This window comes from Epinephelus moara, chromosome 4 (genome assembly GCF_006386435.1).
Source record: "Epinephelus moara isolate mb chromosome 4, YSFRI_EMoa_1.0, whole genome shotgun sequence".
Classification (NCBI taxonomy): domain Eukaryota; kingdom Metazoa; phylum Chordata; class Actinopteri; order Perciformes; family Serranidae; genus Epinephelus; species Epinephelus moara.
In genome coordinates this window covers 23,371,053-23,438,326 of record NC_065509.1, presented here as the reverse complement: position 1 = coordinate 23,438,326, position 67,274 = coordinate 23,371,053, and the positions used below count along the sequence as shown (strand labels likewise).

At 40.6% G+C, this 67,274-nt stretch overlaps 2 protein-coding genes across 2 annotated transcripts in view; one reads left to right on the top strand and one right to left on the bottom strand.

The window, feature by feature from the left end:
- Nucleotides 1-19,241: 19,241 nt before the first annotated feature.
- On the top strand, nucleotides 19,242-51,734 carry slc43a1a (solute carrier family 43 member 1a). The gene is made up of 15 exons (XM_050042498.1): nucleotides 19,242-19,482; nucleotides 26,072-26,235; nucleotides 27,954-28,146; nucleotides 29,143-29,198; nucleotides 30,057-30,133; nucleotides 44,691-44,783; nucleotides 44,948-45,081; nucleotides 45,188-45,315; nucleotides 45,776-45,922; nucleotides 46,047-46,082; nucleotides 46,191-46,326; nucleotides 46,684-46,813; nucleotides 46,903-46,976; nucleotides 47,601-47,724; nucleotides 49,115-51,734. The coding sequence occupies exons 2-15, from the start codon at nucleotides 26,082-26,084 to the stop codon at nucleotides 49,310-49,312; spliced, it is 1,680 nt and encodes a 559-aa protein (XP_049898455.1). The 5' UTR covers nucleotides 19,242-19,482; nucleotides 26,072-26,081; the 3' UTR covers nucleotides 49,313-51,734.
- A 12,177-nt stretch (nucleotides 51,735-63,911) lies between these two features.
- The window catches only part of med19a (mediator complex subunit 19a), a 5,671-nt gene continuing 2,308 nt past the window's right edge, over nucleotides 63,912-67,274 (bottom strand). The window contains exons 3-6 of the mRNA XM_050041602.1: nucleotides 65,888-66,021; nucleotides 65,698-65,794; nucleotides 65,518-65,612; nucleotides 63,912-64,329 (exon numbers count right to left, since the gene is read on the bottom strand). Coding sequence (XP_049897559.1) covers nucleotides 64,264-64,329; nucleotides 65,518-65,612; nucleotides 65,698-65,794; nucleotides 65,888-66,021 — 392 coding nt within the window. The 3' untranslated portion in view covers nucleotides 63,912-64,263. The remainder of the gene's footprint in view (nucleotides 64,330-65,517; nucleotides 65,613-65,697; nucleotides 65,795-65,887; nucleotides 66,022-67,274) is intronic.

The window sequence follows — 67,274 nt, the reverse complement described above, 5'->3', positions numbered from 1 at the left end:
ACAGCACGGCTGGTGCCATGCTCTGCCCATTGAGCTATAGAGCGGGAGCATGCACAGAAACAGCAGGGAGGGTAATCACAGCCTACACCCAATGCCCCGAAGGTCCAAATGCCTCACTAAAGTAAAGCTCAGGCCACGTTCAACCTGGACTCCATTTTCACATCTTCTTTCAATTCTGACCAAAGTCTTATTTGCTTATAATAAATCTTTGTACATCTTTGTTGCCAGCATGACTGGCTCCTCGCTCAAAAAAACTACCCCGAGAGCTCACAGGGCCTGCTTGATCTGTAATGACAGATAATGAGAAAAGATTTAAAGCAAAAAGTTTCTTCACTTTTTGTGTAGGAAATATAATCCATTATGCAACTATTTTGGACATTTTTCCATTTTTTTTTTCAAAAGAGAAAAACCCATTTTTGGACACAAGTGTGGAAACAGCTTCTGAGCTTTGAGCCGAGGTTTCTCTCTGCAGCAGCTGACTGACAGTTTATGGCCAACATTGCTGAGACGCGCTGTCAGCTTCACTTTTGCACTACTGACTGGAGTACGTCATAGCCCTGTATAGCCAGCGAACACTGATACAAGATTTTTTCCCACCTTTTCCACATGGCATTGATTCTGTGCTTCTACAGAATTCAGCATTTGGGAGGACCAAGTTTGTATCTCACTACCAAGCTAACTACAGGCTTCCTGCACATTTTTACCAATTCATTTTCAAAACTTTTCCATGATATTTTACCCCATTTACATCACTTTATTTAACCCGTTCAGAACCCAATTATGTTCCAAACACAAAAAAAATATCTATATGGGGCTGTTTCGTCCATTCCAATAGCCGAAGATTCCTAATGCAGAAATCACCTGATAGTAGAAAAATGACAATAAATGGTCTTAATAGACCCTTTTTCCCACAAAAAACATGAGATTATTTATTTTTCATGAATAGTTATCTCATATCAATGAAAAAAGTGATGCTTTAAAACACTTTGCATATATATGTTGCATTGTATTTGTCATTGTGATTCAAAATGTCCTTAATTTCTGACATATGTCCAGAAAACAAAAATCCTGAGTAAAAGCTATAAATCTTTTACAAGATTTTTTGACATGTTTAAGTAATGTTACATTTCATGTTTTCTTTGTTTAAACACAAATTATGTACTTTAAGAATATGATTAGACTTAACCTACCTTGCCCTTCCTCCTTGCCTCATGGTCAGTCACGCTTGTTGAAAAAAGGGGCGTGGCTCTACTGCAGTCAATTTAAGATGATTTGGAGCACTGTGATTGGCTTATAGACATCCCATCAAATAAATATGTGCACTTGGAATGAGTCAGATAACAGTAATCATAGATCTAGACAGGTTAGAAAAGCTATGGATGGGGGATCTGAATGGGATAAGTAGTTTACAGTATTTATGCCGATCACTGGATGTGGCAGTGGATTGGTTGAGAACTGGCTGAAGTGGTTCCCAACTGGTCCAGCCACAGAGTCTAGACTTCCCCCTCAGTCATTAGTTCAAGGTCCACACAGTGTAATTCAGTGTCATACTTGTGTTTGGCTGTGTCGTCGAGTTGGTTTGCTGTCTCTGTCACGTAGCTGTCCATTAGTCACTCACTCTACAGCAGGAAACAGCACTTTTACAATAAAAGCTCTGTGTCACAAATTAATTACACTTAAAATAAAGTGTCTTTATTGACACGTTTGCCAGTCACTTACAGTCGATTCAGAATGGACCTGTGATCCATCAATTGATGCTTTTCCCCTTTAGCATGGCTGACCAGAGCTGCTTCCCACATGTCACCAACGTTGAATGCTTTTTTGCAGAGCCTACATCCAGCACAGCTGGAGTCTGCCTCTCTTCAGCCATGTATTATATTTGTTGCTCGCAAGCCATATATTATTAAACACGCATTTTCCAGGCATTTGTAGATATGCAAATTGCAAGGTGCTGCTAACTTCACCCATCCATTAGACATTCCCACTGCATATGTCACTGTGTAAGCTGTGGTATTAGTGACAATGTCAATGGTCAGCACTAGATTTTAAAGTCGTAAAGCAGGACATGTATTTCATGTAATGTTGGGATGTTTTTTTTTAACATATTTTAAACAATAGCTTAAACCATTTATATTCAAAACAGTTTTTTGATTTCACAACTTTTTAGGAATTTCATGACAGTGGGAACCCCTGTGAATAGTTTCCTTAGTCAGCCTGATTCCCAGTACACATTCATTTTGTTATTTATGCCATTTTCAAGACTCCTGCACGCAGAGTGTTGTTTGCTCCATATCATGCAGAGGAGAGGATCAGCTGTCTCTCTTTCATGTGGTGATGGCAAAACTTAAAACACCACTTGCCCTGTAACCTCAGCACTCCATAATCCGTGATTAGAACCACAACACTGAGGTTACCCCCACCGCCAGCCTCAAAGTCACACCAAATAAATATCCTCAACTAGCTACTTTTGTTGCCTTTGCTTCGTTAGCAGGTGAAACCAGATGCAGACAGCTGCTTTTAAATCAGCTGAATTGTATTAGTGTTAATATTTGATTTTTTTGGGTTGATGTTTTTCTAGGTTTAACTGCCAGTGCAGCTGAGTTGCCAGGAGTTTGTTCACACTTCTGTTGAAAGTTATTTTTTTTTTACCAAGGGTGAGATTGAGAAATTCACACTTAATTACGGTCTGAACTACATGACATGAACGCGGCAACAAAGTCAGCAAGGTCAGCAGGTTAACTACCTGCTAGGCTGTTATAGACAAGGAGATATGTTGAACTACAGGGTGTTGCAGGAATGAGTCTTAAACCCCAGAAATGAGTTAGCATTTTAGCACTCCCTGTTCCCTCGTCTCAAAATCAAAGGGTCTTTTGAGTGGGTTTTTGGTTAGATGCCTGAAATAACGTCTGTGGTTAACACAAGCCTTTCACATTTTGTTCTACGACATAAAATATGTCAGTAAGTACCTCACTCATGAATTTTGAGGCTTATATGTGTCTTAAAAAAGGCGGTTGCTAACAAGTGGCTAAGTGAGGCTACAGAGTGTCACATGGCTTTACAGCCTTGGTGTGGTGGGAATGTTGAGTTATTTGACCTTAGTGTAGTTAGTTTATAGCCCACTGTCAACTTTTTACTTTGGGCAATTGCATTTAGGCTTCAAAAATCATAAAAGTGGTGTTCATTTGTGGAGAAATTCGTGCTGAACAAAACATGAAAGAATCATAAACGTTTGTTTGCCACAGAGCTTAATTCCTACAATATTCCAAAATCCAATGGAAAAATCCCATAGTCTTTTTGACATGGGAGTCAGAGTGATGCAAACCTCCACGGCAAACCAAAAACAGGACATCTTCTGTAGTGCCAGAGACTTAGATTATCAGTACTGGCATTGTCAATCACCAAAGATTCACCTCCCTTAGAGACTTATAAATGTTTAAAACTTACATTTCTTGTTTTTGATCATCAGAATTTTAGGTCAAAACAAATCCCAAGGATGACCAATTTCAGAGAAGGGGACAGACTTAATGAAATCAGAACGAAGTAAAGTGAATTCAAATTTCAGTTCAATGTCAAAACACATTTAAAGTCATCTGTTCCTCATGCAGTTTTGTTGTTACCTTGCCCAATATTTATTTGTCTGAATAAATTAATGACAGGTGTGTATTAGCGAGTTCAAAACATGCTTTTGGGGTTGTTTTTTTGTAAATCCATTAATCTTACACAAGTGACGGGCCGCACCTACTTAAGGAAGATGTATGAAGCTCTGCGGTGAAGCAATTGGTGAGATGTTGGGCAGAATCAGCTCAATGAAGAGTAATGGGGATAACGTTCCAAGTTGGATAAGGACTGAGAAGAAGTAGAAAAGCCTCCAAGTTACTGGAGGGAACAAGAGGCTGGAACCAATGTGATGTGTCAAAAAGATGTATTCATGCTTTGTTTTCTGTGTTTGAGGAGAGCACTGGATCACATTAAGGAGTACGCTCCTGCTCCAAATCTCACCAGAGGGTAAATAGCCTCACTGTTTTGTTTCAGCTCACAGCACAGTTTCCTAAATGATTGGCCAGTAGTTAAAGAGGTTAAATAGACTCCTCTTGTAAAAAGTAGCACCGTGCTGTTTTTATAGGCCTCTGTTGCCCTCCTGTGGTGAGCAGTGAGCGTTACCATTACAAGTTCATGACTCCTCAGGAGCCGTGAGTGTGTTTGACCACCTGTGTGTAGTTTCGAGCTGAGAAGAGTGATGTGTTATGGTCTTCTGCTAATGGAATCACGGGATTAGATATGTTTTATGTTTCAGGTACCGTGAGACTCGCCCGCGCCCCTGCCAACCCACCAACCGTCCTCACATTAATGAAAATTAAGACCACATTGAGTTTGAGTTTGTGAGTGTGTGTGTGCGTTCACTGATTGCTGTCTGGACCTTATTTAAGTAGAAACAGATTGAAGAATGATAATTAGGTCTAATAAGATGGAATTTCCCTAACTATGTCAAACAGCAGCCGCATCACAGGGCTGCTTTTAAAGGGGCTTCAGGTCAATTGGAACCACACACTCACACTCGTACGCACACACACAGAGGCACAAAAAGTCATATGAGGCATATGATAACTTTCTCTGCTATTATCTTCATAGTAAGAATGTTTTTAGATTTACACATAGCCTCATGGGGATTCTGCAACATATTTCATGCACGCTAAATGTAAACTTACAGCAGAAGTTTTGCATTTCGAGAGAATGCGCTTATTTTCTTTATTGTCAAAAGTCAGAGGTCAGGATTGACACAGCTCTCATGTCTGTACGGTGAATATAAAGCTCAGCTGAGCACGAAGACGAACAGTTAGCATGGCTTTGCTCAAAATCCGCCTACCAGGAAGTCTGTGCCTGCACAAGAAATAGTCCAACACATAACTCCCTGTGACACCACAACTTATTGTTTCTACACTTATGTTTTTGTACAGGTTAAAGGCATAATATGCAGGATTGTTGGTTACTGCTTGTAAAGACGCTCGCCAGCGAAAGCAGAGGTAAAATTATTTTTGTGGTGCTGTGTCTCTGGGATACCCGCTGCTTGCGGTCTGGCATGTGGTTGCTACGCTAAAAACGTCAGGGCAAAGAAAATAAAAAGAAAATAAGTAAATACAAGCAGTCTCTGCAGAAGAATACCACCACACACTTCTAGTGGGTCATAAGTGATGATTGGGAAGGATTACTTTTCTAGTCTAGTCTACACATCCTGTATAGTATGTCTTTAAAGACAAACAGGATATAATTTATTGTGATTTTCCGGCTACTTTAGTTTAGTCTAGTTTAGTTGCACATACATGTACTGCAGAGAAAATACAGGAAAAAGAAATTAAAAGTTAAAACATTGTGCAGGACAGGTTAGAAGCTAAAAAATGGCTTATGAAGATACCTTCCTTACTGAATAACAACAATCATACATACATGAAAAAGATAAAAAAGATGATTGCTTGCTAACTTGTTTCTCCCTTTTTCCAGTCTTTATGCTAAGCTAGGCCAACTGGCTGCTGTCTGTGGCCTTATATTTAAAGGATGAGTTACACATTTTGGGAAATACGCTTTTTCTTTTCTGACAAAAAGTAAGTTGTGAAGATTGATACCATTCTTATTTTTATAGTGGACAGGTTTGCGTACAGTCTTATGTGCTGTGGGGTCCGCATATATTCAGGTAGGCATATCCTGACTGTCTGGCTATGTCTCTGCAGAATTCAGTGTGAATGCATGCTCATGATTGGGGGAGAGTATTACCCATAGAGTCCAGTTGACTCTGCTTGTGCTAACAGAACAAGGTATAAAATATTGTAACCTTTGTTTGCAACCTTAATGCTAAGCTAAGCTACTTGTCTGCTTGCTATAGTCTCACATTTAACAGACAGATGTATTGATTTTCTGTAGGCCTAACTCTCAGCACAAGTGGAATGCCAGTAAGAGTATTTCCAAAAACATAAACTATAATTAACTATTCCTTTAAATGTTAACCCCCTTTTCACATATTGAGATGGTTAGATCAGTGTGAGTCTGGGAAAATATTAAACAGTCTTGTTCTTCAACCCTCTCACATAAGTGGCAGATATACCCTGTCTGATGTGAGTAGACCTGACACATATGAGAAACGCTGGCCTTTACCATGAGAGAAAAGCCCACAGGTTCGAGAATCATGCCACGTCACAATCAAACACAATCCCTCAACATCTCCAGAGGGACGATGTTGACGCCTGTCAGTCTGGATATTTTTCCAAAGTCATTCCAAAAGCTCCAGGACTCCTCTGAATCCCAGCCAGCAACATGCCGTACGAGAGGAGAAACTGTGGGACAGTAGTGAATCTTCCAAGAAGTGATCGTCCTGCCAAAATCTCTCCAAGAGCAAAAGTATAAAAATCATACAGGAAGTCAAAGAGAACTCTCATTTCAACATCCAGGGGTCTGCAGGATCCTTTTGTCCTTGGCTTCGGTCAGCGTTCATGAGTCCACCATCAAAAAGAAGCTGGAGGAGAATGAGATTCATGGCAGGGCACCAAGACAGAAACCACTGCTCACTGGGAAGAAAAATGAACGCTTGTCTGACGTTTGCCAAAAAAGCACCTCGGCGATCCTAAAGACTGAAAACTTTTTGGCAAACACACATACAGTAGGCTTCATAACAAATCCCTCTTGTTTATGGCAGAAAAACAATATTGTAATAAACAGTCAAACATAATACTGTTTGAGTAACGTCAGTGTGGTTGCTGCACTGTCAGAGCATTTGGATTCATCAGGCTTTGATTAAGCTGATCAGGAGGCCAAAAGTTTTGGATTGCATCTCTATTAAGTCAGTTATTTTTGTCCCTTGTTGTTAAGACTGATGTTTTTCATTCAGGCAGTGAGGAAAGCAAAAAGTATTTGCAATCAGTAATGTAGCTAAAATAGAAAACTACCAAAGCTCGTTAGGTAATTGGCCTTTTTCACAGCAGACATTTTGACAGGTGTTAATAGGAACATTTTTGCATGCCATATTGTAGTGATCATAGTTTCAAGCTTCTGACTTTGTTCAGGTCAACATGGGAAACTGTTGTCTGAAAGCTCTGTACCCAGCTGGCCACCGATGTCGCTGGTTGTTGATATTTGGTTGAATTTAGGTTGTGAGGTCGGATGATCAAAATACAATATCAGAACAATGTCGCTGCCAAATCCAGCATCTTCCAAACATGTCCAGTGTCATCTTGACATAGTATAACAACATTTAGTTGTAAGGTACACAGAACAAAACCCAATGTTTGCAAAACATTATCATGTCAACGTCCATACAAACAATTTTTGTTCCAACCAAAACTTAATGTCTGTTCAAAGTAAGATTTTTTTTTTATTACGTCAAATGGGTGTACAAATGCCAACTTGGCGCTCACCAAAACAGAATGGCAAGACAACTAAACAAATATAGAGGCCTCACATCATCCAAAGACCATCGTTCATAGGTGGGGAGATACACACCCCCCTCAATATAAAGATTATGTATCTGACAGTAGAAGAAGATTTTGACAAAATCAAAGATAGTTACACCCTGAAAAGGGACAAATTGGTACATAAACAATCACCAGAATGCAAGAAATTAAGTGTCTGATGCTCCAAATTCTATATCAGCGAATCCCCAACCCTCCCATTTCAAGTGTGTCCCCCAGTGTTGATACAAAACTTTCACCCTTGGCTGCATTATTGAAGCATCTGGAGTCATCATGCTTTGATTAAGCTGACTGGAAAGTCTGCAAGTGACTATATGACTGCCAATTCTTTTGGAATCGATCTCTATTAACGCAGTTATTTTTGTTCGTTATCATCAGGATTTATGTTTTTCAGTCAGGCAGTTAAAAAAGTAAAAGCATTTGTAATCAGTTAACTAGCTATAGTAGACAACCACAGTTCCTGAGGTAATTTGGCACACAATAGTAGGAAAATGCTGCTTTCATATGATATTGGAGTAATCATAATTGTGAGTTTTTAACTTAACTTTCAGTCATCAGATTTTTTTGAAAGCTTGGATATATCAGACATGGCTTTTAGTCATACAAAAGTGCCAGAAGCTAAACAAATATGGACACCTTCTATTATCCAAAGACTTTTGTTCAATATAATTTATTAAAAATTAAAGTATTATAGTAAAAGCATTAAAGTAGCAGAAGACTTTAATTGTGACAAAGACATTTACACCATACACTGATGCAGAAAAGGCACATAAAAATTGGTGCATGGTGCATAGACATTCACCAGAATACAGAAGACCCCCCCCCCCCCCCATTTCGTATATCTCCACCCCAATGCTAAAGTGGAATCTAAGCCCCTGCACTGAAATGTTGGAAACTGAAAGAAGCACTTCTGCTCTTAAACCACAAAATGTCTCATGGGTTGAATCCGTTCTGACTGTAAGAGTGAGAGAAATGTGAGAATGTGTTTGGCTGCAGAGGATATTTCTAAGTGTGATCACTAGTTTTTGAGTTTAAGGAGTTTTGACGTTGCAAAGTAAGTTATTATAGCTGTCAGACAAATTTGACACCAAAAAAGGAAAAAGACATTTTGCAGTGCAGCAGAGGAACGTAACAGGCTGTAGACTGAAGGAAATGCATGCTGATTTATTTACTCTGACAGTATGACTTTTAGAGTAAGGCAGTGTAAAAGGTACTAATTCAAAGCAGCTCCTTTTCTCAGATGGATTAATTTGAGTAATCCCTTGCAATATTTGACCACCTTGATGTCAGTTACTTAAATACATTGCAGGGCTCTCCACAGAGGAGTCTCTGAACTTCTTTCTCCACTCAACTGAGAGAAACTAAATCCTCTTATTAGACACTTCAAATTGACAAATTTAGGTGACATTTTCCATTCCAGTGTCTCACACTCACAGCTGAAACAGAAAAAATCCTGTCACGCTAATGTGTAGATTCATCACGAGTCAGTCAAAACATGCCCTCTGTGCAGTCCATCTCATTCTATTCAGAGTCATTCATGGAAGTCAGATGTCCTCATTGAACTCATCAGACTCTGCACTGTTTGTCCAAAGTTTGCCCGTCGCTCATGGTGATAAAACAATTTATTCAATCTCTTGTACTGAGACATCCTTGGAGAAGAATCAAAGAGTGTTTCCATGTCTGTGCATGCAGACTACCAGTCTGTAGCAGTAAATCAGCGGCTGTGATACCCCTCTTTATTATAAGAGTGCATTGTCTGTATGAAAGAATGTGACAGCTTTTGATTGACAGCCACATTATGTAGCATTTGGTCACCCAAACTCTTTGAGATGAACATTTCTCGTGACTTGGACTTCATTAATCCTCAGGCAGGAACCTGCTGACTGATCCCATCTCACGCTTAAAGACTAAATGGTACCAAGCGTTTGCAGTCAGAGCTCCTCAGCTATGAAATAACCTGCTGAGGAACTCCAGCTTGCATACGTGTATATCAGGGAGGACACAGGAGACACGTCCCCCTCAATATTTAGAACATTTGTCTCTCCCAATAGGAGGACTTTTATTATGACTAAACTAAAGACATTCATCCATTTTCATCCGCTTATCTGGGGCCAAGTCGCAGGGGCAGCAGGCCAAGCAAAGCACCCAAGGCGTCCCTCTCCCCCTCAGGTGGGTCTTCCCCGGAGCCTCCTACCAATGGGACATGCCTGAAAAGCGTCTAACAGGAGGCGTCCAGAAGGCGTCCTGATCAGATGCCTGAGCAACCTCAACTGACCCCTTTCGACGCAAAGGAGCAGCAGCCCTACTCCGAGCTCCCTCCAGATGTCCGAGCTCCTTACCCTATCTCTAAGGCTGAGCCCAGCCACCCCATGGAGGAAGCTCGTTTCGGCCACTTGTATCCACAATCTCATTCTTTCGGTCACTACCCAGAGCTCATGACCAGAGGTGAGGTTTGGGACTCAGATGGACCAGTAAATCGAAAGCTTCAATTTCTGGCTCAGCTCTCTCTTCACCACAATGGCCCAGCACAGCACCCGCATCACTGCAGACGCCGCACAGATCCATCTCATGCTCTATTTCACCCTCACTCATGAACAAGACCCCAAGATACTTGAACTCCTTGAAATCCACTGGAAGAGAACAATGACCTCAGACTTGGAAGTGCTAACTCTCATCCCTACTGCTTCACACTCGGCTGCAAACCACCCCAGTGCATGCTGGAGGTCACGGTGTAGTGAAGCCAACGGAACCACATCATGTGTGGTTCCCGATTTCATGTGTGTCCCCCCAGTGTTTAAACAAAACCTACACCCTCAATATCTTCTTTTTGATTTTGATATGAAGACTTACCTTTATTGAAAAGCTTTAACTAGGTTTATTTTTATTCTTTAACCATTGAGCAACACTGAACTTTACTCTTTACGTTGTTGCACTTAAGTCTTGCTCTGCTCTATTTTTAATTCATCCCTTGTTTTTACATTTTCTCTTGTAGTCTTTTAGTTTATTCCTCTTTTTTCCTTGTGGCTACCTGGTTTTTCAGACATTACTGTACTGTGTGTTTTATGTATTTGTAGTAAAGCACTTTGTAACACTAGTATTGATAAGTAATATACAAATAAAATGTGTTATTTATCACACTGAACCAAAAGAGACTTAAATGCAGACTCAGGGACGGAGTAAAGTTCAAAACAAGGTCCTTTAATTTCAGGCTAGGTTCGGTACACAGATGTCAGTCACTCAAGCAAAGGTATCCAAATACAACAGGGCAAAGACAAAATCCAGAAATCCAAAAAGTGGGTCAATATCACAAGGCAAACAAAGTAGCAAAGACACAGCTGGACCACTGACTCACAGTACAAGACGAACTGGCACAGACAAAGGGAAACACAGAGACTAAATAGGGGAGACAACGAGACACAGGTGTTGCACAGTGGGACAGGTGCAGGTAATCAAACAGGCGGGAAACACAGGGGAGCAGGAAGTGAAGAGACCTGAAACGAGACAAGACGTGAGTTTCAAAATAAAACAGGAAACACAAGACAAGAAACATGAGAATGTGACAATATTATTATTTCTCATTATTGTTTTTGTTGTTATTTTGCAGTTGACTGATTTCCTTGTGTTCATTCTGAATGTGTCACCTATTAACTAATTTATTACACACATCATTCGAAGTGCTGCTTTGAATTCAAAACATGACCACGAAAATGTCACTGTATATACACGAGTAGCTTCCGTCAGTGATCAGAATTATTACTAAAACAATGTAAAAAAAAACAACGCCACAGCTTTTTGTACATTGAGGTTTTTATTTAATCGCTGCAATCCTTCACTGTGGTTGTCTGAATCCTTTGTCACTACTGCTGCCTGTCCAGCAGGTGGAGCCCTCTGTCAGGAGTCCAGAAATGAAGGATCCTTGTCAAGTTTTCTTCTCTGAGTATTCAATTCAATTTCAATTCAATTTTATTTATAAAGCCCAATATCACAAATCACAATTTGCCTCACAGGGCTTTACAGCATACGACATCCCTCTGTCCTTATGACCCTCGCAGCGGATAAGGAAAAACTCCCCCAAAAAAAACCTTTAACGGTGAAAAAAAACAGTAGAAACCTCAGGAAGAGCAACTGAGGAGGGATCCCTCTTCCAGGACGGACAGACGTGCAATAGATGTTGTACAGAACAGATCAGCATAATAAATTAACAGTATGATGACAACCAAATGGGTGTCTGACTCCATATAGGAAGAACATTTCATAATCTAAACAAACACTGTGCTCTTCTCTTCAGTACAGTGTATGTTTGTACAGTAGTCTCTTCTTATTAATGGATTTTAACTGTGGTTTTTGATATACTGTTAAACTCACACTTAGACGTCTGTGTTTAAATATACAAATATCAGTAATCATATAAACAAAGGAACGACAGTGTGAAGAAGTTTTGACACCTAAGACACCACAATAGTGATAATAGTCTCTCTGACTACTCACTGTAGAAAAACATTGACTATGTGATGTTTTGATTTTGGGTTTCTCACCATCTTCGTAGTGAGTGGAGTCTGACAAAAAAACAAATTTGGGTAAAAGCCGAGGATCCTGTGTGAAGAAAACTGCAAGCACCGCTGCTGAGTGTGTCGGACTGAGGGTCATGTCAGTTAGGCACACAGGCTGCTTCTCTGTAAGATCTGAACCAACATAAACATGCTCATCAGAAAAAAAGTATTTTGTGTGTTTCTTTGCTTTCATTGGATTGTTGTGTAGCGACTGGTTTGTTTTTCTGCTCATTTTTGTGTGCTTCCTGTTGTCATTTGTTTGTTGTGTTTTCCTAGATTATGTTACCTTTTTTCTTCCTCTTCTGTTATTCTTTTTCTTTATTTCCTCTTTTCATAGTGTTTACTCTTCTCCTTAAGTCAAAGGGACATCCATTGTGTAAGGCTGTGACTTCTTGACCTAGCTGCTGACACATTTCTAATTTTTCATTATCTGGATTTTATGTGATTGTATGTGTGTGCAAATAAAAAAATTGAATTACTGTAAATCTAAAATCAAGTATTTGTTAGTTGAAACAAACGTGTTAGTTGGGTTCTTCGCTCAACATCAAACACACTGCTGAAATAACAGCCTTTAATAGTCCAAACAGGACTTTGATGTTTGCATTATTAAAGGCTGTAAATTGATCAGTGTGCTCTGCTCCTTTCTTCACCCTTTTGAAGTACATGCTTATGAGACAATATCGTTGGGGGAGAGGGGGCACTTGTTGAATAGATCTCTATGGAGCAAGATATATTTTGGGGCCAACAGAGAGCATTAAAGGGACAGTTCAGCCCAAAATCAAAACTACATATTTTCCTTATACCTGTAGTGTTACTTTTTAGTCTAGATCGCCTAGAGAGACTTGTGACTTGTATTGTATTTCCTGGACACGTCAAACCAACATCGAATAACTTTAAGTAACAAAGGCGGACTGTTGTGTTGTCTTGTGTCACCTGTGTCTTGGCCAAAAAGTTGCACTTGAACACATCGCAAAGACTACAGCCAATGGCCAACTAGCACACGTGTTTTGTGCCTGGTAGTTTGTGGTTTGTATTCATTATTCAAACAGGGAAACAGGAAGACCATGGGCGGATTATGAGACACTGGCCCTGGGGCACAGATACTCAAAAGGCCGCACCACCACTCCTTCATAGGAGTAAAACACACAGACTTTGGTTGTAACTCTGTTTTTGTTCTTGCTTTGCACGTCTTTCTTGTCATCATACATCTTTTTGTGGCTTTGCATCACTTTGTGGTTATTTTCAGTCTTTTCCTGGTTGGTACATGTTACAGTAATTTGAGTGACATTTTGCAAGTGACAGCCAAAGGGCCTCTGACACTTTGGGCCCCTTGGCCTGTGCCTGGTAGGCTCGCTCAGTAATCCAGCCATGTGAGAGGCTGACAGACAGATGCAAGATGCTAGCTAGCCAGTTAGCACATGAACAATACAACCCAATATTGACAGAACAAAGGATATTCACCATGTGTATAATAACACAGACAATTTCGAACCATTTCTGCTCAACAGCTCAATGATGAAAATCATTATCTTACCAAAGATAACAAGTTTGTTTAGATCTCATGCGCTTTTACTTCAGTCGTTTGTTTGCTTTTCTCACTTTGGTTTTTCTTCGTGTCCACTGAACTGAACTGCCAATCAGAGTGACTTCATTCATCAAGCTCTAGCAATGCCAATTCGACATGCTGCCAATCCCTGGGCTTGTGTGTGTCAAGGCCCTTTATGGCGTCCTCCACAGCTGAGCTGTAACGTTAGCTAGTTCAGTGGTGCTAGGTGAGCTAGCAGTAGATGCACACTTCCTCCTTTGTGGTGATAGGATTGGTGGGCATACTTTAGTAGAAGGAAAATAGTCCCTACATGAAACTGCTCACAACAAGGTCTGTGGATTATCTTGAGTAACCAGGTCATGTTTTCTGAAAAGAGACATTGCTGTTGAGTTTCCAAATGTATTCTTCTTGCGCACCACAAACTGAATGCCATCCAGTTTCATTATATTGTAGAGAAAACAAACATCTTTACAGCTGATATCTGCTTGGCAAGTCACACCAGAACAATCTAGACTGATAAATAGCACTACAGGTAAGAGGAAAAATGTGTATTTTTGATTTTGGGGCGAACTGTAGGCAATAGTGGTAATGTATTAATGGCACTTCTGCGAAGACTCAAAGCATCTTGAAATTCAGAGAAAAACATTTTAAAACTGCAAAAATGTTATGTTATGTTATAAATCTTCATATTCTCACAACTGATTTCTCAACATTTCTTTATTTTTCACTCGTTGAAGCACCTTCAAAATAACCCTGAGCTACTAGTGTGTCTTTCAGCTTTCAGCCCTAATGGCAGTTGGACATTCAGATTCAGATTCACAGTGGTTTTAATTAATCCCGGGCTGTTCTGCATTGTGTCCACTCTGTGTATAATCACCTATTTCTATCAGGTGTCCCCGCTGTGAGGTAAGTACAGTACTCCATTGTCAACCTGAGTATAACCTGACCTGACTTGTACTTGCGCACGTGGACACTGCAGTTTGCAGGTGGGGTTAAAGGTGACATTTCCAGGTGTCCACAGCTGGAGAGAGCTCACACAAATTCCAAGCGGATTATTTTATTAAGAAACTGGGGGCCCAGAGTTCCGAGATTTTATCCCTGCAGCTGGAACAAATGTTTCAGGACTAACTGTAAAGCTGTGAGGGTAAGGAACTGACCATAGCAAATTGCTGTGTGTTTGAAATGGAAAACTGGACACTTCCCTGTAGAGCCCAGCAGGGAGCAGATTTTCCCTTCATGGCGTGAGCACTGTGGGAGTGAATGAATAAGCAGGACTAATACTTTTGTCTGGAAACCTGAAATTACAAGAGAATTATTAGAGCTCAGCTATCAATCCAAGGAAGTAATAAAGATGGAAGGAAAGGAAAGACACAGGAAAGTTAAAGGGACAGTTCATCCCAAAATCAAACATATATATATATACATATATATATATATATATATATATATATATTTCCCCTTACCTATAGTGCTATTTATCAATCGACATTGTTTAAATGTGAGTTGCTGAGTGTTGGCGAAATTGGCCGTAGAGATTTCTGCCTTCAATATAATGGATCTAGATGGCACTCAGCTTGTGGTGCTCAAAGTGCCAAAAAATACCTCTGAAAAACTCAACAGCAATGTCTCTTTCCAGAAATCATGACCTGGTTACTCAAGTTAATCCACAGACCTTGTTGTGAGCAGTTTCATGTAGGAACTATTTTGTGTCTGCTGAAGTACACCAGCCAGCCAAATCACTGTGCAAAGGGAAGTGTGCTGTGTTTTCCTAAGAAAAGTAATGCACCAAAATTCGTACATATCCCACTGCATAACTCTATGTATTTTTGAAGGTTGCGATCAAGTGACCAATGCACTGATGGGAGTAAAGGCGGTCCCGAGTGGTCCAGTTAGGGGGCAGGTTGCAGTGGTAAATGGGTCATGAAACACGGGACATCCCCCAGGAGACTGGTGTTCAGAGCCATGTGAACATTGAGTTAAGTTTGAGTCATGTTAAAGTATGTCCTCACCATATTTTTTCCCTAAACCTAACCACAGTAATTTTACTTTCCTAAACCAAACCTCCATAACTTTATATTAATTACGTAACTTTACATTAAGAATGGAACCTCAGTTGTGTGGTGCTTTGTCATAGGATATCATACAAACCATTGTATGACGGTACGCTGTTGTTTTTGTTCATACACGTGAAGTCACTTTTGACGCAAAATACATTTCTACCAATGCTTTTTCAGAATTTATTTGTATAGCATTTTTCAAAAGGTTACAAAGGATTTGCAAAAAAAAAAAAATCAGGTAAATGAACAACTTAAAGTACAAAGATGACAACATAAAAGAGTAAAACAAAGACCACCAGGTTAAATATGAGCTATAAAAAGATAAAAGACTTAAAAACACATTTGTGAAAGTAAGGTTTTGAAAAAGATTTAAAGACGGAAACTGACTGAGTGAAAGGCCCATTGCTCTGTGTAGGTATTGCTGCAGCTGTAGCTGCCCACCATAACCTACAAGTCAGTCCACAATCGGCCCTGAAGACAATGCTAAATTAGCATTTAGCTAACTATGAAACATTAGGCTAACACAACCCGATACCCACACAACCTGGTGGTTAGGGATAGGGTACATCTCACTTCTTATAAGCTGAATCACGTCTTCTTGTATAGTAAATATGAAATGGATTATTGTTATGCTTGGCCCTGTTCGTAACACATGGTGTTGTAGCAGGGTTCAGATAGCTGTTGCGTTAGTGGGTTTGTCTTGTACTGGTGGTGGGCGCGGGTCATAGAGGCCCACGTATACGCTACAAATGTAATGTGTCTGCAGCTACTCGTCTCCATTGTGCCTGTTGCACACTTCCTGTCATCAACAGGTGTCTGTGATCTGTGATGAACCACAAACACCATGAAAAATAAGACTACCTGCAGAAAAACATGGCCAAAACACAATAAAACAAAACAAAACAAATGCAAATATTTGTTGAGGGAGGAAATGTTTTCATCGTGTTTGTTAGGCCTCAAGAGTACAAACAATTTGCGTTGGTTAGTAACAGTGAATGTAAACGTTGTTTATGGGAAAACTCTTTGCACCTTTAAAGTCTGAGTAAAGCAAAAAGTAATATGAGTTATTAGTTTGTCACACCACAGAAAGATGTGTTCTTATGCCCTCAGCCAAATTTGAATGATTTAAAAAGTCACCAAGTATATAAATTAAGTTTCAAAATCATGTAAAAGGAGGCAGTATTCTCGGCTGTGAGATGCTGAGGGTGTGTCCGCTGAGTGCGCCAAAGCCATGGCCACTTGCTGGAACGCTGCAGCCTCTTTTAATTGTAGCACTACAGTGAATGCTTCATCTAGCAGCTGTATTGGACTTGTACAGCCATATGTGTTTGAGCCACCAGAGCTAGAATTAAATTTCAGAGCTAGAGGACACTGACCTGCCCGAAACTCAACCTAATTCCTCTCAGTCTGCAACAGAATGGGAACTTCTGTTCTTTCAAACAACTCCAAAACTCCACTACAGAACGCCTTTAGTTCTTCTATAGTGTAGGGGCAGCGGTTATGCTAAAGGTTGCTCCACTGCGTCATTGAGCAAGCTTTAAGCTCCACCCAAAATACATAATAATAACTCTACAATTCAGCACTATATAGGTTCCCGGTCTTTATACATGTTTACAATAAGTGTTCTCTGACGTATAATGTGCTTAAATGTAAATCTCAGATTTTACTTTACCTCAACTTTAAAGTCAAAGCTGTAACTCTAAGTTATGAGTCAAGTATTAGCACTGAAAACTGCTGCTTAAGGCAACAATAAAAATATATTGGTACATTTTCTTGTTTGTTTGGACAAATATCTAAGTGGGTATACTGTCCCATAATTCTAATGGCTTTTGGGCTGAGAGATGAGCCTACTGTAAATGGACCACCACTTTATACACTACATACAGCTCATACAGATATGTCCATGATGGATAATTGCACTGAATAAGTAGATGTTTGATCTGTGAGGAGATTTTTCGTTTTAGAGATGGTGAACACAGTTCAAATATGCATTCATTGTTCTGTATGGACAGAGTGCTGTACAAAGTTAAAGGTAAACTGTGTGTTTATATTGTTATTACTTTACACTGAAATGAAAAGATAGAAGAACCACCACCAGTAAAAGTAACAGTGCAGTCTTTCTGTAGAGTGCATTGCTCAGCTAATTTGCTTTGGTAACCTAAATGTGTTTTTCCTGCTTAGCTTTGAACACTATTTATACACAAACAGCGGAGACATTTGCATCAGCCAGTAGATGCCCATCAACACATACAGTATAAACTTTCAGGGAATACCAGCCGAAAGGTTATGTAGATGAAGTTTGTTTTAAGGTGTATTTGCAGTGGTGGAAAGAAACCAAGTACACTTTTGAGATACTTGTTCTTTCCTTGAGTGTTTCCATTTTATACTACTTTGTAGGCCCACTTCCACTCCACTATAATTCAGAGGCAAATACTGTACTTTTAACTCCACTACATTTATTTGATAACTTAGGTTACCTTGCAGATTCAAGTTAAAAATGCAGGATGTAATCAACAAATAAATAATGATATACTTTTAGCCTATAAGATAAGACTATATTGATTCATAGGGGAAATTCACAAGCAACCCAAAAGATGAAGTGTATATCGTAGAACTTGCTTAAATCACTGACTCAACAGGCCTATATTTAGGACAGGCATCAATATGGGACAGGCCTTTAATTCCTTTCACACCAAACTGTTGCTCAGCAAAGATGGGAAACACAATCAGATTGTGTATTTAAACCAGTATGAATTACTTGTTTAAAAATTAGGCATCATATAACATATCAATTATAAGTCATTCATTTGATCTAACAGTGCATCAGAGAGAGACAGTTACAGCACTCTAAGAATACAGCACCCAGCATACTGCCACAACACCACTTCATCCCTGTTAAAACAGTATTCACAACTTGGATTAATTTTTAAGAAACATCTTTTGATCTGACTAAAGGAATATGAATAACTCACAGGGTAATCGAGGAAAGGAAATATAATTTGATTTGCCTTCATACGTGCTTTCTGAAGAACTTCTAATACAAATAAAAAAAATAAACTGCTTGGCAACCAGACCAGGCGTCTAATTGAGACATTGTCAGTAGCCACACTGGGTGTTTAATTGGGACTAGGCTTTTAACTTAAGTTTTACAGTATAAAGTCATTAAAATTAGCCCCATCTCTAGCAGCTGCAACATTAAAGGAATGTACTAACGGATGCATCATGATTATTAAACAGTAATATAATAATTCTGAAATGGGTCATTCTGCATCATGAGTACTTTTGTACTAAGAGGTATGAATGCAAGACTTGTACTTGTAACAGAGTGTTTCTACACTGTGGTGGTGCTACTCTTACTCAAAGAAAAGACAGTTCGTCTCACAGCACTGCCTATTTGTTTAATAATCATATGCATATTACAGCTACAGCTTCATTTCTGATGAACACCTAATTTAAAGTCGCCATAGTCACTGTATCTGAGGCGTTTTAGCTGCAGGCTCCATGAGAGACATTTGCATCGAGCTGAGTGAAGAAAAGTCGTCCTGTGTAGTGGTGAATGACTTCTCTCCACCCATTGAAAGAGGGAGGGAATTAGAAGTCAAATTAGGAGAAGGGGGGGAGTTTGTAATGAAACCAGAGAGGGGAAAGTAGTGTGGAGTCTGTTAAAGACTACCACTAAAACCTCGACAGGGAAGAAAGGAAGCAGGGAGAGGAGAGGGTTTAATTCAGGGGTTTACTGCTTACTAATCAACAACAACAACAACAACAACAACAACAACAATCAGCTGTTAGAGCAGTTCTTTAATCCTTACTTTTGTCACTCAGTGAGCAACATCTCAAGCATTTTTTCCTCTCTGAAAAGACGCTCAACTAAAGTAAGTAAAAGAGTTTCTTTGTTTAAGTATTCACTACATTGTTTTTATGTGTGTGTGAATTAAGTATAGTAGTGTAAATGAAGTATAATTACGTGTGTGTAAAGTGGCGGCAGCAGGACTAACCGGCTGCAGATACTCACACGTGGCATGAAACTGGGACGTCAAATACAAAGAGGAAATTCAACATACTGAAGTCTCTCTGTGATCAGTGTGTTAAACCCGCCAATATGTGTGATAGGAAAAAAAAGTTTCATATTTTGAGCTTTCCCACACACACACTCAGAGAAAGTGTCAATAGAAACCACAAAAGAAGGGGTGAGTAATAACCTGAAAGCAGCGGGCTGTCTAGGAAGTGACCATTTAGATGTGTGGCTGCTCATGCTGTTATAGTGGCTCCTGTGTTTATCTTCCTGTAAGTGGTAAACTCCTGCTTTGGTAAATTGAGCCATTTGTAAGCCTATAATAATCACACAGCTACATGCGTTTTATCACACCCTAATTGAAATGTTAAATTACAGTTTTGGCCAGCAGCTGTGGGCAGACATGTTTGGGTTAGTGAAATAAAGACATGGCCTTTGTTGCCTTCAGGGGCACCCCTCAGAGTCAGATTTTATACCAACCTTTTATGATTCTAATGGGAAAATAACTTTAAAATAAAGGAGCATGTATAACGTGTTTAAGTGGGGTGTGTTGCTTGAAGTCACTCAGACACAGAGGTGGTGATAATTATAATGACAAAAAGTAGGCTTATGTCATGTTAATCGGATCCCCATTAGTCTCCACAAACTGGTTGCTAGTCTTCTTGGGGTCCACTCACAAAGCAACTTTAAAAATACACCAATTTAAAGTCACACAGTATCAATGAGACGATTACACTCAATATCAGCCCCAAATGAATTAATTGAAAAATGTGTAAAAAAAAACTCAAAATTGTCACAAACTCCCTGTACCAACTGAAAAATCAATTAACAAAAATGTTCCAAAACTGCCATGTTTCGTTGCCAAAAGTGTCATATAAACTGCAACTGTTATTTTTGGTCTTGATTAAAATATCTCCTCAGAAAATAGTGAAAATGTCCATCACAATTTATGCAGAGCAAAATGTGACATCTTCAAATACTTGTTTTTGATGATAAATAATGTACAGTAGGGCTGCAACGATTAGTCGACTAATCAACGACTAATCGACTATTAAAATAATCAGTGACTACTTTAGTAGTCAACTAATCTGTTTGAGTCATTGTTCATAGAAAAGTACTATAAAAGTACCCCAAAATACTCTTATTGCAGCTTGTTACGTTCAGATATTGGCAGCTTTACACACTCTGAACTAAAACCCTTTGGTGTGAGTACGAAACAAGACATTAAATGACATAATTTTGGGGTTTGGGAGAGACAGACCGACATTTTTCAACATTTTAACACATTTTTCGATAAAATGATTAGTCGACTAATCGAAGAAATAATCAAGTCGACAATGAAAATAATCGGTAGTTGCAGCCCTAATGTACAGTGTTATAAAACACTTGAGAAGCTGGGGCTGCCAATCTTGGGGTGTGTTGTGGCAGTTTTTGCCTCTTAAATCAGTCAAATAATTATTCAGTTATTAGAAATGCTGGCAATTGATTTTCTTTTAATCGATTAATCAATTAAAACAGCACAACTATGAGTAACTTTTTCCACATGTTCTTGTCAATGATTTCATGACTCTTTCTGCCTCCTTCACTGTCACCTGTAGGTATGTGTGGTATCATGGGAAACAGCAACTTTTGGGCACATGAGAGAAGTTTTCCTTACAGGCTTTCTGACAGAAATCTATTCATTTAAACCCAAACTTTCCTTTAACTTGAACCAAGAGATCCCTTTCTGATAGAGAGCCCTGTTGGAAACTCCCTACTGCGCCTCTTGGGGGTCTTTCTTGTGTGCTGTGCTCACAATTCCGACTTTTGGGACAGCACATGAACGCGGCAGCAGACCAGCTCCGGGACGGGTCTTTTCAGCGGCCGCCCCGCCGTTCCGGTAACCGGACCCCGGGCTGAGGTCATGCCCGCGGAGAGACAGCTGCTCGCCGCCTGGGCAGCCTCGGGGGTTGCGTTTGTGGACGCCTCGGGGAACAGAGGCTCCAAGGGTGCGTGGTTTATTTTGTTGGGGACTTGTGAGGATAAAGAGTTTGGCCTGCGGTCCTTTATGTCCGGCAGAGGTGCATAAACACGGCTGGTCAAGGTCAGAAACATCCCTGCGGGGAAAAAGAGAGCAGGGCTGAGTGGGAGCATCAACACAGAGACATGAAAGAAAGCAGGACATGTGATCGCTTGAATGTGTCATGGTCAGCTTAAAGTTTAAAACAGAAGCAGAGGAAAAGGTTTTTAAAATAATAATAATAATAATAATAATAATAATAATACAAAATATAACACAATATAACCTCCTCTGCTATAAATACCAAACCTCTCTATGGGAGCAACAGACTTTTAGTCATGGCAACATTGCATCAGCTGCTTGTGCTCAGGTATTTCAGGAAGCAGCTTCCTTATTTGGTGTTCAGCTCAGTGCAGTCTTCACCTGCTCTTCACACACACTTCACAGTGTTATGACAAGGCCTCACAACTTTGTGCCAACCCCAAATAGTCTTTGCCTTTTTGTGTTTTAGCTTGTTTGCAAGTCTTTGTTGAGTGTTGACCTTTCCCGCGTATCAACACCAGGACACGCCTTAATGACATCTTGCAGCTACCAAATAACTGCTGCCCTGACAAGTAGCGCAAACTGGCGGGAAAACAGGGAGGAGGAAGAGTGTGTGGGAACTATAAGTGGCAGCAGGCCAGATGGTTGTATTGAACTTGAATGACTTTAGTGTCTTGCATCAATCCTCGTGGCTTTATAACCTGAGCTCAAATACACACTGAGGAGCAACTGATACCATTCTCACATAAACACACGTGGTCTGTTGTCGTCGTGACACCAAGGAGGCATGACTCTGTGTTGCATTAACAACATTGTCTCCCGAGCAATGAGTGTGTGTGATGTTTATTGTGAGTTGCAGCCACAGCACCGTAAATCCAGTCCATGTGACAGTAGGCTCTATACTTAGGCCTTTAATGGAGTGTGTCAGTTCATGTTTGACAGAATGGTCGCTGTGTCCGTTCTGATGGATTAACACATTAACAAGTAATTTTTAACATTTTATGTCTACAATGTGGACAGTTCTGGGATAGTTGTGTGCTTAAAGCAACATTATGCAACTTTTTACTTTTAAATAACGGCTTCAACATTATTTTGATGACACACTGACTTGTAATAGGGAGAGTGGCACCTCCGTCATTCCCACATTCCCATGCCTGTTCCTGCGATATGTGGGGCGGATCACCAGAACGAAATGCTTCACGGCACCAGCTAGCTTGGCTGTTTGGTGCTGGTTTTCATGTTGTTGTGTGGGATTTTCGTTTAACATGTTGGTTGGCGGTTTAAAGTAAAAATTAAAAAAAAAAATAGCTAGCTAGGTATTCTCAGTAACAGACATCAGGGCAGAGGCGAAAAGACAAAAGAGGATTTTGATGGAGGAAGCAAACAAGCGACCGAACACCAAGCCGACAGTCGGCTGTTGGCCAAAGTTGGGTCGTCGGTGAGCGTCTGTCGCCCTAGTTTTTGCGGTATATCCCACACTGTAGGAACTAGCCGGCCCTTGTTGGCTTTTTCGAATGACTCAGCGTGCTGAATCACCACCTGAGACGCAGAACCCATCAGTAAATGAAATCACTGTGATTGGCACGAGAAGAAAAAAGGAGGTAACAAAAGCGACGAAACGGACAAAGTCACGAGGGCATGAGATCAAAGCAAGCTAGCTATCTTAGGTATTATTTTTTAGCCATTGGGCTCTTTTGCAGGAATTGTGTTATTGTTCACTGCCTGACGGTAAATATCGGGTTGTATCATTAATGTGGTCACTGGCTAACTTCCAGTTTCCTTTTTGCACAAAGAGTACTGGCACCCGCTGCTATGGAGTTATTTTCTTGCGTGCAAGCGCAGAACGCACCTGCTACTTGGCCTTGGCTTTAGTCTTTTTGAACTCTTGTTCAAGTGCAACTTTTTGGATGAGACACATGCGATGCGAGGTGGCCTTCATCGCCTTTAGTTCTCTGCTGTCGGTTTGGTATGTCTGGGTCCTGAAGCTGTGCTGATCTGTCTTGCTGCTTCAAGCATAAATACCATCAGCTGGACAGTTTCTGCTTCTCTAATGTGAGAATTTACTTCTTTTCTTGGTCTTATGTTACACTGAATTGAATATTCTGGAGTTTTGGACTGTTGGTCGGACGAAACAAAACTTTTATAAAAGGACGCATTAGGCTCCAGGAAGTTGCGATGACCATTTTTGAAGGTTTTCTGCTGCTTTATAGGCTGGACGATTTATCAAGAAGATACATCGATTACAAAAACAGTCATTAGTTGTCCTTGTTTCTATTTTTAATTTCTTGTTTATGTTACGCACCAATACACCAGAGCAAATTCCTTGTACAGTATGTGCACACCAACTTTGCAATAATCAGCATTCTATACTCTGAACCGTTATAGTTTTAGCCCTGCTTTAAGTTACTAATTGGCAAAAAGTTACCCTCTTTTCCACATATACGCTCTTGTAATTTAATTAACAGGTTGATATGTGGATTATACACTTACGGGACTGAGTGAATGAGCGCCATTTTGTTCTGTCGCCTCATTGTTAAGAGTTGGGGAGTGTGTGTGTGTGTGTGTGTGTAGTGAATGGGGTTTTCAGCATGGGGTGTCAGTTACATAGAAATCCCCCCTTTTCAAACTTCCTTTTCAGCACAAAGGCAGTTCAGTGGGCTATGAATAATCGCATTACACGCACGCGTCACGAGCACATACGCAGACTCATGGACACACGCAGAGTCAAATCTGTCCCATTAGATCTCCTCGTCTTTGCCAATACAACACACACACACACGCAGAGGAGAAGCCCTCATTAGGAACTACTCAATGTTTCCTGTTCGAGGCCTTGACTGACCCCCATACACACACACACACACACACACACACACACACACACACACACACACACACACACGCTTCTCTTTAAATCAAGTGGCTGAGACTTTTCCTCCCTCCGTTCCTTTCCACTTCTTCTCTGGTGCTCCGCCAAATAGAATAGCTGGTTATATTTGGATCTTTGTTCCTTGTGTCAATGATTCCCAGATGTGTGTGTGCATGTTTGTGTGTTATTCTGTCACAGTGATCACGACTGGATTCTCACTAATGCCCCAGGTGACAGTGACCAATTACCTGTCCTGTGCGTGTGTTGAGGTGGTCATGACTAACTTGGCTTTATTTGTTCTGTCGAGTCCTGAGTCATAAGTATTCTCTTTGTGTGTGTGTAGTTTGTTTACACTCACTTTTGACCCAGTAATCCAAGTGAGATTAGCCTCAAAGCTAAACTGCGGTTACACGCTGTTGAAAGACTCATTGAATCCAACTTTCAGATGGAAATGTCGCCCTTTTAAGATTCTGTCCCTATTTCCAGAACAAAAGCAGACACGTCGGGCGCTCAGCATTGTTTCCTCCGGTCAGAACTGAGAGTGAAATAGCTGCTCAGTGGGTGCATTTCTGAGGACAATGCAGCGCAAGGTGTCAGGTACCCAAGTGGGATTTACAAAACAATGACTGGTCACATGGGCGCTCATTAGGCAAACTGAGAAAAAAAGGTCCCGTCTGGAGCGGCTCCATCAGGTCTCCTCAGTTAAGTCAACTTAAACTTATAAAAAAGTCAACTTAAACTTAAACTTAAAACGTAACTCAAAACTTAACTTAAACTTAAAATACATTAAATATCATAGATTTTGTTTTTATTATTTTGTGAAACTTAGTGGAAAAAAACAGGAGATGCCCTTTTGTAAATCCCTTCTCTGTTGATCAACGTGGACAGAGCTCAAAATGGATCCTTTTAAACTCAAGTTGGAGTCAGATGGTTGGACATGAATGATCTAACACTTGTCTTTGAGTTTAAGGGTGATTATATTGCATCATTGTTTGTTTTATGCTGTTTGTATAAAGGGTGCAGCAATTTTTCAATCGATGGAAAATATAACTAGCAAAAGACTTTGATAGTCAAATAATAGTTTGAGCATGTTTATGCAAAAATAGGTTAATTTTAGGTTCTAAAAATGTGCATAATTGCTTGTTTTCTTATTTTCTTTGGTAGAAAATTAAATATATTTGTATTTTTGACTGCTGATTGGGTAAAACAAGGAATTTGAAGGTGCCACCTTGAGCTATTGGAACTTGAGATGGACAACACAAATCGATTAGTCAAGAAAATAATTGATAGATTGATCAATAATCAAAGTAATCCTTGGTTGCAGCCCTACTTTGCAGTTTTGTCCATTTGTATAAAGGCTGATCCAGAGACAGGCATTGCAAACTAGCCCCGGCTGTAATTCCCGCTGTTGTTTGTGTTACCTGGTTCCGTTCTGTTTGTTTCTGTAAAGTCATGTACCCACTAACATGGCCTGACATCTCAACATGCTAGTTTAATAATATACTAACTCTCACCTTCTTCCTTGCCTCTCTTCCATTGCAGAACAACAGCGATGGCGCCCTCTCTCCCCCAGGCCTACAGGCGGCGCTGGTGGATGGCAGTGACAGCAGTGATTGAAAACCTGCTGTGTTCGGCCGTGCTGCTGGGCTGGGGCTCCCTACTTATCATGCTGAAAAGGGAAGGCTTCTACTCCCACCTGTGCTCAGGTAACTACACCAGCTCTCCTTCACGTAAAGGTGCGGTCAGCGATTTTAATGCAACACACTTCGTCAAATTCAGCAAATATTGTCTCAGAAAAATAAGGTGTTCATACAGTGCCATGACTGTGTAAATCGGAAGCAAACAAATCGGCTAGGGCCGAACTATACAACACTATTTCAGCCAGTCAGCAGCAGGGGGCGTTTGTGCTCGTGCATAGGACAGAAAAAAGGCCGGGGATGTGTAAAGCTTTGTTTATACTCGCTTCCGTAGATGGCCAAGCTGTGATCATGCACAGAGGTGTTTATGCTAAACGGCTAATTATTGCAATGTGCTCTGAAACGTCAGGAGGCGTGCAAATTAAGTATTCTGTAAGCACGAAATCAACGAGTGTTATAGCAGAAACATTATCAGAAAAGTAGGCTGCCTGCCAACAGTACAAACACAGTCAAACATTACGGTTGTGTACTGTAATTATTGCCGTCGCTTACCTCCATGAAGACATTATTCTATATCGCTTTGTTGGCCCTGCGGTTGTCACCCTTTCCATGGGAAACTTTAACTTTTACAGCGCTCTCTCATGTTCGTCCACACGCTGCGGCAAAAAGCCTCTTTTTTCCCTAGTGTGGTGACCTTAATTAAAAGGCCATGCGAATGTCCCAGTTGTCTCTTCATGAAGGGTTGTAGAAATGCCTGGACAGGTGAAACTGCTCAGCCAGTCTTCCCTGTTAAAGTGAAATGTACAGTTGCACGACCAACTACTGTGACAACTTTCAAAGCCTTTGCGCTTGAAGTGATGACATCATATTTTGGTGCATTTGTTTGGGTGATGAGTTTAAATGTCAACAATCTTTCTCTAGAGTTGCTGACTCTACCTTTAACCCTAATTTGTTTGTTTCTCTTACACAGCTCCAAAAACATACTCAACATTGAAACGTCATGGCTTCTCACAACTTTATGAAAATTGCTTATAAATATATATCTTTAACTAATGACATATTTCAGACCTCTGCTACAGAAAATTATGCACTTCCTCTGTTTTGGGTCTCAGGTATAAAACTTTGCAGAGGATTGTTTTATTCTCTCTGTCTGTGATTGGTGTTGACACTCATTTTTATGCAGTTAAGATCCCCATATCACAAATTAGTCTATTTATCCCATTGGAGTTTTATTTTTGTTTATTTTCTGGGGTCTAATTGACCTCGAACATTTGTAATGTCACCATGTAGTGTAACACACTGAACGCTTCTTTGCCAGTGAATGAGTTTTTGGCAACCCAAAGGATGATGGATTTGTTTATAGATACTCCATATAACCTTAAAAACATTACATTTTGCCATGTTTAGTGTAGCATCATAGCTTTATGCTCATTTCTTTACTTTGACAACTTTATTAAGCCCAGTATCTGTCAAAAGGAAGGCTTACCGCATTGTTGTTGTTTTTTAGTTATTCTTGGGTTGCCTTTGCAATAATCTTTTTATTTATTTATTTATTTTTTTTACACACACTGTACTTAGAGTCTGTGACGTAATGAGGTGAAGCCAATGTCAGTGGTTTCCGACCTTTATAGTTTGTGATCCCTCAGTTTGGATCAGTGTCTGTTTGCAAACTCCTTGTCTCTGATTGCATATCAACACCAGCTGTGACTGATTATTTTTAGAGGCTTGAGAGGGACCTATTTTTTGCAATAATTTCCTTACTCACCCCTCTTATTTCTTTCCCACAGTGAATGAGTCCGTGGTCGTGTCCTTGGGCAACTCCTCCAGCGGTGAGGTGGAGGAGTGGCTCAGCTGTGTGGACCAGGAGGAGATGCTGAATCTGGGCTTCACCATTGGCTCCTTCTTGCTCAGCGCCACCACCCTGCCGCTCGGTATCCTGATGGACAAGTTTGGGCCGCGCCCAATTCGCCTGATGGGCAGGTAATGGTTTTAACGCAGACTGTCCCATTTGTAATGGAATGCACATCTGCTGGGGGTTTACCTGGTTAAAGTGTCAAGTGTCTTTTTGTGTTCAGTATAATTCCCAAAAACCTAAATCTCTTTTTTGAAATACAGATTTTCCGAGTGGAACGTCTTATTTGGAGGCTTGACTGCTTCACATTTCCTTTATCATTGTTATGATAATAAGAATCTGGAGTGAATGTCCTCAAATACAAGGGTCATAGTAAAACAAAAAGTAAACAGATCACATTCCAAAAATGGTTTTCTTAGTGTGTAAATCAATAAATGAAGGTGGAGCAGTGGAGTGTGTTCACATTGTTTTTATAGTGAGTAGTGAAATTATTTCTCACTGGGTGTGGACACATGTCAATACAATGGTAGTGCCAGAATACAGAGGAATTACTGGTAGTATCTGCACGGACATGCACAAACATGCATTATGAACACACGTACACACACACACGCCCTTTCTCTTTCTCATTCACAGTTTCAGCAGCTATTAAACTGAGTAGCCCAGTGCTTTGATAATACGCTGAATGCTGATAGATATGGAAAAAGAGAAGTTTATCTGGAGCTGCAGGCTGTTAAACAACCGACAGTTTCAGTCTTTGGCAGATAGCCAACGATTTAACCGCTGTACTGTGTATCATACTTTTAATTTTATTCTTGTATGAAAATATTGTGTAACTTATCCGGTTATATAAACATCTGCTGGCCACATTAAACTGTGTTTGAGCTCATGTGAATCACACTTTCACTGAATAGCGTGGCAGTTGTATGACTCAAGACATTTACACCCACAGACATGACGGGCTGAGTCACCAAGCATTAGTTACTCTGCAGTATTTGTGTAATGGCCGTCTGGGAGTTTCTATAAGTGTGTCATCGTTTGTACTAATTATGTATATGTGACTTTGTGAAGAAATTATATGAAAGAAGCACGAAAGAATTTAAAATGTCGTTCTTTTGTTACAGTTCGTGTTTCGCTCTGTCCTGTGCTATGATGGCCGTGTCTGCCTATGACCCTCATGGTGAGTACAAACACAGGCTCTAAATAAAACACGTGCCAGACATCAGTGTGACGTAAGAACACTATCTCTTGCAGTTATCTTTCAGTTTAAGTTTGAAGTGACAGCTGGAAGCACACCACCCGAGATCTTGATTTACTTAAAGATTACAAGGCCAGCCGTTCATCTGGAAGAGCAACATTCTCAGTGTTTACACATGTTACTGAGGATGTGTTAATTTACACATATTACATAACACAGTACTCACAGCTAAGACAAGACTGGCTAATAACACATGACATATACACATTCTGTCAGTGGTGCTGTTCAGAGAGTTTTTAAGCAGTAAAAAAAACACCTCAGTGGACAAGACAGTGAGGGCGTGTTACTTAGTATTAAACCATTTGCAACTGGACAGGTGTGCAAAGGTGTAAAAATGGGTAGACTCCAAATGATCTATACATTCCTTCTTTTACAACTAGCCTTGTAGCTATTATATCTCACCGATGGCCTCTGGTCGTGGCTGTGAAGTGTCAGGTGGAATAAGCGCAACCGAAATCGGATCAGGTTCTAGATAATGGCAGATAGTCAGCTTCCTTTCACACCACACACATGGTGTAAAATACACACCACGAAGTGCCTGTGTGCTACCTTGAAATGCAATATTTTAATCCCTGCAGCATGTTTACTGAGCTCCTGTGCCAACTGTTACATGCACTTTATAAGGACCTCAATATGCTTCAGATAAACTATGTCTGTTTGATCATCTAGCAACATCTGGTTGGTCTTTTGGGGGACGAGGTGGAAGACGTATCCTCCAGCCTTTTCCTGAGAGAGTTGATTTTGGCTCTAACTCTTCCGTGTTTCTGTTTTTCTCCGCAGTTCTGTCAGCGCTCATTTTCTTGGCTCTCTCCTTGAATGGCTTCGGAGGCATCTGCCTGACCTTCACCTCGCTCACGGTGAGACACACAACCAACAGGAAGCAGAGAGAGACAGATTCCCACTGATTAACCAAGACGACTATAAATAAATATGATACTGATATTTACTCATGAAACGAGATATCACCCGGGTGATATCGTGAATATCAGTAGCACAAAATGTAGATATATATCTGTGGTGTATTGCTATCAAACGGAACCAAAAGAGACTCAAATGCAGACTCAGGGACGGAATAAAGTTCAAAACAAGGTCCTTTAATTTCAGGTTAGGTTCGGTACACAGATGTTAGTCACCCAAGCAAAAATCCAAAAATGACAGGCAAAGACAAAATCCAAAAAGTGGGTCAATATCACAAGGCAAACAAAGTAACAAAGAAATGGCTGGACCACTGACTCACAGTACAAGACGAACTGGCACAGACAAAGGGAAACACAGAGACTAAATAGGGGAGACAACGAGACACAGGTGGGACAAATTAGGACAGGTGCAGGTAATCAAACAGGTGGGAAACACATGGGAGCAGGAAATGAAGAGACCTGACACGAGACAAGACGTGAGTTTCAAAATAAAACAGGAAACACAAGACAAGAAACATGAGAATGTGACAATTGCAGATTTACACTGCATAGAGTTTAGTTTAGGCATTTGAAGTCAAACAGTTGATCCCCTTTAATGAGTACGGTGGTATGTTGTCGCTTAACACATCTCGTCATAATTTTCAAACTGTCTGGAAAAGCTAGTTTCTAGTTTACAACACAAGCAGTATTGTAGCCAAGCATCCTGGGTGTGCCCAACTAAACAACTAATAAAACAATAAACAGATGGAGGACAGTGTAACAGCTCCAACAGCACCTGCTGCCCTTTTATTGTTTTGACCAAAACTCCCACACATGAGCCCCCCCAACAGCCAAAGTCCCCCAGAACCTTTCTCTGCCCTATGGCAACTCAGAGAGACACATTACAGGGAAGTGTGTTACAGTATCACTGTGCCTTTTCTGGTTTTGATGCTCTGAGGAGAATCACGTGTCTTTGTGCCAGTTCTCACTGTTTTGACAGATGAGGTTTTGTCCAGTGACGTGTATTTTGATTGCTGTTTAAGTCTGTCCTCACTTTGTAGAAAAAGAAAAATATAAGACTGAGGGAGAATAAGACAATAATAGCTCGCATCTTGAATGGACTATGTTCAGCAGCTTTGTTATCTGATTTAGTTCAGGGGTGTCAAACATGCAACCTGTGGGCTAGTATTGGCCCGCCAAAGGGTCCATTCTGGCCCACTGGATGATTTTGCACATCTCATAGTGATGCACTTGTGAAGGCTAAGAGGTCTCAGGAGCAAGTTAAACAGTGAGTGGCCTACTTTATGTTAAATCCTGCTCGAGGGGTCTTTTCCACCCTAAATACAGTATTCTGAGCAAACAATGCACACATATTGTGGTCATATTTAAGATATTTAACATTGTGCAAAATATAGTCAGTCAGCAGTTTCAGTAGAAAAGAATCTGTGTCAGACTTCTATCTTTAAACAATATGGGTGGAACCCAGATGATAAGGCATTGCAAACCAAGGTTTGTAAATTGTTTGTAACTTGCATCATCAGTAACTTCCACTTCAGTCACAGGAGTTGAAATGTACCAAAAAATGCACATGTAATGACAGTGAGTAGTAGACAGACTGAATGTGGAAAAGCTGAGACATACTATTGAAATTGCACTTATTTTTCTTAAGATATATCAGGCTGTTCATCATCTGTTATGTAAATGGATGACTGTTTCCAGAATAGACTTTTTTACACAAAAAGAAAGGGAAAGATTGGTTGTTAATATATTGGTTATTATGACTGTATGTGGCATACAACGTCCCTGGATTAGACGGTCATTTAATACTTCTGAGGCTTCATTTGCTTTCAAGCTGTGCGCTGTATGTGTCTCTGACAAACCTCCAACAAATGTACTGATATGTGTATTTAAAGCTGTCTGAGAAGCCATGACGAAATGTAGTCTTTACAGTAACGTGAACAGGGCCAGGTCGTTCAAGGTGCAACACACAATGTCAGATTCTGAGCCATAAAGAAACACATCAATTTCTGTCTTTTCCTCTGTCTGTCAGTGTTTGAGTTGCTGATCTACACAAGCATGTCTCTTACATAAGCATCATGTTAACTCAGCATGATGTGATCAAGAAGAGGATGATTTTATTAGTCACAATTTTAGCTCACAAATGAGTCTTTTCCTTTTTGACGGCATCCAGCAGCCGTCCCCTATAACAGTCTGTGCTGAGGTTACACAACTCATTTTCTGAGAAAGTACTAATGTAGGGTTGTGTTCCTGGAACAAATGAGCAGAACAGTTTTGGTAGCTGACAGCCTCAGCGTGGTCGGGGCCTCTATTTGTCTCAGCTGAGGAAACAGTGTGTGCTGTGACTGGGAGCTGTGTTTGTTTACATTCACGTCAGGCATGTGCATTTGCTTGTGATGTGTCAGCTGGCACCAACATTATCGGGTCTCTTTTATTGTTGTCGCTGCCTCCTGTGTCACTTCAAGTATTTTGGTTTGCGTGTGAGTGCGTGTTAACAGTGTTTCCGTCAGAGTTGCACATGACTTCTCCCAGATGGAAAGTCTCCCATTCGTGTTTCCACCAATCACGACCTGCAGCTGACCACACACCCTCCCTGAAGCTCGGCCTCTCACCTCTATTCAAAACACTCAAGGCCACGCTTTCTCTTGTCTCCTCTATTCCCTCTCATTTCCTTCCTTCTTCCTTTGTTCTTGTCTTCCCATCTTCCTTCTCTCTCTCTCTGTGTTCCTCTGTTCTGCCCAGCAGTCAGCAGAAAATCAATGCAGAATCTTTTTAACTCTGCATGACTGTGCACACATGTGGATGTACACATGTGTGCACATGGTTATGTACACACAGGGAGTCGAACATGAAACAGATGTTTAGATAATGAAGCTGAGTATGGATACACGACCCTCTCTTGTGACCTTACACCCCTGTATGGTGACTGCAGCCTGGCTCTGAAGAAAAGAAAAGTTAAGACAGCTGTCTCCGTCTGTGGCTCATATTGAATCGGCACTCTGCACATTAAAAGTAAACTGTGCCTGTATATCTCAGTGAAAACTGCTGACAATATGAATAAACAGCTGACATGGCTGTTTTATCATCCACATAAAAGATGCAACGTTCATTTGTTTAAGTTGCTGTCATGCTATTTCTCAGTCTTGTCTGTTTTGGTGTGAGTTGCAGAGTGTTGGAAGTATCGGCTGTAGAGATGTCTGTCTTCTCTGTCCACTCGGCTTGTGGTGCTAAAAGTGCAAAAGAAACAAAAGCAAAACCACATGTAACTATTTCTTTTCTTCTTTCTTTCCTCTACCAAACTACACCTACTAAGCAAATGGCAAAGATGCCATTAATGTTTACGTCTCCAGTTGTCAGGAGCAAGAGCCTCTCATCCATGAATAGATGCATGCTTCCCTCTGTGCAGTGATTTGGTTGGCAGGTGTACTTTAGTAGAAACAAAATAGTTCCTCCATGAGACTGCTCACAACAAGGTCTGTGGATTATCTTGAGTAACTGGGTCATGGGGTCTGGAAAGAGACATTGCTGTTGAGTTTTTCAAATACATGTTTTTGGTGCTTTGAGAACCACAAGTGCTCTCCATTATCCTGGAGAGAAGGCAGACATCTCTACTGCTGATATCTCCAACACTTAGCAACTCACACCAAAACAATCAAGCTGATTATTGAGCACTACAGGTTAGAGGAAAATATGTATTTTTGATTTGGGGGTGAACTGTTCCTTTAAATTCCTGAAGCAATCCCAAATTTGCCAAAAGTATCAAATATGTCAGGTTGGATTTTGGGGGGAGATTATGCAAATAACATCTGGAAGACTTGCAACGATGAGTCCATTCATCAATTAGTTGATGGTAAGAAAATTATCGACAATCATTTTGGACATCAATTAATCTTGTAGGTCATTTTATAAGAAAGAATGCTGCATATTTAATGGATTTTTTAAATGTTTTTATTTTCAGAATTTGCTGATTTTTTTGTCTTACTTTATAGTAGATTTATGATGTTTTACAGACCAAATCATCAATTGATCTATAAAAAATAATGTGCCCTGTTATATTAGAAAACATAGTAACAGATTTTGATAACCTTAAAGCTTAAAGACAACAAAACAGGGAAATGGCATGTTGGGGGTTAAGTTTATAGCTGAGAAAGTCAGAAGTTTTACACACTCCACCATATGTTTTATAGATGCTTACCTAAATTTAAAAAACATGCATGTTTTCTTTAAAAACTGCCAAACTTACACCATTTATCACAGCCAGAAACTGTCAAAACAGAAATATTGTTGGATTTTCACATTTCTGACGATCCTTGAACACATGATGTTGGACAAACACTTCAGTCTGAAAAAAAAAATCACCAAATCTGAGATTAAACTAGTGAAATTTCATCAAAATCACTTAATTCTACATTTCTCATTTCAGATTTGGACAATAAAAAACCATTTTCATGAACTAACTTGTATGCACAACACTTTTAATTTTCCAACACCAGAGGTTAAGTTTTAAATATCTAATGATTAATTTATGGTGAAGGGAGGGTCATGCATTTTCAGCCAGTCACTCAGGGTGGCTCAAGGAAAAATATATGTAGCTGCAGGCAGGGTAAAAAAAAACACCCCAGCCACCCCTCCTCTGATAAATAATTAACAATCCCTGATATTATTAATCAGTAGTGCATGGTTATATCTGTCAATAGAGCCTGTGACTCATGGTAGCAACATCACAGCAACCTGGAAACTCCTTTTAGTGTTTGCCCACTAATACACACTCACATAACACTCACACAGGGAGGCACTGTACTCTTTCTACTCTATTAATCACCCACAAACACAAGATTAATATAACACGCGCACACACACACTCTCATACACTTGAGTAATGCTTAACTCTCCCCCTCCTCCTCTTTGTCCCTGTCTGACCTCTGTGTCTCTCTTTCCATCTCTAATTGGGTTTGCAGTACCAGCAATGACTGGCTTCAACACTGTTGTTCTTAAGAGCGAATAGCAGCAGAGCACAAGGACTGTGAGACATACCCTGTCATAATTTAAATCATGTGCTTCAGAGTTATAGCTCATAACAACAAAAATGTCTCTTCTTGTATAAGGAAGTTATTGTATAAGGAAAGAGCACGCGCCTTCTATAGTCAGTCACACATAATGAGGTACGTAACCCTCAATACAGAGGGTCTGTCATATGATTTCATACAATTAGATTTGTCAATTTATAATACACAATAACATATGTAAGCATTATCTGGCATGGTGGAAATCATAATATCCCAATACAACACATTTAAGCTTTAAGAAAAGTTTTGAACATTGTTGATGAAATAATCTTCCTGTACGACCTTGATCAAGGTTAACTGCTCCTTGCCCTGGAGACGCTATTAGCACTCGTGTTGTGTGCACATTTATTATGTGTACAGACATAATACACACAAGTTGCAAACAAAAGCAAAAAAATTGGCAGAAAATATAAATACCTTAGAGGGAGCTAATAAATTACAGCAAAGGATAAGAGTTCAAGGAGCAGTGACATTCATGAGTCACTCAGCACCAGTTCAGCTTTATGTTGTGTGCCGTCTTTAAAAACCTGTGAATGTGTAGTTTGTGACGGTTTTATTACAGACGTTCAACATTTCAGGTTCATGAAATTGAGTGCAAGAGTCAGGATGGTCTAAGGGGAGAAATTATTTTTAATATTCTAATCAAATAGTCACATACAAGGCAGATTCACTGTCTGATAAATTATCTGAAAAGTACGGGTGTGTGTAGATGTATTCACAAATCTGGAGACCGCTTTGTGGCGCTGTCATTACTGCGGTGGTAGGTCGCAGTGTCTGCTGCTGCCTGCTGACAGTGACAGCAGAACTGGTAACTGTCAGCCACCTGCATCCATGCTTGCTTGTAGTAACATCCGTAAATAGTTGCAGTAGATAATAAACACAGATAAGCATGTATTATTGAAGTCAACGTGATGTCACGAGCTCACCGCCACCTTTGTTTGGTCTGTACTCTGTTGTGTGTGTACACTGCAAAATCTTAAGTGAGCTATGGTTTTTCATCCTTTCTGGTTAATGTCACAACCTTCAGCTACACCTTTAATGAAGAAAACTGAGGCCAACAAGGCGTTCAGTTATTTTTAAGCCTTTTCTGGTGACTAGAGGCAAATTCAACGGAAACCTCTTCCTGATCAGCCTTGAATCATGCCTAAGGTTATGGTACCACTACCTTCGTGCTAGCTTAAAAAACGATTAAAGTGTGAGTAGACTACTTAAAACTGGCCAAGCCTGGGATTATAATGAGCTTGCCAGTCACCCAGCAGCTCTTTGGCATTTTGATGTTGTGAAGAAAACAATCTGAAATTGCTGCTTTTCTGAGCACTGGATTTGTCTATAGGCTACTGAAGGTTTATGTGTGTATGTAGGAAATAACATCAAGTTGTAAAAACAATCCATTAGAAAAGCATAATGAAAGGGTAAAGGAAAAAGAGGAATCAGTTTTAATTTAATTTTAAAAAAGAAGCAGCTCTCATGATGCAAAATGTCAATACAGTTTTAATTTCCATACAACAATGATCAGAGCCTGTGATGCAGACGCAGTGTCATTTTCCATGTAGCAGGAATGACGCAGTAAAACTTGTTACTAACCTGCTGAAGGCTTGAGGTTTGCCCTTTGGCTCAATACAATATTAAAATCTGATCTAAAAAAAAACTTTGAAAATTGTCCAAATCTTTCACCAGAACATTTTTCAACTGAACTCTAACTTCATTAACCTGTTTGAACACATCCTTGCGGTTTACCAAAAGTAAACAGCCTTCAGGACGTCCTGGGGCTGTGTTCACAAACATTTGGAGAACACTCTCAGAGAGCTCCGAACGTAGCCTCATCAATTTTAGTAAGGAGTCCTAACGTAGGAGTAATTTAGGAAAGGTCTCAGAGCAACTCTGAGTAAGGAAGGGACAGTAACTTTTACCTTAGTGAGGGCGTTTGGTTAACCCCGTTGCTAGGTGTGCCACATTCTTTTAATAGATGTGATCGGTTGTCACAGACACACCCCTATGTGAGCCTGTAAGGTGTGAACACCCAGTGGAAATGAAACAAACTGCTGACTGTGAAAGTCTTGTCATTGTTAGTGTAATCACTCTGCTGATGGAAGGTTGAGGCAGACCCAAGTCATCACTGCTGCACTGTTGCATTTTCCCAGTTTTCCAGATATCTTGGTGTTGTGATCACTTTGTGTCTAGCGTTATAGCTTTATTGCATCGGGCAGGAAATACACACAAATCTGTAGCCTTTCATTTCCTCACTGTTATTGTTTGGAGAATATTCCTCCGACCTCTTTGTGTTTCCACCATTTTCTTTGTCACTGAAGAAACTCTCAAGCCTCTTAAAAGTCCTCCTCCCTGCTCCTAACAGTTTGTCACCATAGGAGCTCTCTGAAGGTCTAAGATGCTTTGTGAGTAACTTTTATCTTTACCAGTACCTTGTCTTAACTTTAAGGGGAAAATCGAATAATTTTTTTAGAATTTTGTCACCAGGAGCAGCTCTTTGTACTAGGAAGCTTTGTGAATACGACCCCTGGTTCCCACATACTTAACTACTATTAATGATGCATGTTAACTACTGTATGTACGGCATTATTGTAAGCTTGTGTGTCACATTTGCAGTGAACGGAATTTGCAGACAAATTTCTAACTTGCAAAAAAATTAATTTATTGTGACGTTTCAGTACTAGACCTTCATCAGGCGTCAGTTTTATGACAAAGAGAACCCCTCTTATGTCAGAAGTGGTAGGCATAAATAGCAAACATCACTTTACTATGTGACGATCTACAATATGGTCCATGGCGCTGTCCAGGATTTCCAGTTTATTTTCCAACATCTATACAATGGCTAGCAGCATGCTAGTTCAGCTGGTGCAAATCTTCTCCTTTGTGTTTACTGATGTTTACATTTGAAAACCACAACGCTGTAATTATTTACAGACTGGTGAGCTGATTTTCTTATCCCAATGAGTGACTCACAGCTACATGCCACATCATTCCAAAGCCAACCACAAAATACACCACCAGCACTTGTAAAATAGACGTAAGAGCATAAATTTAGCATGAATTTAGAGGAGCTGACAGAGAGGCGACTGGAAATGTCCTCGCCTACGTCATGGAGCACCATTGAGTCATAATGCTGCATTCAGATGGGGTCGTGTTTACGGTGATCACCAATAAAGTCCATATAAATGTCCCCCTGATGTGGTATACACAACCTTTAACAATAATCAAAGTAGTGGATGAACCATATATGTCACCTTTATGTCCAAATCATGCTCCAGAACATTTTTGTGACCTCCTTTGATCTGATCTCTAACCTCATTTACCTGTGCCAACACAAACTTGCTGCTCACGTAAGGCACACAACCTTCAGAACGTCCCTGTTCCTACATACTTAACTAGCATTAATGACACATGATAACTATGTTCGGTATGACTGTTAGCTTGTGAGTCACATTTGCAGTGAAGGAATGAGGACAGTCCTCTTGCACTTGCTGTGACAGAGGTGTGATTGCCCTTCAACAGGACTGGCTGCGTGTAGGGGCCTGTCTGATCACACGCTAGTGATAAAAGTGCTTTCCGCCGTTCCTTGCTGCAGTTGCGAAAGCTGTCAGTCTTCCATGTGCTAACTTGTGCTCAGCCAGCAGATAGAGGCTGAGCTTCTCCTAAATTTGCTCAACAAGTAGGGGCCAATGCAAGGAATTGGGGGTGACTCTTAGAAAGATTTTTTGGGTAAAATACAAAGAGAGTCACACCATGAGTCATAGTTTGAGGCTTTCATAGAGAGCAGTTGAACCACCATCTTAACATCAGACTACTTTTTTGGGTTATATAAGTTTAGTGCAGCTGGCCAAGAGTGCTGTGCCAACGCTGTGAGGGATAAGGGTTTGACCAATCTATGAACAGTAAGAAAGGGCGGCAGAGAATTGAGGTGGAGGGAAGGAGCCGGTGCTAATCAGCTGTGGTTTAGTGTTTCCCGCTGGGATCTCCACAGAGTGAGCGGCTGCAGCTGTGGCTTGGGGAGATCAGTCAGACCAAAAATGTTCCTCCCACTATCATCTCTTTACTGTCATTTCTATTCTTACTTATTTGTATACACCACTCTCCTTTTTTCTCCCTCGTCTGTTCCCTTTTATTCCACTTTCTCTTCCTGTATTCTGCCTCTCTTCCACGTGTACAGAGCTGCATCGAAATTTCAGTGCTCATTAAGCTACTATTTGGCCCGTTCTCTCAGCGATTAAGTCCTTAATTAAACTCAGTGCCAAAGTCTTACAACACCCAAGTGAGTGAGCACAGCGGGAATAGAGCCTGAACTGATTAGTCAGGACAAGGGAACAGCCAAAGCTCAATTTGTGTGTGACTTTGTGACACCAGTTGACCCCCATGTTGCCTCCATACAGGCACGTGTTTCTATGGTTAGCGTTCGCATGCAGCACATGTGCTGTTTGAAATAAGTATTATTTATGAGCACTGCCAGGACACAAGTGGTGGGATTCACGCCTGCTGCTGCCACATGCACACATACCTTTCACGCTTTTTCTTTGCTTTCTGCCTCACACACAAATCTCTGAGACACTCCCCTATAGGAGGTCATCCCTATGTTCCCCAGCTCTATAGTCCCTTAAAGGCATAGTTCGGATCTTTTGAAGTCAGGTTGTATGAAGTCTATAGTCAGTGTGTTACCTACAGTAGAAGGCAGTCGACACACCCTCAGTTTAGAGAAGCATGCAGGAGTACTGCCACAGAAGCTAAGCAATGTGCTGCTGTGGACGGGGGCAGCAGCAAAACGTATTTAAGCCACCTAAAAAAATCGATATCAGTTTAAGTGTATGTTATATTTAGAGTATTTTCATCGCTCATCCCCCCACCTCTATGCATTCATCACTCCACCCTTCCTTCCTCTACTTCGCAGCATGCAAATGAAAGATCTGTGCGTCAGAGTTAGACTTTGGGTCACCAGAAGTTTTCTGGTGACCCAAAGGTCAAGATGCATACCATATTAGCTGCAGCATTCATGTTGCAGCTTTTTCCCATGCTTTGTTTCTGAAACTTTACCGTCAGTCTATCCAACAAAGTCAAATATTTATATTTAGGGTATTTTCATCGCTTTGCCTTGCTGTCAGACAGCCCTTTCAGACCGGCCTTTAATGGCTTCAGTTCAAAATCTATGGTCTTGACACAGTCACCTGACTTCGTCAAGAAAAACAGTGATTTAACATCGCTGAACATGCCATGATCATTTAGTTTGTTTGTGTTATTGTATTACCTTGGTGAATCCGAACTAACCCTTCTAAACACCAAATCAACACAATAGCACAAACTAACTGATTGAGGCACTGCCACACCAGCAGCTCCTGTGTTCAGTGATGGAAAATAACAGTTTTTCTCAAAGGAGTCTGGCTTTGAAGAGAGTAATGAGAGCAGTTCCCTATAGGAAATCGCTGTCTGATGCAAGGTAAAGTGTGAAAATATTCTAAATATAGCATATACTTTAAGTTATATTGATTTTTTAAGGTTGCACAGTAGTACATTATTTAGCCTATGTGTCGGTATTGCAGCCTGCTTCTCCAAACTTTGAGGCGTATTGACCGACATCTACTGTAGGTAACGCACTGACTATGGATAAGTACCTCATACAACCCCAAAACATGCTAACTATACCTTTAATGTAAACCATAAGACACTCTTTACATCTGTCTTCCTACCAATTGAAAAGATTTACAAATATTTGTAGATGTCTCGTGATAAAAACTAATATTGTCAGAGATAGGTATGGTCTGTCTTTGCAGTTCAAATGGTTTACCAGTCAGTTTGAGTGGTAAATATCTTAGCCCTTGTGGATGTATCAATGTCTAAAGTCAAGAAAACTGTTTTGCCTGCAAATTGGAGGGGGTAGGTTTCCAGGAATATTACTTCAGTAAGCTATAAGCTGTAGGTGGGATTTCAACATGTTGACCCAGTGAAACATACATTAAACATTTGACCTAAAGGGAAAAAACATTGCTAAGAACATAATACCTTTTTAAAGGTATTGATGTGTCATGTTAAGAGGATAGTGATCTGGGGAATATAGAACCCTGGGAACATGGATATGTTCCCACTTTTACACTTCTGAAAGCAAACATTAGTTAGCTGACATCTCACATGGCTGGAATATCTTTGCTTTAACATTAGTAAGAGATGCAAACTCTGCTGTGTGCTCAGAGGGCCCTCTCGCCCACATTCCACAAACCTCCGCAGACAGCGAGTCCAGCGCTGTAGATCTCATGGCCACAGTCAGGCCGTGAACTATTTCGGTTCTCAGAAGCGCTGAATGAGGACGGGTGTTCTCCGGGATGTTTTTTCTCATCTCGCTCAGACAGTCAGGCTCTTTTTCGAACATCCTCAGGAAAGCTTTTTTTTCCTGTTTACCTGCCAACCTTGTTGTTGTGTCAGCTCTGAGTGACCTCATGCTTCCCTCTGCAACACACACACAGACAATATACTGCCTGCTGAAAACTGTCACCACAGCCTTATCTCAAGACAGCAGCCAACCCCTGCACAATACAGTCAAAGGGAAGCATACATTAGTTCTCGTCTTCATCTCCCACCTTTACATCTTGCTGAACTCGAGATAAAAGCAGCTCTTGGAATGTACATATGGGGTAATAAAGCTCTGGAAAGCCTTTCTCAGAAGTTATTTTATGGTTTCTGACCCACCAGGAAGTCCCCTGCAAATGTGATCTGTTTAAACGCACTATCACAGTATTCTGCAGGACTATAAACAACAAGCATTTGTGATAAACATACAGTCCCATGATAATTAGAAACGGATAATGAGACATTATACTTAAAGATGCTACAACATTCAGGACATATCTATGATTCACAGTCTTTCCTGCACATGGCTTTCAGCATGGAGGTAGCTGAACTGGCCGCTAGCAAGACATGTATAGCTGCAGACACATTTCGTTTGTAGAGGAGATGACAAATCCCTAAAAAAACGCGCCAACCACAAATACAAGACAAAAAAATACACTGTATAATTCATAATGCATCAAGACGTGATTCACTTCATAAGTAATGAGATGTAACCCTTTCCATTACCCTTAATTGAACCTTAATTGCTTCTCTTATACCATGCTTCATAGGTAATGTTAGCTAATCGCTAACTTAGCATTAGCATAAGTAATGAGATGTAGCCTTCCCATTACCCTAGCCTTAACCACCTCTCAATACCTCATAGCTAGCTAATTGCTAACTTAGAAATTTCGTTGGGACTTCTGCTTCCAGGCCAGGGAGTGAAGGGGGCTAATGGTGGACTGACTTGGAGGTATGGTGGAGGCTTGGTCATGAAGCTGTTCCAGCTGCAGTTATACCTACTCATGGCTAGCAGCTAATAGTGCTGACAGTGCTAACATCAGCCACAGTGCTGATAGAGCTAAAGGTGTTACCCTAGAGGGAAACCGAACAGTGGGTACTATGTACCGCCGTATGAGTGCAGTACAGAGTGGTTGCCATTAGCTAGCCAGTGGGATACACACACAGGGAGAAGCTTGGATTAAAAGACGCTTAGGGAGCGTGACTTCTTCTTTTGCTCAGGACGCCATTACTCCACCTATCTTTACATAGCAAATAGTTGTTTGCTGAGATATTAATGCTCTAAACGTCATTCAGTATTTTTGTATTAACAATGGATCAGATGATAAAGGATAGGGGCCGCTTGTAAAAACACACCTACAGACAAAATTACCTGACTCTGACTGCAGTTTCCCTCATCTCTATGAAACATTTTCATCGCATTGTTTTGGTTTCCCGGCCCCCAACTTTTGGTTTACTCTCACTGCTGTCATCTTTTTCAATAAAGGACATTAGAAATTCCGCTGTACGCTACCTGCACAGCACCAAACGGCAAGGTTAGCAGTTAGCTGGTGAACACTGTGGAGCATTTTGCAGCTAAACAGCCAGTTTCCCTCATTAGTTGGTGCAGGCCAAAAGGAGATTAAATAGTTATAGTAATCAGGCGGCCCCAAACATTAATTTTTTATCAACTTTAAAATGTGATAATATGTCAAGGTTGTGTTTGCGGCTTGTCGTGCAGCCCCCAAGTGGCCTGAAATCAGTTAAATTAATGTTTAAAGAGCTTTAACAGACACTGAAATACTTTGACATGCATTTGTCAGCAAAGTCTGTAGATTTGTAATCAGAATTGTCATCATTTCACATCCCTCCACCTCTATGCATTCATCACTCCACCCTTCCTTCATCTACTTCGCAGCATGCAAATGAAAGATCTGTGTGTCAGAGTTAGACTCATAAATGTCTGAATTCATGTGACCCAAAGGTCAAGATGCATCCCATATTCGCTGCAGAATCCATGTTGCAGCTTTTTCCCATGCTTTCTTTCTGAAACTTTACCGTCAGTCTGTCCAACGAAGTCAAACATAATCTTAAATGAATGAATGAATAAATGTATGAATTGGTTGGTTCATTGTTTTCATTAATTGCTAAAAGTGAAAAAGTGAATCATTGCCGACGCCTTCCCAATTTCCCAACTCTGACTTGACATAATTTGGTCCAACCTCAGTGAATCAGTGGGGAAAAGGCAAAGCTTGGGACAAAAAGGGAAACTGACACCATATGGTGAACTCTGACCCAGCGGGAAGATTATGTGACGCCAGCAGTAGTTCGGAAAACCATGGTCAGTGTTGAGTGAGAATAGCGAGCTTGTCATGCAGCACACCTAAAATCCCACACATGTGATTTTATAATCGTGATTGACCCATTTAAAACTCTAATCAAACAACGCTGGGTGTGCTGGCAGCACAATAGATCATTGTTATGTTCGCTAAGCTTCTTACTACTGTAAATAGGTCGACCTAATATATGATGTGTTAGTGCCTGGTGCCCACCACCTTGCTCCCTTTTGGCCTTGTGTCATGCATGCCCCCACGCTGGGTACACCGAGCCCTCTGAAGTTCAACAAGAGGTGGCTATACATCGGCTCCTACATTTTTAATCCTAACTCAAAGAATTTGTTGAAAAAGCAAGAATAAAGACGGTGGGCGTGTGTCTAAGTATAGCTTAGTCTGTGTTTGAACTATGGGGTCAGGACCCAAACTGGGTCATGACTTTGTTTCTTGTTTCCTCATGACATGGAAACTAATATTTTTTTAATGAGTCTGCTCCGTGGGGGGAGAGAAGTGTGACTGGGTGCAAACTTAAGAGGTAGGAACAGGTCACGGTGTCTTGATGAAAGGGAGCTCCAGTGTGCTTCATGCTGCTGACACACAGCGGCTGTCTGCCCTCTGCTGGTCAAAGTAACACACTACAGCTTGATTAAACTACAGTTTTGACTCAGCTCATATTAAATTCAGTCGTGATGTGTGTCACACTGCTGAGGTCTAGAGAAACATGTTTGATTAGCATAATAACTGACATGTATTGTATCTGCTCCTCTGTCCCTGCAGCTCCCCAACATGTTTGGTGCTCTAAGCTCCACCGTCATGTCTCTGATGATCGGCTCCTACGCCTCCTCTGCTGTCACCTTCCCTGGAGTCAAGGTAAATGTTCATTGTACACATGTTCACCATAACAACTGTAGTAGCTTTCTCTGCTGCCCTCAAGTGGCCAAACATTCATCAGTTAATACAACATTGAAAGCAAGTGCAAGTTACTTAAACAATAAAAAAAAAACCTCTTTCTCCCCTTCTTTCTTTTTTCCCAGCTGATTTACGATGCAGGTGTATCCTTTCATGTCATCATGTGGATGTGGGCAGGTCTTGCCGGAATTGTCTTTCTCAACTGTTTCATCAACTGGCCGACAGAAGGCTTCCCAACACCTGATGAGGTAGACTACAGGTCAGTGTGTCCGGCAGGTTTTGTTGCTTCATCTCTTTTCCAGAGACACAAATGTTTATCTGCTCCTTCACTCCTACCTCAACGTGTTTGTGTTTTTATTTAACAGTAAGATCCTCACACTGAACGAGGTGCCTTCATCTGAGCAGAAGGTTGTCGGAGAAAGATTGAGCCAGAAAAATGGAGACATCAAACACTCAACAGAGAAACTTCCTAATGGACCTGACGCTGCACCTAGTGAGTCAACAAACACACTCAGCAGTTATGCTCCCAGCCATTTACTTTATACCCAGTCTTTTTTATTTGGCTTGTGTGCCTCTAAAACAAAACTGTGTTGACTTAAGACATCAGGTGGCATATGTCAACAGGGTTTGAATAAATTCAGCCAAATGTGATTCTTTCTTCTCACATTAAGAAATATAATTAGCAAGAGAAGTCTGATGTCTATGTTTTACAGAAATTAGCTTTTCTTTTTTGTCTGTCCTGTTCATCAACTTGTGACCCCTCAGTTGACTTCACAAGATGTATCTGAGGGGTCACAAGAAAGTAAAGGGGCTCCCCTCAGTTGAATGTGACAGACTGGATATCCTACACCCTATACACTTGAACTCTGATAAGAAAGAAATCCTAATCACCCGCCGTGAACTCCTCTTATATATTTTCGCTGGATAAAACAAACTGTCTCCTTCCCTCTCAGAAACTCCTCCCTTCCGCCGGTCTGTGTTCTCTCCTATCTTCCTGTGGAGTCTGGTTACAATGGGAATGTCCCAACTGAGGATCATCTTCTTCATGGGGGCGATGAACAAGATGCTGGAGTTTATGGTCACCCACGGCGAAGAGCATCGTGAGTGTCAAACCCCGGAACACGTTCCCAGCAAACAATAACTGGGGCTTTTTAAAATGTATTGTATGTTATTAAGGACGTCTAAAAATTACTGACAGAGTGGGTCTTCGTTTTTATATTTCAGCATCTGAACAGCTGGTGATTGAGGCAGAAGAGAACGGTGAGTAGTGTCATAATGCAGCTTTAAATTTTAACACTGTATGCAACTTGTCTGGCATACAGTTTCACTTGTCTTCTTCATGATTTGATTTATTGTGCTCTCCTTCAGTGAGTTTCTACTCGTCCATTTTCGGCACACTGCAGCTGCTCTGCCTGGTCACGTGTCCTCTGATTGGATACATCATGGACTGGAAGATGAAGGAGTGTGAAGAGGAGAAGCCCGTCCCCTCATCCACAGATCAGAGGTACATGCAGTGAGATGTGACGATTAAAAAATGGCAGAATCAACAGTATACTGTTCGCACACATTCCTCACGTGTCCGATACTGATACCCTTTGGGGAAGAGGTTGAGAAAACCAGGAAGTATATTTTTAACTTAAAAAAACTCTGAAACTAGAAAATATTTCGGGTATTGATTTACTAGGAAAGATCAAATTGGCTGATATGCATCTCTGTAACACATTGTGTGTGACAGACATGACGCAGTAGATTGCTTAGCTTCCATATCAGACTCCAGCCCGCCTTTCCAAACTGGGGGCGTGCAGACTGACATCAACTGTATATATCCTTTAAAAACACCTCTGTGTGTGTGCCCCATCAGAAAGACCAGCATTCCCAAGAGAGACCGTAAGATCCAGAAAGTGACCAACGCCATGAGGGCCTTCATTCTCACCAACCTGCTGCTGATCGCCTTCGGATGCTGCTGCCTCATAGACAGCCTGCCTCTACAGGTAACACACACACACACAAACACACATATAAAGAATACATAGTCCCAACGCTCAGATCTATTTATTGTGTTTTCTTTTCTCTTCCTCAGATCTTGACCTTCATCCTCCACACGATGGTCAGAGGCTTCATCCATTCCTGCTGTGGAGGCCTTTATGCTGCTGTGTGAGTGCTGCACTGCTAATCCATCATCCGCCACATCGTCTGACACTCTCTCTAACACACACATCTCAGAGGAGTTGGGAAAACATAACCTAAGGGGTGTAATGTTTGCCTCTAGTTTCCAGTTCATTAATAAGATAATAAACATTTAACTTAATAACAGTGTAATATTTGAGTCCAAGCCCACTTAGATTTGTTTCCCAGCACCACATAAACACCAAATATAAAGCAGCACTTTACAGTGTGATAAAAGCAACCAGATGTGGTGACACAAGCAGGGGATGCTGCATTATGTGTGTTAAACAACCACACCACTGCTACCATTCAACAAAATCTACGAACAGTTTGATAGTCTACTCTCAAACAATAGGTCTATTTCACAGAAGATATTGTGACTTGTCACAGTAGGAAAAGGACAGGTAGAAATAATAACTTCAGTGGTGGCTAAAATCCGTTTAGCAATTTTAATTTTAGGTTCCTCTGGCAATAATCATGGTTTCCCATCATAACTTTATACCACAGAAGCAGCAGCTTATTTGTTTTAACATTTTATCATCTAATCTGGGGCTCTGTGTCATTTAATTTGCTGTTTCAAACCGTTGGTAACCACATGTGTCTCTCCCACAGCTACCCATCCAACCACTTTGGCACCCTGACAGGCCTCCAGTCCATGATCAGCGCTGTGATCGCTCTGCTGCAGCAGCCGCTCTTCATCGCCATGGTCGGACCGCTGAAAGGAGACCCCTACTGGGTGAGGAGACGCACTTATCTATAACTCCTGGGGTTCCTACACATTATAGAAAAGTATGGAGTTTGATTTCCATGTCTGGATAAGTATGGAAAAAAGAAAAGAGTATGGAAAAATATTTTAGTTTCCACACTAAAATTTGGAATTTATTTTTTTTTTTTTTGATGAAATTTTTTCTATTTTTTTTTCAACAAACATACACAACAATACAACAACACAACAGCAACAGTCGTCAAGACAAAAAGGAAAAACACAGGAGATGGGCAGTAAAATAAAATACCACAAAACCAAGAAAGAAAATAGGGCAATATTTTTAAATTGCGTACATATTATTACATATCACAAATATTCAAATATTAAGCTTGAATGAATATTTGAGTTATGCAGCTCTGCAGTTATCAGAAAAGTAAACAGACTGTCTTTTCTGCGTAAGGAAACCTTTATAGTTGTGTTTATTGTCGCCTCTATGGATGAACAAAGCTGCACATAGGCCTTGAAAATAAAATAATTAGATTTTTTCAACTCATTGATTCTTTTGTTAAAATGTTGATTAATGCACACTAAAATAAAAAAGCTATGCACACTCAATTGTCAAATATGATTTAAAAAATACAGAGAAGTCTGGAAGTTTTAGTCCAGAAAAGTATGGACTTTTGAAATGGTGTTACAGCCTCCATACAAACAGGAACAAACCCGGCTCAATAGGGGCAGGAGGCTGCAACATATAAAAAGAGAGGACGCCACACCAAAGTTAACAGTTTAACCACCAGCTTTATTGTGTAACCCCAAGTATTAAACAAAAGCACAAACAAACTAAAGGAAAACAAAAAGGAACTGGAGACCCCGGCCAAAGGGAACAAAAGGAGGGAATATGCTGGGCCAACCACGCAGTGGGCCGTCGCTCCCAGCGCCTCCCCTTTAACTACCTAAAACATGAATTAAACCTAGAGAAAACAAAATAATGTGACTACCGGCAATCTCCAGCCCAAACTAACACAACAAAACCCCAGCACCTAAATGAGCATGGGGGAAAAGAACCTGTTTGGGGAGAAAAAACAACGGAGGAAGAAAAAAGACTCCTCACTGCCTGATCTGCTATTTGTGAGCCATGTGCCATGCCTTCCCTGTCTCTACGCTCCCTGTCCCTCTTATCACCTCCTCCTCTCTCTACCTGAGTGCAGATTGCGCTCAGGTGCGCAGCAGGCAGAGGGAGGAGGGAGACCAGGCTGACATAGAGAGAGGGAACAGGCTGCTGCACATAACAAATAGATAATGTGAAGGAACCTTGAATTCCACACACATGCAGCAAGTGACAAACTAAACTCTGGCACCCACCAGGAACTGTTTGACTGTGACTGTAACTTTCCATCTCTGTCACCCAACTATCCCACAGATCAACCTCGGCCTGCTCATCTTCTCGTTGGCTGGCTTCCTGTTGCCGGGTTACCTGTTCTACCACCGCAGACAGCTAGTGAGGGAAAAGGAGGCCAGAGACAAGCGGGCGGCCGGACAGGAGATGCAGGCGCTCAACGACACAGAGTCCAACGGCTACAAACCTCACAGCAACGGCGTCGCTGCTGTGGAAGCTTAGAGCTACACGACGGAGACGTGGATTCGGGAAATTGTAGGAATTATTTTTGTACGTGCCTTCAAAGTGAGCACCAGCAATTTACACATCCACATATATATAATTTGTTTTGATATTTCCAGTGTTTTGTGTTCGGTCATTGCTGTTGCACATTTTGCTCACCACAAACCACCATTACCACAGAGCAAATAGGATCCCTCATGCTTTGTTATGACTCAGAGTTAGACTTTCAGTTCCTTGTGATTTGGGAAGAGATGTGTCATCATCATTTGTTGCTGTTTATTTATTTTGGTTTAGTGTCAAAGAGCCAAATTAGTGTGATTTAAAGCCATAGATTTCACTCACGCGCGCACGCACACATCCTGGTAAGGCCAGTGTGTCAGACTGCGGATATCACGGTACTTGAAACACTGTTACATAGTTTTCAAAGACTTCTGATAATCATCACAATCTTTCGCTAACACCAAAGAACAGCTTAAAGATATTAGGAAAGTTGCACTTTCTACTTCAGTATTGTTCCAAAAGTCTGCTAAATGACGCAAACTTTTAGTATATTGTGCTGTTTCTACTGTAATCCCTCTGGCAAAAGCTATAAATATATATCTTTAAAAGAAAGCACACAATCAAAGATAATCTAACGCATTTGAACATCTGAATACCAGATTTCTGGTATGTTTAAAAAGCTTTTAGGGTATTTCAGAGCCCAGTTATTCATAAAGACACACACACACGCACAGATAGGCTGGTTGTAGAGACACCATATCTACCTCCACTGTTTCCTTTTATGTACTGTCTCTCTGCAACCGACTGCTATGTCTGTTTTTTTTAGGAACTACTAATCTTGAATTGTTAAACACCCAAAATGACACATTAAATCACTGCAGAATTTCTCCTTGTGCATTCATGATCTTTAGTCAGCCCTTGCATTTCTGCATTTTTTTATATGTAGGAAAAATTGTTTTTAACGGAAAATTGACAAGGAAAAACGACTGACTTTTTAAAATCCTGACACACAGTGTGTGTTGTTACGAATCACTTTGTACTGCTTTATGCACAGAAATGACCTAGTGTGTGTATAAACTATGTATTTAAGTGTCTTTTTATACTCTAGCTGCGATAGCATTAAAAAGGGAAGTGTTTGTTTCAGTATCAGTTATTTGTAGAGTGCTAATTATAAATGAAGCTCGGATGATTTACAGTGTATTCAGCTTTTGCTTTTTATTCTTGTCATGTACCGATTTTGGAGCAAACAAACCTCCATCAAATTGTTTTTGTAAATAGAGCTGAGGTGTGTCTCGTATTTTATTACATATTCTGCTTGCTTTACTATATATGGGTGTGTACAGTGTATTAACTAATGCTGGAGAAACACTGGCTGTGTTTTTTTGATGTGATTTTCACACTTTTAAAAGACACTGTTTCAGCCAGCTGCAGATCAAAACAGAAAAATGCACGTTCTTCCAAAGTGACAACACAGTGTGTCTCTCCTGTACGTGTCTGTTCTGCACACAGCGACAGTATCATGTAGATTTATAGAATCAGTTGTATAATATTTGATTCTTTTGACTCGATCCATTTCAATGTCTACAGCTTTAGCAGATTTCTTTTTCTTTCTTATTTGATGCATTTCTTTCCTGCTTTCTATTTTGCCTTCGTACATAAAATATCTTCTTTGCTTCCTCGCCGTGAAGAAGATTTTGTGTTCTGTTTCAGCTCTGTGCCTTTCCTGCCATCTCGGCTTTACTGCAATAGATATGAATGCAAGATTAATGCCTCTGCCAAGCGCCTTTCTCTGTAAACCAAAGCCATGTGTAGGGACTGTAAGCTAGTCGGTAACGCAGCACTTTCCTCAGGAGCAAAATAACAAATACCTTACAACACAATGCATCAGCTCTACAGTAATACTGGTTTGGGTTATTGTTGATTGTCACAGGTGTTGATTTATCATGACAGTCATTTTTGGAGCTGTACTTTGTGTTGCTTAGTGTAAATACTGTTGAGTGCTTTACAGTCAGTGTTGGTGAGGTTTTCCACTGTGGCATATATCAATACTTTCCTCCTGTACAGTAATGTTTTAAACAAATGTACCAGCAATTCCAGCAACAACTATCTTACCTTTTTGTATCTCTGCAAATGGCCTTAGAAGTTGCTGAGAAATAAGTGGTTGCCAGACATTTGGCACCTTTACGCTTTTGCCTTGTCGCCTGAATCGTTTGTATGAAGTTTAATCAACACCTCTGACTGTCTCTGCAACAAAAAAATATATTTTGTATTTTTAGACTGTCATCTACAGTGGCTTCTCTTGTTAATCTTCTCTTGTTACCTGTGGGTTTGAAGTGTTGGCATGTCTTGCTAAATGTATGCCTTTCTTCCCTGCCTTCAATCAATATATCCAGCTTGTGCATTTGATAAACAAATAAATGAATTAATTTTGATGTATTGTTTATGTGGCCTTTTTCTGCCTTCATTGCAAATCATTCTCTCACAGCAACAAAGTGCCTCAGCTACAGCAGTGGTTAACGACCTTCTTCCTTAAGGGGCACCTTTTCTATCACTGAGTAATCTGAGGAGCCCTAAGTGACATATTTCATATCACATTCAATGCATAACAATACCAGTACAGTACAACTGATAAACTGTACAATTAACCTAAATAGTGAACTTTAGTAACTGCAGGAAATTTGTGTTAAATGGGAGATTTAGATAAATCTTGAACAGATTATTTCCTGTGAATATTAAATCAGAGATGAGTTTTTCTTATATCTTTAGTAAATTTATATAATTCTCTGTCTGTGTTATGTATTTTTAGATTTTAAGCAGTCATACCGACTTAATTGGGTTGTTTTTCGGAAAATTTCAGTGTGTTCTTCCACCTGACACTTTGCCATTTTTCTATTAGCTCTTTGGTTGTTTGAAGGCTGTGAATATAGCTTGTGTTCAGGTCTTAATAGTTTTAATTAATATATATTATAATATAAACTTAAAAAATAAACAATAAAAACAAAAAAACAAAAAACAAAACATGAAATGCTGAGAAAAAAGTTTTCTCACACTCCTCAAGCTCAAGAAGGTCTTGCAAACCCCTGTGAATCTTTGGCGACCCCTAGTGGGGATCTGGACACACACACAGGGAACCAGTGAGCAACAGTATGTAAATTGGTGCTGCACCTGGTGACGCACCTGTGTGCAGCAGGAATCTGTAGGCTTGACAGGAAGTAGATATGCAGTTTGTAAAATGGGTGTAACTGCGTCATATTACATTGTGCACACAGAAAATCTGAGGTGTGAAAACGACCCAGCTGTTCGTCAATAAAATTTTATTCTTTTATTCGGAAGTTCAGCTTGACATTCTAGCTTAACACCGGCTTCGTCTGTCTGCACTTACAGCTAACGGGTGAGACGCAACTATATATTTTGTTTAATTTGTTTAGCTTAGAGCTAACGTCTTACCGTCACTCTGAGGAAAAGGAAAAACGTATATAGTTAACGTAGGCCTATTTGTGACATAGTTGCCACATTCAGGTTTAGCTTATGTAGCTAACTTTATGTTAACTTAGACCTGTTGTCCTCGTTTGTGGACAGTTTTATGCGTCACCTAGTGGTAGCAAGGCCACAATACACTAATCCATCTGAAAACAAGATGGCAGCCATCTCTGCTGAGTCAGTCAGCAGCTGATCCTGACACAAACGTGGACAAGGTACAAAACCTCATGAAATTTTGTGGTTAAAAATTGTTTATTTATGCTTAATAACATTTATAATTTGATACTGCATACAAATTAGACCGATTTTAGCAAACATACTTTCATATCAATGTTGAATTTATACAAATACTTTCTTATATGTTCTAATGCTCTCCTGTTGAATAGAAATCTTTTAGGTCTCAGTGGGATGGTAAACCATAATAATCACACACTTTAACAGGAGGTGATAGGAAGAATTTCTCACCCTTCCTGCTCCTGGACTTATCCCTCTGATGATGAGCAACAGATTGAAGGTGTGAAGTTAGGTCACAGCTGACAGTCTGCAACATTACCGTCTTACTTTAAACACAGTCAGCAGTCTGAGTTAATGTCACAGTTTCACCTACTCTCCAGGTGTTGGGGAGATGGATTTTAGGCCACTTGGGAGAGAAACAAAGTCCATCAGACTTGCAGCACTGCAAATGAGACTTTGGTGCCATCTGTTGGCAAAAGTTTATTATTAATAAAAAAAGTAAGTCAGGTTAAAACACTCCCATCATGTGGAGGTTTTCTAGATAACATTCTACATGCGTCATATTTAATCACACACTTGTTTTTCTAAATAAAATGCAATGGTGAGGTATAAAGCATAATCTGCTGTATTTTCTGCTCATCTTGTGTTCAGACCCTGATGTCCTGTAGGTGGTGAGAGCAGCACACTGTGGAATTCCTCACATGCTGTCAGAAGGGAGCAGAGTTGCTGTGTGATGTTGGATCTTGACAGAACGAGGCAACTTCCTCAGTGCAACTGAAGCTTTTTATTCCTAAGACCCTCTGGTTTCATCACAGCAGCACGAATAGACAATGACCCCTGACCTTCCTAACTAGACACTCAAAAACAAACAAGTAAATAGGAATAACAACTGCTTCATAAAGAGGCCTCAGGACAAACATCTTTGGTTTCTTTTCTCTTTTTTCTTGGTGATGGGATCCCAGCACAACTGCTGTCACACTGGTTTTATCAGCACTTTTTTAAAACTAAAACTAAGAAGACATATACAGTCCAAGAATAACAGCGTGTGAGCCACTGTGTGGTCATTTTTACTTCAACAAACTGAGCCTCCAAAGCTCCCCTTGACCTCTCAAACACACTAATCATAAAAACTCTGTCCTGAACTTGAGTTTGAGGGATTTAACTTTTGTAACACATTTAAATCAAAGTTGTAAAATTCTTCATTCTTTATTGAAGGATGGTTTAAAATACCCAATTTCCTTTTCCCCCTCTGAGTGTCTTAAAAGTAAGACAAAATCAGAAAAGTGACTTTCTAAAGGTTATGAGTCTAAAGATCATTTGATCTGTAACACTGAGTGAGGAAAGAGGTTACACAAGCTTCAGCATCAACATACTGTTAAATTACTGACATAAAGCAACATAATTTGTTTGAATTAAAAGCATTAATGAAACATATTCCAGAGTTGGTCTGCAATGTAAAATGTAATCAAGTCAGTTTAAGATAATTAGGTGACTTCATGCGATATTTTCTGAGATCTCCCAATGATCTCTGACTGGAACTTTATTTTGTTAATATATTGGTTCCTTTTCATTTCGGTCTGTTTAATCTTCATGTTGGCTGAAGGCAACTTTGTCCTCCAACATTAAACCTGAGTAATTTCATTGTTCTTATTTTATTCATGACTATAACTATGAAGTCAATTTCCAAAAGTGGTCCTATAGGCCTAAACATAAACTGACTGCGTCTTTGAATTTAAGATAGAGAGAATGGACATGTCCAGATATGAATGTAGGGAGCTTTAGACAACTGTACCAAGCAAAGATCTTCTCATTCAACAATCAGATCATCGTTCAATACAAGTATTGCAACTCCACAGCTGGCTGTTGGATCAGTTATATTTGGTACTCATTTCAGATTACAGTTTAATGTTGCTTTGATTTTACTGAGTTATTTTGCTTCTTAGTTATTTCTTCATTTAACTGTTTTTAAATCTATGCAGAAATTCTAAGATATATTGCCCCCCATATTGTTATGTAAGCTGTGACACTGTTGAGTAGTTTAGTTAAGCGTTAGTATGTCATAAAAAAATGCAGGAAAAAAAACCATGGTATAGTATTTAATAAGAAATTCATTAAAATGTCACATTATGTCATAAAAGTCATATTGAGTGCACTTTTCCTTTGAGACTTTTAGAACCCTTGATCTATTTTTTTTTCTAAAATGGTTAGTTAATCCCCCACAGTGTTAAATAGGTAAATGGTTTTGACATCTTGCTATTTGAAAATACAGGAAAAAAACTGAAAATGCACATATGAACCACAACTTTATACAATAACAAGGTGCACTGCAGCGGTCTGGCTGCACGTGCTCATCATTATACAGCCAGACGCATCAGGTGCAGCAGGAGTTTCTGCAGAGGCAACACAAGATGACAGACATCACTACTCTGTGCACACACTTGAATCCAAACATTTAAATCATCCATACACTGCGTCAGTAAAAGTCATGGAAACAGAACGGTGGAGTTACCGAGGCCCTATAAAAGATGCAAGGCCTTTCTGAATGTCACATTTGCACTCGGACTTGACACAAGTTTACCTGCAAAACCTTCTGCTGAAAAGCTGAAATATTGGAGACAATTTCTACTGAACAAACTGTTGGATACCTGATCTGAGAAACTCAAAACCTCACAGGTGAGAATCTTGTTGCTCCTTCCTGGGCGCTGCTCTGTGGCTGCCCTGCTGAGTTTCAAAATGCCTTTGTGAATTGTTGCAAACTGATTTCCCCACAGCCACAAATTAAAGTATCTTTCTACACGACCACAAATTAAAGTATTTATCTATCTATCTACCAGGAAAACTACATCTGCTACCTACCTGTTGGAAAATGGCGTCCGGACCCCCCGCCGTGGAGCCCCTGCTGTCCAGAGTCAGACGTTGGATCACCTCCTTTGCCGGTAAGACATATTTTAATGTCATGGTAAATTTAGCCTATTTATTAATGTTGCTTAAATCCTTAAAAACGAATTTCAACACAAAATGTGTATTTAATTATGGTGAATTGTTGAATGTAGGCCTAAAGATAGACAATTAATAAAATGTTGAAATGTTGATCGATCTGTTAGGAAAAGAGTTTTTGGTGATATTGGAGGTTTGCTTGGTGTAAAATGATTTATTATTATATGATAAGAGTATAGTGAATTTGTCGGGACAGGTGTGGAAGGTGTTAATAACTGTGTAGTGACACTGTTATTTTTGTTTGAGGGGATTGAATTTGGTAAATTCGTTGTCGACAATGGGGAAAAGATGGCGACCATGCCATTTTTGAACGATGCCAATGAGGATGCCAATGATGCTTTTCTTGTGCACCATGGAGACGATGGAACGTTTCACAGCAAACGTCAGGATATCAGCACGCGCAGGTGTAAACAAACCAGGGCCCGTTGCTCTGTGTGCTGAGGTTGCTGCTTAAAATGTATCTGGAGATGTGAGGTCCTTTTAAATTAAAATTATTCACATTAATGAACTAATTTTCTGGATTTCTTTATAAAGTGTTGCTCTGAGCCTGAATGAGAGAGATGAAGTGAACTGAAGTGTTTGACAGTTATTGGACAAAGCCGTTCAGTCATCGCTCAGAGCTTGTAACGGACATGTTAGTGTTGTCAGAGCACTGAAATATACTTCGCTCGTTCATGTGGTATTTTCTTATGAAGGGAAGAGATGAGACTGGTTTGTCATGCAGTAACTGTGCGCGTCCAGCGTCCAAAGTGCCACCGTCTCCTCCATGCGGCATGATTAGAAACTGATAAACTGAGAGTGGCGTTAAGTAAATAGACAATGAGTGTGCCGAGAAGCACAGATGTTGGTGTTATAATTTTTTGGGGAATCCCTGTTCATTATTGTTCATGATTTTTTGAAGTAACCCGCATTTTGTCATGCGTAATTGCGCTTCATGATTTTTTGAAGTAACCCGCATTTTGTCATGCGTAATTGCGCGCACAGGTCTGTGCGCTCAAAGGTTTTCGCTGCATCCGAGTGTTCTACACAGCTTATTTTGGAGGCAACGAATCCACTTAGAAACACACAGTTTCCACAGTGTCACGTGTCTCTGCTTTTGATTTTACTGGAGTATATATGACGCGACATGACCTATTGTCCTGCCTATTATACTAGTCTGATTTTTATTGTGGTTATACGAAACAAGATATGTTTCAGGGGTAAAACCAGCAATGTGAACAGTGTTATTGTATGGAATTGTAGGTTTCACTTTGGATACACCTGGATTGTCCACCTACAGACAGTTTATAGAGTATTTGTAACATTTCAACGGTTTATTAGTTGAGATTCAACAATAATTCAAACGTTTTGCTTTGTCTGCAGATGTTTATTATATGTTTATGAAACAATTCACTACATGTTCTCAGAATAATTTAGCTGAACTTGAACTACCCACTTAACCCGTGCTGCATAGGTTGAGTGAACAGTTCAAGTTCAACTAAATTATTCTGTGAATATTAGATATGTTTATGAATTATCACATATACTCTATAGATAATCTGTCACATATCTACAGACAAAGTGAAACAGTTGAACTGTTGAATCTCAACTAATAAGCTGTTGAAATGTTAACATATACATATATATATTAAGTATCTGTAGGTGGACTGTCCAAATAAAGTCTTACCTACAATTTTACATAATAACACTGTTCACATTCCTGGTTTTGCCTCTGAAAGCATATCATGTTTCACATAACCACAGTTAAAGTCAGACTAGTATAATAGTCAGAATCTGTTTATGGTCAGAATGGTGTAAATCTCTTTTAGCCTTTGGCAGCCAAATATGGAACAACAACTTGCAAAGCAAAACTTATCATGTAACATGATGTCATGAGAGCACAAACGTAGCTGCTGATTAGCTGCCTGTGTCCAGTCAAGATTTATCCAGCATAAAAGTATTATCATATTACCCTCATCCCGTCCTAATGTTCCAAATAAAAGTAGCAGAACTGCACAATATTGATATGAGTTTTAGAGGTGGCAGTGGCACTCTGTTTGTTGGTGGTTTTTCTACAAAGTACATGTAATGCATCAGGTCAAAAATTACTGATTAGGCCTTTAAGCCTTGTGTTTAATTCTGTTTCAATTTTATTCTTCCTTAGGAGGCTCCTTTTGGCCACTCAGCACCGCACCCCCTGCCGCTGAGAGCCCCCCCGATGACCCAGTCCTGCCTGACTACGAAGAGGAGGAGGAAGAGGTTGGCGTTGTCGGGGTGGATGACGTGGACGGGCTTCAGGCTGGTAATGTAGAGGATGAGCAGCAGCTTCCACCACCTGCTCCCTTTCCTGCTTACCACCTTGCTCCCATTGCTGTTCCTTATCCTGTGCCTTATGCTGATCGCAATGCTCCTTATGATTTCCCTGCTTACCCTGCTCCTTACCCTTATGCTGCTCCTTACCCTTATGCTGCTCCTCGCCCTTATGCTGATCCTTGCCCTTATGCTGCTCCTTGCCCCCATGCTGCTCCTCGCCCTTATGCTGCTCCTTGCCCTCATGCTGATCCTTGCCCTTTTGCTGCTCCTCGCCCTTATGCTGATCCTCACCCTAATGCTGCTCCTTGCCCTTATGCTGCTCCTCGCCCTCATGCTGATCCTCACCCTAATGCTGCTCCTTGCCCTCATGCTGATCCTCGCCCTCATGCTGATCCTCACCCTCATGCTGATCCTTGCCCTTATGCTGCTCCTTGCCCTCACGCTGATCCTTGCCCTTTTGCTGCTCCTCGCCCTCATGCTGATCCTCGCCCTCATGCTGATCCTCACCCTCATGCTGATCCTTGCCCTCACGCTGATCCTTGCCCTTTTGCTGCTCCTCGCCCTTATGCTGATCCTCGCCCTAATGCTGATCCTTATCCTTATGCTGCTCCTTATGCTGATCCTGATCCTCATCCATACGCTGATTGTTATGTTATCAGGAACATGTACGGGGAACCGGAAGAGGACTCGGACGTGCCCTTGTGGGACGCGGACTGGGACTCTGAGTACAGCCGTTCTATCCCTTCGTTTGATCCTGAAGACTTCGAGCCCATCTCCCAAGAAGAATCTTCCGAGGATTTTGAAGATGCTGTGGTCCTTGAATCTTCTGGCAGTGCCTCCTCCATGAAGAGGACCAGGGAGGACAGCGACGGGGAGGAGGCTGCTGCGAAGAGGCGGAGATGGGCTGAAGAGAGCGACTCGGATTGACTCAACGATGGATGGGCTGAATATTCTGCTTGAGACATCGGAGCAATCACACATCTGCTCTTCATCACCTCCACATTACAGCAGGAATAGTGATTCCTATGGCAGCCTTTGCGTCTTGCAGGGCTGCTAACACCCCAGATAGCGTCTTGCTCTGGGACCACCGGATTGACCCCTTTTAATACAGGGGGCTTGCCTTTGCGTCTGGCTGGGCAAGCAAAGCCCCAGGCAGCCTTTGCGTCTGGCAGGGCTGTCAACACCCATGTAGCGTCTTGCACTGGGTTTTTATTAGTTTATCTCCTCATTATTTGCACAGTGGAACGATCGACCTTTCTTTCCTCCTGAGGGCCGGCCTTTGCGTCTGGCGAGGCCGGCGATACCCCAGGTAGCCCTCGCGTCTGGCAGGGCTGTCGACATCCTGTGCATAGCCTTTGCGTCTGGCGGGGCTGAGGAAGGCAAAGTAGCCCTTGCGTCTGGCAGGGCTGCTACCATCCCAGATAGCGTCTTGCACTGGGACCACCGGATTGACCCTTTTTAACACAGGGGGCTTGCCTTTGCGTCTGGCTGGGCAAGCAAAGCCCCAGGCAGCCTTTGCGTCTGGCAGGGCTGTCAACACCCACGTAGCGTCTTGCACCGGGACTTATTTAGAGTATCTCCTCATACTTTGCACGGTGGATTGATCAACCTCTCTTTCTTTCCTCCTGAAGGCCGGCCTTTGCATCTGGTGGGGCCGGCGATGCCCCAGGTAGCCCTCGCGTCTGGCAGGGCTGTTGACACCCCGTGCATTAAGTCTTTGCGTCTGGCGGGGCTGAGGAAGACAAATTTGCCTTTGCGTCTGGCAGGGCAAAGAAACATTAGCTTGATTAGTATTCAAATTAAAAGTACATTCCTTTGTGGCATCGGTGGCTTAGTGGTAGAGCAGGCGCCCCATGTACAAGGTTGTTGCCGCAGCAGCCCGGGTTCGACTCCAGCCTGTGGCCCTTTGCTGCATGTCACTCCCCCTTTCTCTCCCCCTTTCACACTTGTCTGTCCTATCCATTAAAGGCTAAAAATGCCCAAAAAAATATCTTTAAAAAAAAAAAAAAAACTACATTCCTTCTCACAGCAACAGTTGCTCCTAGATCCTAGATCAGTCACCTCAAAAAAAAAACCAGAACATCCAACATAAACAAACCTCATGGAAACATTGGACCAATGAAGCTCCCCAAAATTACATTTAGCCTATATTCCTAACAATTTGCTCCCTTAACATAGTCCTCCAGAAACCAAAAATGCCTTTATATGGCAAAAAAGGTAAAGTAACTGTATAAAATACATTATATTCATAATACCCAATAATTTAAAGAGTACTTGTCTCCCTAATCTTTTATGTCTGTTTTCACTCTACCAGCTGAACTGCTGATGTTCACCATGGACAAAAAGGTAAGTGTGAGCTTATTTATCAACCATTTTTTCTTTGATATGTTTATTTTGCTAAGGTTTCTTTTCTTACTAACCATTTTTGACTTTCCTCTTATCTCACTCCCCCACCTGAGCTGCTGTTGTTCACCGTGGACGAAGAAAGTAAGTATGAGCCTCTAACTTGGAGAAAAAGTGACCTAGACTAGAATTCAATATATCAAGACAGAAAGTAATGCATTATATTGTGTGAACCAGCTACATACTGTATACAATGCCTGTTTACTCATATTTCACTTATTTAGTAACTCAAAATAATTGGCTCACTCATTTATTGTTCCCTCTCTTACGCCACCATCTGAGCTGCTGCTGTTCACTGTGGACTAAAGGGTGAGTAGCTTAGTGTATATTATTGTGTAAACTAGCCACATGTGCACCTGTTTATCCTTATCCTTATAGAGCAGGCGCCCCATGTATAAGGCTCTTGCCAGGGGCCCGGGTTCGACTCCAGCCTGTGGCCATTTCCTGCATGTCACCCCCCCCCCCCCCCCCCCCCTTTCACACTTGTCTGTCCTGTCGATTAAAGGCTAAAATGCCCACAGAAATATTTAAAAAAAAAAAAAAAAAAAAAAACCTCTTTTTTAATAAATCATATATTATCTGACCTACTCTTAATCTGCAGGATTTTGTGCAGCTCCAACATCCACACATGAAGCAGCAAAGGAGGAAGACCCAGACTCAGTATTTTTGCAGAGCATCCAAGGTTACCTTGACGACAGAGAAGAAATGATTACATCCGACCCACAGGACAAGCTGGAGAGCAGACAGAGGTGAGTAACAGTTGAAATGAAAACATTAACAGATATAATATTTCATCTTAATATAACTTATTTCAAATTCAAAGATGAGTGATGTTACTCATTCTATGGTACTATTTATTTTAGAGTCAGCGTTCCTGCAGTGCACCCAGTGTTACCTCAACAAGACAGCTGGAGAGAAGTGGTCATCTGTGTTTCAGTCCACTAAGTAAGTATCTTAATTTTACAAAAATAGCAATACATCAACATATGCTGATGATATTTTTAATAGCTAACTTGTTTAAATATATTTCATCATAATCAGTGTGATAGATGAAGCCTGTGAATGTTTTCTGCACTAAAATAACCTGTGACAGATTAATAATGTTAAAACAGAGATGATTCAGTCTGCAGGCCGACACTTTACAGTCCATTAGTCCAACAGAATTTTGAGTAACATCATTGGTGACAGCAGACACTGTATTATTTTCTCTTATTACATGAGTACTAATGAATGTATTTGTTGTTTTAGGGCAGGACTCCTCTTGTGTCCAGGGGCCCCTGAGAGGGGATGTGAACCAAACTGCACAAAGCCAGCATCACAACCATCCACTGAACACACTCTGTCACACTATTTCTCAAAACACTCAGTCATCTAAAGTGACACTCTGTATTGTGAGATTGATTTTAACTTCAGTGATGTTGAGTTCATGTGATGCTTTCTGAATCAGTTGCAGTTGTGTAGTGGCTAAAATGCTGCTAAAATGGTAGAACAGGAGTCTCTCTAAACAAGTAGCTACACTGAGTCATCTGGATTACTTTGTAGATCCCACAACAGGTCTTTAGAAATCAGTCCACATAGAGATTAAAGCATTTCCACATATCCAAAAGTGCAGCATGTATGTTAATGTGCAATTGGAAATTAGGGAGGGACTGAATTAGCCCACTCAATGCAAGGGTGTCATTGTAGGGGGGGACTGATTACCAAGGGCATCAATATGAGGGGAACCCTCAAAAATCCTGAAAAGTTTGGTTTTGTTTGCAGATTTTTATTTCTCAGTAATCAGTGCCATAACTAAATTAAAACTGGCTGAATGCATTGGTTGAATACTCAACTTTGTATGAAAAATAGTGGAAGCACTCTGAGGCCCCTCTCACTCCTTAAAGGCTCAAAATGCTTTAGTCCGCCCCTGAGCTAGGATTCATCCCTAAAGGTGGCTAAGGCTGAGTGACTGCTGATTCTGCTGGAGCAACAACGTACACAGTCATGTCTTTCCCTGAGAAAGGAAAATCAGAGTTTCAAAAAGAAAAGAAAGGAAAGGGAAAGATGCTAAATTGACTTTACAAGAACAAAACATTTCAAAAGGTGTGTGAGAAAGACATGGATTGGGAAGGGTGGGGGGCCCACAGAGGCTACTGGTGCAGAGGGCCCAGAATTTGGTGCTATGAATCGTTATGATGCAAGGTAAATCTTATAAATTGGAGCCTAACTTTTTTTGTGCTTATAGATAAAGCAGTATTTGTGAGTAATGTTTGTAGGGGCCCAGCACGTAAATGACATCGAACTGGCATGCATTGTTTATTTCCTGCTCCTGCTTTAGACACTTTACACACTGTAACTGGAGGAAACTCCTGTCAGATATTATTGCACTGTTTCGATGCTGTTTTAATGTTTTTAGATATGGATAGTCAACTATTCAAGCTCTCACACAACAGTTGGTATACTTACTAAGTAAAATTCTCATGCTACAGCTAGTTCAGTAAGTGCATTTAACTATTGTTAATATAAGTTTAAAGGGCTGCTGCTAACATATTACTACTACTAATAGTTATGATAATGTTAATCATGTATATTTGGTGTCTTTCTACATGATAAAGACAATAACTATTACTTAATTCCTTGGCCAATTTAAATATCTACAAATGTAAATTTAGAAACAAAAAACAGTTTGTCAATACCATTTATATCTGTTATACAAGCCACATCTGGGATTATTATTATGATTATCATAATAACAACGACAATAATAATAAATTTTATTTTAATAGATTTGCTTTTACGCTTTTCTCACTTAATGTCTTTTTTCAGTTATTGTTTTCTCCACGTGTTGCAGTTTTCTGGTGAAGTAAGCACGCACCAACCCATGGACAAGAGGCTCGTGCTCGTGACAGTGTGAAATGTAAGCATGAACAGTATCCTTGGCTGTGCTGTAACGTTAGCTAGCTCAGTGGTGCTAAGTGAGGTGCAAACGTATTTTGTTGGCATTATAAGCACCACAAGCTGAGTGTCATCCAGTTCCATTATATTTGAGAGAAGGCAGACATCTCTATAGCTGATATCTCCAACACTGCAACTCACACCAAAGCAATCTAGATTCATAAAATAACACTACAGGTGAGAGGAAAAGAAATGCAAGCTGCCAATCATATTATCTACAAATCGTAACTCCCAATAGGTCTTACAAAGTGACACAAGCAAAGATAATAACCAAAGTTTATTTGATTTTGGCATTATGGTCAAAAGATATCACAACAAAATCAAAGAGGGACATACATACAGTGCCTGCTCATTCATCCATAACACCATACAGCCCATCAGCAGCTTTCTGACTTTTTTACACTGTTCTGTAACATTTCTTTCCGTCACCACACATCCACTGCGTCGCTGCTCCTTTCAAGCTCACACACGTCATACAACCATTTGCATTACTCGATTCATCCCCTCTCTCATTAAACATACTCCCAATAATACAATAATCTGTAAAACACACGCACGCATCCTCCTACAAAATGCACAGTCACACACACATTCACACACTGGGCTCCTGTCTATCTGAGGCTGTTGCTGTTGGGTTGTGATCCAGCGAGGCCGGGGTGGTCGGGACTGTGGCGGTTCTGGAGGGGGACAGAGAGATCAGTAACGCACTGGTTTATATTCGACAGTATGAAAATTTCAGATCTCTGTTATGGTGACCAAATATCACAATTTGCAATTTTTTTTAATATGCTGAAAATGTCTTGAGTACTGATACACACACTGAAATCATTTCACTGAGTTAATACTTAAAACCACAAATTAGCAGCACTTTTATCTGCATAAACATTAAAATAATAACATAGCCAATACCTTATTTAAACATATAAACCACATCAAATGTGCATTAACATTAAAGATAGCCTGTCTTCGAATTGCTTGTGCGAGTGTCTGTCACTGTAGATAAACACAAGGGACCAGAAGCATCACTGGGTTTACCTGCTGCACGCCCACTCTATGAACAAGGCAATAGCAAAACAAACCCACACTGCATATTGCCCCTGCATCTGTGAGACTGCTGCTAACTTTGCTTGTGGCTGGACAGCATTTACTGTGAGTTTTGTGTGATAATCAAAAATGGTTTTAATGATAATAACTTTTGAAGTGTCAATACAAATTGTCAGGAATCAAATGCGGTTTATCAAGAAACCGTTTCATCCCTATATTTAACATGTGTATTGGCAAACCTGTGTTTTAGACAGACTATGATTTACTGGGTGGGCATGCAAGTGATGAAATTGTGTGTGAGCCAAGTGCACTGCACAGCTGTTTTGTTGTTGCTGGTTGATGTATACACCGACATGAAGCAGTAGCTCAGTGAGCCTGCTCATCCACTACATTATAGAGGAACAAATGAGCTTTCTTTAAGGGAAGCAGCTGATGAGGATTTCCATGTTTCATATATTGAGGGAATCGGAGATGTGACCTGCCTGTCCCCCGCTGTCATTTTGCAGCTTGTTGCAAATAAAATACAATAAAATAAAATACCTTTGGTTCAAAAGCTGCGTGTGTTCTCAAGAGACTAGATTGTGCACATTTATGGATCCCAGTATTTTGTACAGAAGTTTGGCAAAACAACATGATGGGATAATGTTACACATCTGATAAAGGCACTGGATGTGTTAGAAACTGTTTGTGAAGAGGTAAGCCATTACTTTATAAAGCAATAATAAGTTGGAGTTGTTGTCTCCCAGCTTTGAAGCTCTTTCACTTTCTAGTGGTCCAAAATCAATTAAAACAATTACGAGGTCCTTGGTATATTTTCTTACCTTCTTCTTTTTCTTGTCTTTCTTCTTTTTCTTGCGGTCAGGGTCGTCGTCCCGCTTCTTCTTCTTCTTCTTGGGATCAGTGTCTGATGGAGTTTCTGTGACGTCAAACAGAAGCAGCTTAGTGGCCTGAAAATATGCTACATTCCTTTGTATTAGTGTACAGTGTAGTTTGTGTCATACCTTGTGGTAATGGGTCCTGTGGTCGATGGTGTTTGTGCTTGTGTTTGCTCTTCTTCTTTGGAGGCTGTATGTGCATCAGTCTGTACTGTTCTGGTAGCTGGGAAAAAACAAACACAAAAAGAGGCATGCCTGTAAGTGAACTGAACAACAGACTAATTACTGTTTATATATTTATATATTCAATTAGTACCGGTCCTGTGTGTAGTCTGAAGCCTGTGAGAAGAGCGCCTGTTAATGGGCTGAAGGAGTTCCCACACACTGGTGGCTTATCAATAAGAGAGCGCAACGAGCTGCCGTCCTGAGTGCCCGGACAGTCGATCATACCTGCAGCACAGAAGAGGAAAGACAAGTTGGAGTGAGGGGGAAAATGACTTAGATCAAAACATAAACAACAAAACAGTAAGGTGTTGAGCACTGAACACACAGCTAAATAAACAATCAATCAGGAGGCGTGTGGATCGCAAAAACAAAAGTAGGGGCATGTTAAGGGTTTCTTTGAGCCCGCATCATTTTCATCACTATAACATCCTATTTATATGGAGTGTACAGATCAGAACCACCAGTCTGACATTTGTATGTTAAGTCTAAATGTACTTCAACATCTACAGGAGGTACAGCAGGTGTTGCTCTTGGGATAACGGCTACATTAGCAGGGTTTGGTTTTTTGGCACAACTTCAGTCTTAAAAGGTCAAAGAACTAATGAAATGCATATCATCAACTGATATTGAGCACTCAGTTTACCATGAGATAGATTTATAATAACATGAACAGCTATAAAGGATAAACTAATTTGGGAACTAGTGTGCTATACTGAACCTAATCACTATCTTCAACACAATCATTTTTTTCTAATGAGGTGTGCAGCCCTCTTAATTAACACTGGACTGCCAGATCACATTTGTTCCCACCAAGCTCCAACATCACAGGCTGGCCACTTGAGGCTGGATCCAGAAGCCAGTTAATCCCCATAGAGTCCCATGATAAAATGCCTAACAAATAACATGCTTACAGCCTGGTGCAAAAAGTTGTTTTGATCACTGTAGATTATTCCCCCCCCTTCATTACAATTGTACAGAGGTAAACTTTTTAAAACTCACTCATTTACATTTTATCAAGGCTTAAAATTACACATAATTAAAGGTGGACTGCTTTGAGTGACAGGCTGTCTGCTTCTCAGTCAGATCCACCTCTCCCTCTGACTTCACAGCGGCAGCCTCTCACCCAAATATGGTCACTTCTATTTCCAAAAACCATAATCGCTCAAGTTAAAGTGCCACAATCGAGGCTTCAAAACAGAGTCCACAAACCTATGGGTGACATCACAGAAGCTACGTCCATTATTTTTATAGACTATGGTTCTTACCCATAACAGGAGTTGTGGACTCCTGTCACTTGACTTGGACTCGAGTCAGACTCTAGTAGGGCTGAACGATATATCGTTATCGTATCTATACCGAGATATGAACATGCAAGATATTAATATCCCAAAAGGCAACGATATTGACGATATAATTTCCCCATGAGTTTCCCCAGCTTGACCTGCATGTACAGCTCAGCCAATCACAAACATCCTTTT

Bases quoted from the DNA above. Each gene is read 5' to 3' on its own strand.
- slc43a1a (XM_050042498.1), top strand. From the start codon at position 26,082: ATGGCGCCCTCTCTCCCCCAGGCCTACAGGCGGCGCTGGTGGATGGCA. The intron at 45,923-46,046 runs GTGAGTGTCAAA...TTTATATTTCAG, and splicing joins CACCCACGGCGAAGAGCATC to CATCTGAACAGCTGGTGATT. The intron at 46,814-46,902 runs GTAACACACACA...TCTCTTCCTCAG, and splicing joins TAGACAGCCTGCCTCTACAG to ATCTTGACCTTCATCCTCCA.